Source organism: Cheilinus undulatus, linkage group 5, assembly GCF_018320785.1.
Source record: "Cheilinus undulatus linkage group 5, ASM1832078v1, whole genome shotgun sequence".
Lineage (NCBI taxonomy): Eukaryota > Metazoa > Chordata > Actinopteri > Labriformes > Labridae > Cheilinus > Cheilinus undulatus.
This window is the reverse complement of record NC_054869.1, coordinates 32,742,706-32,807,147: the sequence shown is the minus strand read 5'-3', so window position 1 is coordinate 32,807,147 and position 64,442 is coordinate 32,742,706. Positions and strand designations below refer to the sequence as shown.

Genomic DNA, 64,442 nt, shown 5'->3' with positions numbered 1-64,442 from the left:
AGAGCAGGGCAATGCAGAGGAGATAAGAGAGCCACAAAGAGAGAAGAGAGAGATGCAAAGAGAGAGAAAAGGGAGATGCAGGATGTGTAGAGAGATTCAGGAAGAGAGAAGAAAAGAGAGCCAATGGAAAAGCAAAAAGGAAGAAAACAAGCAGTGCAACAACAATGAATACAATTTTTAAATTTTTTTTTTAAACCTTGAGGCTGACGTCCTATAAAAAAAGAAGAGATAGAGGTTATAAAATGTTGAATAACTTTTGAACCATAAACTGTAGCCATACTATTCTTCCTCTTGAAGCCCGCCTTTTTGCTGTTCTAATGACACTGTCCAGGCCTCAGTAGCCCTTATGGTATCTTTTCTAGTGAGCCTGGAACTTGGGTGACTTTACAGGCATTAAATATTAACGCCTCTTTTTCACACATGTATGCAACTGATCTCCATCTATCTGTAAATATATGGATGATGCCTCCTAGTGTCCAACTCAAGGAGCTGCACTTTACAAAGATTTAAAAACTGATAAACAACTTGTAGCCATTTGGGAGGATACATTTGTTCAGTTTTTTACCATTAAGCAGCATGGAATCTGTGTTTACTGGAGTTACTCGAATAAAACAGGACTAATAGTGCATATGAAGAAATAACTGAAGAAGTTGGCCAACCAGGAGAGCAGCACATATTTCATATGAGGACATATGAATGGCTGAACGAGCTAAGCTAAGCTAAGCTAACTTGTTAAGCCATTCAAATGCTCATTTATGTTAAATAATCAGTTTTTATCTAATTATCCCTCCCTAACTTTTCACTTAAATGTTTAAATATATCTGACACTACCAAAACAATCTTGCAGCACTTGACCAATACATCCTCACAAATTTTACACCAAAATGGTTAATCTGACAGGGTATTATATGTGTGAGCCGTTGGAGCCTGTTAGCTAGTTAGCAGCTTGGTCAGCTAGCACACTTTCATACGCAAAAGTTCAATTTTTTCAATGTACTCTCGGCACATTCCAGACGAAAATATTACTTAGAGGAGTTTCACAGACACGTCAGGCATCACGGAGATTCCCCTCGGAAATAATCAACCTTCTGTCGACCTATCTATGTGACCATACGAAGGTGGAAACGAGGCGTAAATCCACACCATTAACTCTTGATAAAGTATTTTTAAAGATTTTTTTTTTATCAATTTTTCGACCGTTTCTTCCACTAACTTAGTATTTGCCAAGTCAAGTTCCCAAAACAGAAGTCACACGGGGTGTGAGCCTGTGACAACCAATGACAGGCTGTTCCATCGTCACGTAATGCTTTGCCAAACAGTGTATGTGTAAACACAAACTGAAGGAGAGGGCATGAGTGTCCCTCTGTGTCTCTGCAGACAGGACCTGCTTTGAATAATGGGGCACTCTTCAGCCAATATAAAATAGCACAAGAACTTATTTTGTAAATATGTTGATATTTGAAAACATTTGGCCACAGAATGATGAATTTTTCACCTTTTGATCCCAAGAAATGGGGGAACAAGTTTGTTTAAAAGAAAAAAAGTTTAAAACAAATGCTTACTGTGTTTCACGCATACAAATCTTTGAGTTTTGATTTCTGTGTTATTTTTTTATTTGTCTTTATAATCCCATAATGTTTTAAAAATCAAGTGACATTACTGCATATTCTTAAAGCCCACATTGTCCTGAAAAAAAAGCTGTTTAGAGCTTGAGTGTGCACTGTTGGTTTGATGTATTAGCTTTTATAAGATAGTAAGTTTGGCAAAACAAAAAGGCTAAAAACAGCTTAGGGCTCAGAGCGTTAATAACTATGGATATGGTATGGCACAAAATAAATCCCAAAATAATGCTGTCATATTATCTTGCCCCTGCATTAATTGTATCATTAATCAATCACTATTTACTGCTTAGTGCACACCACTCTATACAAGGACACAATAGAGCTTAACAACATTAGCCATTGCAGATTTTAGGTTGGATTTGAAGATGTTAAAATGTAAATATTAAGGCTTTAAGTAAGCGCAATCTAAAGGTCACTGTCTTCTTGAGATAGGAGGACTGTTTAGGAAAATAGAAAGTGAACTTTGACTTCTGTGGAAAACAAGATGACCAAAGATTTGACAAATCAACACGAGTCCTTTGGGAAAGAGTCTTCCTCCTTCATTCATGTGTTTCATCTTTGCGGCACTTGAACTTTACCTCCTCCATTAATCTCTCTTTCCCTTTCCCTGCTCTGCCCCTCTCCCCCTTCTCCCTACCAAACTCCCCTCCGTCAGCACAACTCTTTATTTTCTCTTACTACAACAGTGGCAATAGAGTGCTGTCAGCCTGACAGTCCATCCCCTCTGGAGCAGGCGTTACCCCCCTGGCTGCCCTGACTCTGCTGCTAACCCGCTTTCCAAAGGGCAGGAAGGCCCGTCTCTGGCCCAGTGCCTGATAGGCTCCGACAGCAGTGTGTTCTGGGATTACGCCTGCTGAAAAGGGGGCATTCCAGCACCGACGGTCTTTGTCACAGCACGGCCACTGTTTGCTTTTGACAAGACAGCTGTTCAAAGCCCTCCCGGCCCCCATGGATGGCGTGAAGGGAGAGAACCCAGGGGTGACTTCCGTTTATTGGTTGGGCCACTGGATGTGTGGAGCCACCTCCACCTGAGGGGCTTTAGCAATAGCTCCAGACTGTGCAGCACACTCATTGAGTCAATGAAACAAGTGTGATACTGCTGCCACCACCACTCAGTAGCTATGCTCAGTACCATTTCAGATTATTTGATTTTGTAAAGTAACAGTATCTGAGAGGGTTTTGTTTTTGTTTCTGCATTAAACAAAACTATAAAATAGAAACAGGAATCAATTTGAGTCAATTCTTAAAAACTTCCAAAATCAACTTCTGGCTCAGTTGAGCAGAGGCATTCCTCAGTTCGAGGTCCTGTTAGTTGACACCCCATTTCCCCCTCAGTGTTGCCCCAGTGTTGTGTGAAGTATGCGTATGTTTTAAGATGTGTGTACTGTAATTAGCAAGTCCTCCTAATGAGGGCCTCCACAGGAGCAGCTGGTCCAGCACAGAGGAATGATAATGAATGGACAACTCCTTACGAGGACCCGACCTGCACAGGAACACAGCTGGAACACAACAGTCAGTACAGTGAACACACGTGTATACTGCAGTAATAATAAAAGAGATGTCCTGTTCTCTAGGATCATGTACAGTATCATTACAAGGCAGACTATTTCAAGGCTTCTGGTGCATTCTTAAATTTGAGCCTCTAAATAAAATTCACTAACCATGGTCAATGTGTTTTGATCTCTAGAGGTTTTGGTGTTTAATAGACATGCAAATTTTCCCATTTGTACTAAGCTTACTGTTATAAACTGGCGATTTGATCTGATAATATCACCCTGTTTCAGCATCACAATAAAATGAAGCTACAATATGAATATGTAAAAATCAATGAATAATGGGCTCTATGCATGGCAGGGGGTGGCGTATTTCCGGTGGAAAATAAGGCCGCTTCACAACTTCCGCCCAACGATACGATACATCTTCAGCCAAATTTAACTCGTCATTAACAGTCAGCTCAGGTAACTCATGCAAACAGCGAGTAAACCGCAACGACTTTGCCATCATACACCTTTCTTTTCTCCCAACTGGAAGTGTGGGAGCGGTCTAATGCCAAATGCAGAAGCAGTTCATGCATAGAGCCCATTGAAAGCATCACCTTTCAGTAGTCCATCCACTCCTAAAATATGGCACCACCTTGTGGTGCTTTTGGGTTCCTGCTTCACTTTAACAAGGACACCTGAAACTCCACTTATAGATGTTTTATTGGGTTTGTATTTTGGATAAGAATAAATCGTAAATCTTTTTATTTTCTTTTTTTAACAGTTTTATCAGAGTAACATAAATTTAATTGCAAAACCTTTCAAATGATTTATGTACACATAAATGTACCCCCGGGGAGATATACAGTAATAATTAAAGGCGTATTCATCAGACTCATTTCTTATTCACAGATAGCATGTTCACATTTTTCATTGTACATAAACTCACTTAATCACATTTTGTAATATCTCATACATTTCTCAATATAAACATTTTTATATAATGCTACAGAAATTATGGAAGCCCAAGGCGAACAAACAGCCATAAGTTTGATTTTACTCCATTTTTCTGTAGTTGTATGTTTTAGCTGTGTTCTTGACATTTTGACTTATGTATTTTGTTACCTTGGGATAAGTTTACTGTTTTTTCCAAGTCGATGTGTTAATTTCTAGAGAAACTGAGAATACAAGATCACAGGAAAATGGAGTAAAAGAAATGAACAAATGTATATCCACTTCTGGCTTCCATATAAAAGCAAAGAATGAGTATAGACATACTTCAAACAAATGAACTGACTGTTTAAACAAAGTGAAGCATCTTAACAGGAAATTCAACAGTGGAGAGGGAATCATGGCACAGGACTAAGCTATTGTATTGAACATACAAATATATAAAATATGTAAGGCAAAAGTGAGCTGAGCTGGACATCCAAGGTGTGGTGTTTGTACGTGAAGGCAGGGCCAGTAATTCCAGTTAACACTGACATATGAATTATACACACAAAGAAATGTGATTTAAGACCAATCTGCTTTGTGAATCAGTGGAGTCATTTCTCTGATTAGCCTGAATGATGAACAAACTATGATGAACTAGTAACTAATGGTAAATCTTTGGTGATATTCTACATTCAGACTGAGGTGCAGTGGGGTAAGACGGAGGAAATACAACAGATTTTATCTTTACAGAAACCGTCCCTTACATCACTACACACGTGGTATAGAGTCTTCCCTTCTAAACATAAGTAACATATTGATGTGGCTGGAGGATTCACTAAATAAACATGGATTTAATATGAAGTAAAAATGACTTGCCAGTCATTCTGTGAGAAAACGATGAAGTTAAGCATGTTAACGTGCTTGTCTGTTAGCGATACATGGTTTTAAACATAGTTTATTCAACACAGGCCAGGATGGACATCAAAGAGGGGACGACCTGCTTCTGTCTTCTGTTCCTATGAAATGAGTCCAAGTGTTTGTTTCATTTGAGTTTTTTAATCTGTTGGTTTGTATTGTGAATCTTGCTATCCATCTTGTCCACTCTATTCAGCAGAGCATCAATGGAGTCGTCCTGTGCATCGATCTCAGACTGGAGCCCAAGTCCGAGTTCCCTCAGTCTACTCAAGCCGCTGCACATCTCATCTATAGGATTCAGAAGAAACATTCTTAGATTGAGGATTGGCAGTCCATACTTCAGTTCTTAAGGTTTTAAAGTTATTTCCATCAAAACATAACATTTAAAACCTAGGTCAGAATGTACAGTACACTACTCCAAATTAACTATTCTAATCAATTTTTCTTTTACTTTCTTTTTTGTTTAGAAAAAATGTACAGTCCTCTCCACAAAGTATTGGAACAGTGAGGCCAATTCATTTATTTTTTGCTGTACACTAAAAACTTTTGCGTTTCAAAAGATGAATATGAGACAAAAGATCAACATTTCAGCTTTTATTTGAGGTATTTACTTCTGGATCTGATACACCACTTAGGAGATAGCTTTATTTGTAACGGAACACCAAATTTTTAGGTGTGCTAAAGACATGGAACAGAGAGACTTGAAACAGATAAAAGTAAATAAGACGTAATATTTTGTTGCAAATCCTTTGCTTGCAATAACTGCAACAAACCTGTGACCCACTGATATCACAAAACTTTGGCATTCTTCTTTTGTGATGCTTTTCCAGGCTTCTCTGCAGCCTCTTTCAGTTGTTGTTTGTTTTCGGGGTTGCTCTCTTCAGCCTCCTCTTTAGCAGATAAAATGCATGCTCTATAGGGTTTAGGTCTGGAGATTGACTTGGCCAGTCTAAAACCTTCCACTTCATGCCTCTGATGAACTCCTTTGTTGTTTAGGCAGTGTGTTTTGGGTCATCATCTTGCTACATGATGAAGGATCCCACAATCAGTTTGGTTGCATCTTTCATTAAATTGACAGACAAATGTTACTGTAGACTTCTGAGTTCATTTTGTTGCTGCCATCATGTGTTTCATCATCAATGAAGATTAATGAGCCCGTCCCAGAAGAAGACATGCAAGCCAAAGCCATGACATTACCTCCACTGTGTTTCACAGATGAGCTTGTGTTTGGGATCATGAGCAGATCCTTTCTTTCTCCAAACTTTAGTCTTTCCATCACTTTGGTAAAGGTTCATCCTTGTCTCATCAGTCCATAAAACTTAAGCCCAGAGTTTTTGAGGGTGGTCTTTGTAATTTTGGCAAATTCCAGCCTGGCCTTCCTGTTCTTCTTGCTAATGAGTAGTTTGCACCTTCTGGTGTAGCCTCTATACCTTTGTCCATGAAGTCTTCTGTGAACAGTAGATGGTGATACCTTCACTCCCACCCTCTGGAGGTTGTTGCTGATGTCACCAACAGTTGTTTTAGGGTCTTTCTTTACAGCTCGCACAATGTTTCTGTTGTCCACTGATGCTGTTTTCCTTGGTCTACCTGTTTTAGGGCTGTTACTGAGTGCATCAGTGGCTTCTTTCTTTTTCAGGACTTTCCTAACAGTTGTACTGGCAATGCCCAATGTCTGTGCAATGGCTCTAATCAATTTTCAATCTTCTCTCAGCTTCACAATTGCTTGTTTTTCACCCATAGACAGCTCTCTGGTTTTCATGTTGGTTACACCTCTAACTATCAATGCAGTCTGTACAGGCAAAACCCAAATCTGAAACTGAGTGTAGACATTCAGCACTATTTATTGTTTGAATAATCAATCTAATAGGACACACCTAGGCAACAAAACGCACCTATCAGTCACACATTCTAATACTTTAGCTCACATGAAAAATGGGTGAGTTCAAACAAAAGGTGCTATCTTCTAAGTTGTGTATCAAATCCTGTTGTAAATACCTCGAAATAAAATGTTTATCTTTTGTCTCATATTCATCTGTTGATGTCAAACCCAAAAGTTTTTAGTGTACAGCAAAAATAAATGAATTTGCCTCACCATTCCAATACTTTTAGAGGGGACTGTATTTACAAAAATGTAGAAACACAATGTTGTTTTAAGATAATAACTGTTCACACATAAACACATTTCCTTCAATTTCTCCGTGTGCTTTTCTTGGGATGATATGAACATTTCTGAAAAAAAAATTCCCAAATTTAAATGAAAGCAAGTTGCAAAGATTTCCATAACACTTGAACTTCATATTTGATTGAAATAGCACAAAGATGACATGTCAAATGTTGAAACAGAGAAATTTCCTTGTTTTTTGATGTATTTAACTAATCTGAAATCATTTCAAAATTGTATACCAGTGACATACTTCAAACAAGTTGGAATAGTGACAATAAATGACTGAAAAAGATGTGAAATGACAAGAAAAGTACAAAAACCTTGTGGAACATCAACTGATTAATTTTCTGTTGAATGTGGTTTAACTTTTTTCTAAAATCATAACAAGGTATGAGGCAGCAGATTAAAACAGAAATTTTTTACCTAAGTTTTTGTCCAGGGTCTGGTGTGCCTCCTTTAGGTGTCTGTTTTGAGGGTATCCATTCTGCAGAGATGAGCTGTCATCTATCGATGCAGAAGCTCCAAATCCTTGAACATAGAACAGAATAATGAAGGCAGCCAGTTTTAAGTGTGGTTATGTCAAGCTGGGTTTGTAATATCTTACCTCCTGTATTTAAATGCCTTAGGTTTGGATGGCTGGCTTGGTACTTATCTTCATACTCTCTGCTGCTGGACAAGGCACTTTGTAGTCTATAAGACAGTTAAATCAGCATGTAAGATGAATGAAGGAGGGTTAATGACAAGAAGCTGTATATAGGAAGGCATACATTTTTTAAAGAAATGTGACTGAAACACTATTTTCGAATAATAATTAGAACAGTTGTGTTGTCAAATATGAACTCTAACTTAGTGATGTGGAGGCCTGTTTAGTGTTGTGTATCGTAACTTAGACCTGAAAATATCAAAAAGCCTCTACTAAATCTCAGTCTTGGGCTTTTGTTTTTATGACACATGAGTAAGAGAGTAACTGCCCAAAACAGTGCATTAAGAGAGTAAGTGTGATGATTGTACAGTACATCGGTTATTTATTTAACCCCCATCTTGTTCAAGTGAATGAAATGACTTACCAGAGTCAATCTTTTTCACAAGGTTACAGAGAAATTGTAACAGAGTGAGAGGACACTGTGTGCACTTATGATTGTGGCAGTGATTTTCTCAAATGTGTGACAAAACTACTCTAAACCAGATGCAATCAACCGCTTGTTTGTATATATCTGGACACATCATTCACCCAAGAACTGAAGGAACAAGTGGTAATGGTAACACTGACCTTTGATCATCAGAATCTAACCCCTGCCTCAAGGATTTCGTGAATTATCACTAATGCATTTGAATTTGTTTGTTATGGAAAAAAATGTTCTTGAATATTGCAGCTGAAAAGAAATCAACATATCTATAGGTTCAAATTAATCTTTGAGCCAAATGTGGAAATATATCCTTAAGGAATTCCATTGAAATTTAGGGAGGCAGGCAGGCAGACATACAGATTAGCCAATAGACAACATCATGCCTTTGCTGCCATCACTGGAAAGGAGGGATAATAAAATACACATTTAGCGCCCAGCCAAACCTGGCTTCAAGATCATTTTCACATCAGTTGAGCAATGAATGGGAAAGCTTCTACCCTCTGGCCTCTTGAGTCATTAAAAAAATTACATTTTTGAGAATGAAGAAGGAAATCATACCTATCGTCCCCCTGGTAGACCTTAGGCTCCTCAGGTGGAGGCTTGGTCTCTGGTTTCCCCTTGAAGTAATTGACAAGGCCACCCCACACACTTTTGATGCTGTTAATGTGCTTCTGGCTAGTCTTAAGGTCCTCGTCCATGTTGTCCAACATCTTTTCTGTTCTTTTCAGGACTTGCCCCTGACGTATCAGCTCCTACAGAGGGAAAAGGAGGTGAGAGACATTGAGAGGTGATTATTGAGAACTGCAAGTGTTTTTTTTTTTTTATTAATTTTTACTTTCTGAGAGACAAGAAAATCTGTGTGGCAAGATACGCAGGCTATGCTGACATACCTCTCCGGTTTCTGCACCAATCTTCTCTGACTCATAAATTAGGCCAAGGGAGCGGTTACTGCTGTCCACAGCAGACTGAGCTGTACGCATCATTTCCTGCTGGAGGTACCGCTGCCTCCTCTCTGCTTCACTCAACCCACTGTCATCATATTCATCATTGAATCCCCTATTTTTGGGTTTGAAATCTTCATCATCATCATCGTCGGCAAATGGGTTGTGGGACTTAGGGTAGGCCATCTGTGCGGAAGACATAGATTTTTGACAACAGAATATGAATTCAAGTTTTCAAGACACTCCAAAGCTCTAAAAACCCCTCTCATGATCTTCATGTTTGTAAGGTTTTTATATCTAGGGTCTTAATGAACTTTCACATTCAAATTTTGATTAGTTGCAGTTCCAGACACAAGGAATCAAACCATTTTCTTTCGGACAACTCAGTGAGCAGATAAGAAAATATGTGGGAATTCCACAAAACATTCTTAGAGGTGTCAATATAATAAATAATATTGGGAATTAGGAAAGAACATGATGACTCGACAAATGGCATCCTAACTTAAAGAGAATGCTAACGTTAGCCTTGTTTTTAGTTGAAGCTAACAACAACTTTCACACTATCAAACAAGTTTTGACCGACGATGAAACTATGTCAAATTGATTTATATTCACAACATGATGGAAAAACCTCTTGATAATATTGGAGGAAAGTTAACAAAATAAAAAAAGGCCTTCATATGGTTTCAAGTTGGGCTAAGGGGTGTTGGTTAGCTGCCCAGCCGCTAGCTGACGTTACTCAAGAGACAGTTACAACCACTAAACCACGCACGTAAGCCAAGAAATGCGAGGCTGGCCAAAGCCGACTCGCTTACTCTTAAAATGGGTGATAAGTGCATTGAATCAGTGAAGATCATGGGTAAAACCAATTCAAGGAACAAACCTTTGACCGTCGGAGCAGTGGAAGTTGTTGTGCCTTTATCGGCTGAAAATTAGCAACATAACATTTCCTGTCACGTTCGGTGACGCCATCGCGTTCTATCCCCATAGCTAGTCCTGCGCAAAAAATGCGCATACATCAAAACATGTTCAACGTGAAAAAGGAAGGCACTTTTACAGGAAGCCAGGTGTCTAAGGGTCATTTTCTTATCAGCTAATGTGGCTTTAACAGTACTCTTGTTCAAAGAAATTTTTCACCGACGTAACTCGTAAGCCATAGTTACTATGATTGTCCCTTCTGCGTTGCCGTACTGCGGCTTCGCCAGCGCCAGCTGCCGCTGTTTGCCTGTTTCCTCTCCTCGCTGAATTTCGCCTCATAGATGTAGAGGTAAACATGTCTGGAATGGGAGGTGGTACGAGAGGATTTTACTTCAACACAGTCCTGTCACTGGCCCGCTCTTTAGCTGCACACCGTCCCGCACCAGTCGAAAAGGTGAGGAAGTATAAAACATACAGGTCCATCTGATTTTTTTCTTTTTTAATTCGCTGACGTTTAAAACGCCAAGCAACAGTTTTGTTCAGGGTGTAGCTTCGCTTCCGCACAGAAGGTGGTTTATTTTGATTTGTGACGTTGGCATGTAAAATTTGACAGGTTTTAGCACGTTTGTACGTGTTAATAGCGGATGTCTGGTGGTTTATCCAGTATTTTACCTGTAATTTAAAAAGAGGAGTCCAATGCTGAAGTAAGTGGCGTCGCCGCTTTTGGTGCCTGTTACTGCATCACACAGGCAGGCAGAGTAGTCAGGCTTGATCAGCACTGCAGTCAAACAGGTTTGCAGGGTGAAGAGCAAGAGAGAAAGACGACATAAACGGGTTCACAGTATGCTACAACCTGCTGAAAAGATTATTTAACCTTTATGTGTGTATAATTCGGTAATTTTGTTGAATACATTGAAATACAGTTGCATTTAGTAAAGATATATCTGATACTGGAAATAATCGTACCACTGAAAAAATCCACATGTTGTCTTTCATACTTTTGCACACTTTTACTATCATATTTAATGATAGACAATGATAGACAATTTTCAAACCACAGAAGGTGCAATATTAACCTGAAATCTGAGTCCAAATACCAGTTTGATACTTTCTTTTGTAGCAGAAATGTAACTCCTTTCCTTATTTTTGTATGGTATTCTTGGTCTAAATGAGAAAGGCACAAGAATGATCCCTCTCTGTAAGACAGCAATTTATTTCAAACTAGAATGTGAGAGAAAATAATCACAATTTGATGTTTTTTCCTCAAAAATTTTTGGCCCTAGTTTAATGTCTTAAATTATGGTTACACTGGAGAATGATTTATTACTTTTGGTTGAAAAATACAAAAGATGAGGAACTTGAAAAATTATCACTTATTAAATCACAATCGCAGTGTTGGAAAAAGTAATCACAATAGTATTTTCCCCAAATTGTTGAGCCCTAGGAATCTCACAGTCAAGTAGAATAATCAGACAGATATTAGAATATCTATGACTGTCTATACTAGAAAAGTATTTAAACATGTTGTTATTATTAATGTGCAAAACTGAAGTTAAATGTCTTTATTTTCCTGGTTGGTCTCCAGGTAAGTAAAAACTCAATACTGGAACATGTAATCACTCTCAGAAATGTCATTTACAACAATGAAAAGCCAGCAAATTTTTAATATGTATTTCTTTATTTTTTTAAGTTGCCATCACAATAAGCTCGTTCTGTTTTTTCAGGTCCAAAAGCTACAATGCATGTGTCCAGTAGAAGTCCGCGGTGTGTTCACTCTGGATGTACGTCGCAGAGATGCTGTCATTGCCCTGGCTGTGTTTCTGGTGGAATCAGGCCTACAGGTGGGTGGTGGCTGGTAAATGTCCAGCTCTGTTGAGATTTTTCAACATGGTGGTCACACTTCATTATCTCTTTGAGGGAAAAGAAAAAGAACATTTAGGCAGGATTATGCTATGGATTTAAGCTTCAAACTCAGCAAAAGACTTGGTAAACAGTGGAATTATACATTAAGAAATAACTAGTGATATTTCATTTTGTCCGCTATTGCTCCCAGGCTCTTTAAAGGCTATATCACCATGATAAGCTTATTCTCATAATCTGATTAAACCGTTGATTAGACATGCAGCTGACCATGCAGGCCTTTACGCTCTGCCTGCCTTGGAGTGTGGAAAGCTCCACACACGCAGTCATCTAATTAGAGATCATAGCTTCACATCTGGTGTTAAAGAAATTTTTAACTTAATGTCTTTAAACTAAATCCAATTTTGTGTCAGGATGAACAAAATAAATTCAGTCATTATCACTTTTATGCAAACAAACTGGTTTTCTGTGCCAACAAGTGTATTTGTCTGTGGTGTAACACTTTGTTTTACCCTGGCAGCACAAAGACACACTTGTTTCCTACTTGTTGAGCCTATTGCGAGGGCTACCACGGGTCCAATGGATCGAAGAGAGCTCTGGGAAGAAAGGAAAGGGTAAGAACAATCCTCTTATTGTCCTCATTTGTTTTACAATGGCCTTTGTTTACCTGCTCTAATGTTTTTGATCATTTTTATTGATTTTCAGTTGATTTCAAGACACGTGAAAACAATATTGTTAACTTTTGCAAAATGTGAAGAGACATTGATTTCAACTTGTCAAGGGAAAAATTACATAAGCCAGATATGGCATTACTCTTTTACTGTTGTGATTTTTAATTGCCATCTTTTTCTTATTTAAGTGGCTTTTTTGTTTTTAATTTAAAGTATTCAGTTTTAGAATTTGCAAATGAATACACAGAGAAACAAAGGAAAACAAGAAGAATAAGTAGAAAAAGAAAAGGAACAATAACAAAAACATGGCTGCCAGTTTGTTAGGTTACATAACAAGAATTTCAGCAGTGTTGTCACAGTAGTAACATCAGAAGTGTCAGGTGGGATGACTATTGTGTGCTGCCTAAAACTTCTAAGTTAAACACTGCCTGTAGCCAAGCAGGTGGGGTCTCTATGGGTTTAAGTCAATAATACTGTGCTTAGAGTATACCACAAAATCTGTCAGATCTGCCCTTTGTGTTAGTTTTATGTAGATGCAGGCTTTCCAAATGTATGACAGGCATTTTGTCCTTGAGGCAGTCCAAGAAGCAGGGTAGTGAGGTTGACTTCCCAGTGAAGAGGATATGTTTTTTAACAACCATTGATCCCAATTACGGAGCTATTTGCATATCCTACATCAGCTTTAAAGTCTCTACAGCGCATCAAAGATGGCCAAGATGGGACTGGGCCAAAAATCTCTGGAACAGGCCTTTAAGAAAAAATCAGAGATTGATGTTTACACGGCACCAGAAAAGATGTGCTCAAGAAGCATCATTACCTTGAACTGGATTACCTTAAAATGTATACTGATAGAAAAATGGTGAACCTGTGAAAAAGTTTCTTCCCTGACTATTCTAGATATTTCTGCCATCCCTCGCCCAGGCTTCCGTGATATAATCAGAAGAAACTGGAATAGTAAAGCAGTCCACACGCTTCAATAAGTGACTTTTAACTGTAAGAATGTGTTGCTTTCTGCTCTTCAGAATTTCTCCCGGTTGCAGAAAACTTCAGCTTCTGTCTGGTAACTCTTCTGTCAGATGTTGCTCAGAGGGACCCAGACTCACGAGAAGAGGTCAGATAAAAAAGGAAGGATGGTATATTAGTCTTTGTAATGGGTGCAATGACCTTATTTGCTAAAATAATGTTTCTACTTCTTCCCCTCTAGATCATGAATGCTATAATGGAGGTCTTGCAGGCATTACAGGACATGTGCCAAACACCTGATAATCATGATAAAGGTACACAAAAAAGGCCTAAAACAACAAAATTAATATCACAAGTCCCCCAAAAGACCTCACAGATACTTTCTTGTCTCTAGTCTACCTGTGCAGGTATCTGGTGCCCACTTTGCTGGGCATGACTCGAGCATTTGGCCGTTACAGCAACACGGAAGAAGCCCTACTGTCCAAATTGTTCCCTAAAGATTCCCCTCCGGCTCGTTGTGTCACAGAGGAAACCGAGGGAGTGAGACGCCGGTCCTTCAATGACTTTCGTTCTATCCTGCCATCCTCACTTCTCACAGTGTGCCAAAGTGACACTCTGCGCAGATCCACAGGCACCAACCTGGATGCTTCCATACCGGTGTGTTCATAATGTAAAACAGCCTGTTGAAATACCGTTGGTTTGTGTTCTGGACATTTAGAAGAAGAAAAAGAGATATATCACTCCTATGTGTTTTGTGATTTTACCTTACTAAAAGCCATGAAGACACTTTGACTTTTTGTTTTTGTTTCATGGGTGGTTGAGGAAAATGCTTTGTTTTTGTTGTCTTTTAGGTGTTTACAGATCCAGGAGGCCACTCACCCTGCTCTCCTACAGCCCCTGGCCCACATTATTTTGAAGGTAAAACTGTAAAATGCATAAGCTACTTTGATGAAACTGTGTTGGTAATGTTAATCAGAATTCAGTCAAACCATCCTATCTTGTCATGAGGCCTGCACAACATGAGAAAAACATGCAATGTGCAGTAATGTTGTTCAGTATTGCAATCCATGCTATGAAGTGGGATAAACACATATTGCAAAGTGATAATTAGCTTTAACACACAGTTTCTTTGTCTTCCTGTTGTTCTTTAAGTTTTGCTAAATAACAGTTCTTGTAACTTGTTTCTCCTGAAGACAAACTGACTCACAGAGCAGTTTTTTCACAGCTAGATTGGCATCAGTTAGCCGTTAGTTTCATGTGATTTTGTCTAGAGGAAGTGGCAGATTGGTCATTTTACCTGCAGGTCCTAACTCAGTCTGTAAAACTTGCATATGTTGATTAAGAAAGCATTTCCACTGAACCTACCATTTTTCTAATTAATTGGGATAAACCCAGGTTTTGCAACGTGTTTGTTACAAATGCACATATTGTGATAACTGGGAAATTTTTATTTTTTGCCCAGCCCTTGTAATCATTGTCATTCATAAGCAGTACTAACAGGGTTCCTGTAGATCCTTGAAAAGTCTTGAATAGTATTAAATTGCACATTTGAAATTTAAGGCCATAAAAAAAATCTTTAAAAGTCAGATTTTTACCACTGAGAGGTCTTGAATTTTAGCAGGTACTTCAAGTAAGACATGTCTTTATCCAATCCTTGTTTTCTAGCCAACCTTAAAGGTACAGTGTGTAAAAATGGGACGATCAACATCTAACAGTCAATTCTGGAGTGTGGTGCTCATTTCTCTGGTGATAACTGTGGGAACCAGTGAAGTTTAAAAATCAATACATGCTTAACTGTTATTTGGTTCCTTCTATGGTGCCATGGAAACAGGCAAAATGCAAAAATCCAAGATGGCAGCGTCCTTGGAGGGGACCCTCCCTATGTATGAATAAAAGGCTTATTCTGAGTTAATTTAAAGCATAAATTTAAAAAATGTGTTATCAGATGTCAACACTAATTTAGATCAGTCTACTTATAAATGTTATGTTTCATTTTAACCAAGCTTGTTTTGCTAAATGCTAATAGGCTAAATATTACACACTGCACCTTTAAACAATTTGAGTCATCCTCCCCCACAAATTGTTGCATGAATATTCTCCATGAGGATCCCAGACCCCAGACTCCTCACTAATAAATACACTGTGCTGTTGTAAAAAAATGGTCCAGTTCTCTAACATCTGGGCTACCAGGTTGCCCACTTGAAAAAATTCTTGTAGCCCACCCTTATTTTAACAGGTCTTTCCTGACAAAAAGTATTATTCTGCTTTCTAAAAGTTAAACTGTTTAGAATCAGCTCAGCACTAAAATGTGTTCTGATGGATATCAATACTCTGTATATTTATATGATAGAGGCATTAAATGTGCCAGAAATCGTCAAATGTGGATTTTAATGACTCACAAGATTTTGCCCTATTACGTTTGACATTTCATAAACAGTTCATTAAATCAGAAAATTCCATTCTGATCTGATGTACCAAAAAGTCTTATGCCTATCATTTTTGTCAGTTTACTGTGCAAAAGTGGTATTAACTTATCTTAATTCAGGTCTGAAAAGTCTTTAATTTGATTTTTTTAAACTGTGTAGTAAACCCTAAATAAAAACAACAAGGTACTTGAATGGCATTTACCAGCTCTCAATGTAACCGAACTTATACATTTTTAGGGTCAAATGGTCTTCATTTATGCAGATACCCTGTTATGGCAGAGTATTCTCATCATAAAGCTGCAATTAACGTGTGATTTTGAAGTCTTTGTGTTTATATCTGACACAACAGTTAAAGTATTCTTACCCTATAACAAACAACAAAGTTAACTTCATTTATCTGAAGAACAAAACTTTTTCTACTGACTTATGGCTCAACACAGTTAGATAAATTATTATTGTTGCACAATACTCTTACCACATGAATCAACTCCAGTAGTCTGTTTGATACATCATTATTCTAAATAATAGTCTGTTCTCATCTCTGAGTGAGTCATTTTTGATATGAAAAGTCATTTCAGCTCTGTGAAGCATCATAAACCTTAATAATTAGTTTTTGGTGTAAGAATCACAAGGTGTTATTTGACTGATGTCATAATTCAGCATGGATAACCAACAGGAAGACAACCATTACAAGACAGATATTAATTTTGCAATGGATATTAATTTAAGTAGGCTAAAGTGGAGTGAAACAAGAAACCATTATCCTCTTGTTGTTCAGTAATGCAGATTACACTGAGTGGAGCTAGTCATATGATGTTAAGTGGTTTGAATGCTTATTTTTTCCTCCATCATTTCAGGTGCCTACCTACCAGACAGCAGTGCAGTAGACCCTGACTACTATTTCTCTACAGTCAGCTCCAGTTTCTCTGTGTCTCCTCTATTCTTGGGAGCAGGAGAAAACGAGGTGGCGGTGCCGGTTGAATTGCTCCGACAACTCCTTAACATGGTACAGAAGTACACCAACCATTTCACAGCATTCAAGCTGGGATATTCCACACCCTCTATGATGCACATTTACTAAAGGTTATGTGTTCATTTACAGGTGAAGAGGTTTGTTTCTGACCCCTTTTTGAAAACGCTGGATGCCACAATGACAGAAGTTACAGAGGTAACCATGTAACCACCATCTGTGTTCTAAAAGTGTAAAGTGGATGTTGGATTAATACCAATATCAGTAAAATTACCTTTGTTTTCTCTTCCATTTTTCCTTTTTTTAAGTCCAATCCTGGAATCAACCCCTGTTACAAAACCTTCAGTGACCCTCTCTATGTGTGTGTTTTCAAAATGCTGCGTGACACACTTTACTACATGAAAGGTAAAGCATCACAAACATTTATTTTCTGTTCGTTCTCCTCTTGCTGTTTTTGTATCTCCTTACCAATGAAAAGACAAAAGTGGTCCTATTTTTTAATCTTTGTCAGCCTTGCAGCAGGGGTTCGTACGGGAGGTGCATGACTTTGTCCTGGAACAATTTAGCAGCAGTCAGTCAGAGCTGCAGCGGGTACTCCATGATACTGGGGGGTTGCCGGGGGAACAGAGCCCCCTCAAGCTCCGTTGCCAAGCCAACGCTGCCTGCGTGGACCTCATGGTGTGGGCCGTCAAAGATGAGCAAGGTAATCAACTGTAGCAGAGCGTGAGCAGAGCACTGTGTTTGTCATTATCATACTGCAGCTCTGCATGTGTTATTTTGTTTTCTTATTTCCTCTTTGCTTCCTTTTTTAATTTTCAGGAGCAGAAAATCTTTGCACAAAGCTATCAGAGAAGCTGCAGTCAAAAACATCAAGTAAAGTCATCATTGCTCACATGCCTCTACTCATCTGTTGCTTACAGGTATAATACTGTAATACAAAATCAAAAGAATAAATGTATTTACTTGTAAATATTATTCAAGTCATTAAAATATGGAAAATAGGAATGCCATTAACTTTAAGTAATTAACCACTGAGTTTGCTGGTGATTCAGTGGGCTGAATCAATGCTTATCTGGGTTTTAAGCTAACTGAATAATGAATTTTCCCCTCTTTCAGGGCCTGGGTCGTCTGTGTGAGAGGTTTCCAGTAGTCGCTCACTCTGCTACAACCTCGCTCAGAGATTTCCTGGTGGTTCCTTCCCCTGTGCTTATAAAACTCTACAAGTATCACAGCCAGTATAGCTCAGGTACTTGTTTCCTCTTTTATGAGGTTTTTAGCTCTTGGGCTAGTCCCAAATTGCTTTTACACAGTTAGAGATTTCACTCAAGATAACACACATAATTAAGTGATAAACCCACATTCATACTGCACACCACACAAACACATATACACACTGTGACATCAATATTTATGTGTTATGTAACCAAATTAAAAGCAAGGACAAATAATGAGCCAGAGTAATCAAATGCAGAGTCAGTCATACCAAGGCTTAATGGCTTCCAGAAGACTTTTCATACAGAAAAGTAAGGATTTTATTACTGTAAATCCAACACTGAACAAAGAAAAACTAAAACACACATCAATTTGCCTACAAAAGCTCTCTAATATAACGTTCAGTTCAAAAATATGCTTTTCTTCAGATTACTTCAAAAACATTTGATCTTATTTAAGTTGCAGACAGTTTTCACTAATAGGTCGTTTCCACCAAGCAGTCCAGCTCAGTTCAGTGTGGAACGGCACGCATTTTTTTGCGTTTCCATAGAGCAAGAGTTGGAAAGGGTCCCCAAAAACTGACCCGTACCGTCCCACTTTTTGGCACCCTTCCGTTGGGGTGCCAATCTTACCTATCCATACCAAAAAGGTGGAGCTACACACACACAACAACAGGGGCTGCTCGCCTCTGGGCTTCAAAACACGGAAGTCTGCGCTGTGAGAAGCCGGGGAAAACGGGAGAAAAACGGACTAATGTCTGCCTAAATGGGAAATATTTGGACTCGGCGGAGATCCAAACTGTTTCCTAGTCTATGGATATTGATATCTGGCCACAAATCAAGTTTCCTGACGTTTATCTGGACCTGATTTTAAGAACACAAAGCAGAGCCCAAAGGCTCACATCAGCCTGATCCATTCGCGATGGATGAGAAACTAAATTAATGCTTAAGTTTTGTGAATACGAAGCCTCAGAACAGTTCGTTCTCTTCTGTAACTAGTTATTAATCTACTTCTTACATTAGGTAACTTGTGAAAACATCGCTCTGTGGTTGTTGAATGTGTTTTTAAAACTTCAGGCTGCAGACTATTTTACAACAAGATCAGCGCACCCCAGATTTCTGACTTAATAACTTGATCTTAATGCTGCGAATTCTCACAGTACAGCTCTAAACTTTCATACTTTGTCATATAAACTGTTCTAGACTAGATATATTTACATATTAATGTAGCATCATGAGCCAAACCATCTCTGTACACGTATTCCATCAGCTGAGGAGCTGTACTGACAGCGATTAACATCATTAAAATGTAGGGTTTTTTTAAAAAAGCACTTTCAGCTGAAATAAAGCGGTGTACTGCCTGTTCCCTAATGATTTCTGTCACTCAGCCTTTCTATAACTCTGCAGCTGGACCAGCAGACTCGTGCTGCATGTGACTTCACATTCATCACCTTTACAGCCCGCCCACCAAGTGAGGGCACGGGTGTCTGTGGAAACGCAAACTACTTTGGGGTTTAGCGTACCAAACCATACCAAACCGTGCTGAATCAAACCGGACCCCCCTGATGGAAACATGGCTAAAGTGTTAGCATTTTTGTTCCCCGATTGTTGTCATTAATAGCTCCTAAAGTTGTAAAAACTCGAAGCAAAAGGTTTGAAGATTACTACAAATATGTGACACTGGACCAACTAAAAAAGATATTTTACCATAAAAAGTAATATAATTCCAAAATTCATTCAACAGGATTCTTCTGATCTAAAGTACATCTCTAATAGTAAGAGCTTTAAGTAAACCAGACAAGAGTGTTTCAGTTGATGACACTGTGACAGAAACTCATCATTAACAGTGTCATTGTCACACAGAGGCTCTCATTTACTATTGATCTGTTCTGGGTTTTTATTGATGAGGAGCTAAGAGTACAGGCAATTGGAAGGGCAGTTGAGGTTACTGATTTTTCTGTTGCTCTCAGTAGTGTACTGCTCTATTATCAAATTACTGATATTTTGAAGGGTAACAGAAAATTACATGCTATTTGGATTTAGCACTAGATTCAAACTTATTCAATGTTTGAAATTAAAATTTAAAAGCTGCCTGTTTTTTGTTTTGTTTGCCCTATTCTCTCTTTTTAACAGGCACAGGAGAAATTAGAATAAATGTTACCAATGAGCACTCTCAGTCCACCTTCAATGTCCTGCCAAACAGGAAAGATCAGCCGTCCATGTACGAGCAGCTCAGAGACATCTCCATCGACAACATATGCAGGTCAGACACCAACATTTGCCACAGTTTGTGTTTTCAAAATATTATTTTATACATTTTTTTCAAACTTTAATTGCCCATGTTGTGTATTTTTAGATGTCTTAAAGCTGGTCTAACCATGGATCAAGTGATAGTGGAAGCCTTTCTGGCCAGTCTGTCCAACCGTCTCTACATTTCACAGGAGAATGACAAGTAAGAAGAGTTTATTCTTTGAAAATTATTCGTCAATAAAAATCATATTATTTTATTATATCTGTCCTGGATATTTTTAACTCCTGGACACTGATGAACACTTGTCTAAAAATAACATTTGTCCCCCTGCCAGAGATGCCCATCTGATCCCAGATCACACCATTCGAGCTTTGGGCCACATTGCAGTGGCTCTGAGAGACACTCCTAAAGTGATGGAGCACATCCTGCAAATCCTCCAACAGAAGTTCTGCCAGCCTCCTTCACAACTCGACGTTCTCATCATCGATCAGCTTGGCTGCATGGTCATTACAGGAAATGTGGGTTCTTATTCCAAGAGCATTTTTCTGGTTTATTTTTAAATGTTTTACTATTTTAAGGGAATTTTATAACAGAGTCAAACCAGCAAGGCATCTGTTGGAAGTGTTAAAAAATCTTCATGTGTATAGTATTACATAAGACAGAATTTATTTTCTGCACTTGTTTAAAGAAAATTAATGTTACCCTTTTTAACCAGAGGACTGACACCCTGTTATTAGAGGCCTGTTGTCAGATGTTTACAGGCCCAGTGCAGAGTGGATTAAGAAGAGGTTTCAACATTCAGCCCAATGGAGCTAATGGGGGGTTTCTGACATACAGTACATCCAGAAAACAACAGGCTTCAATTAATGACAGACTGGAAGAGGATCTGACTCTACAGATGACACAAATTACTTACATAATGCTCCCCAGGTTCTGGCACAGTGCTTGCAAATTTGCACATTATTCCTGATAAGAAGAAGATTTTGAGCATGTGGGTGTTGAATGAGAATAAATTAGGCCAGCAAATATAGTTATTTATATAGAAAACACTTTTGTTTTCATCTTGACTAATTGATGTGTTTGTCTGCACTTACACTTAAAGCCTAAATGCTCAATTCTGATTTTTTTGGTCTTGTTTTTTTGTCAGTTTATGCTGCTTTTTAAAATGTGGCCTGTATCAGACCACTCCATGTTTTCAATGGATTCCCACAAGGCCCAAATCTGATTTGAAAAGATCAAACTTCAGCATGGCTTGTACTGTTCACACTGTCTTCAACAAATTACGTCTGAGTCAGAAAAATCAGATTCAGTCAACTTTTGCCTGCAGTGTTGGTGCTTTCTTACTTGTTTGTCTGTCTGTTTGCTGTCTTATAGCAATACATCTATCAGGAGGTGTGGAACCTGTTCCAGCAGATCAGTGTGAAGGCCAGCTCCGTGGTCTATTCAGCAACCAAAGACTACAGAGATCACGGCTATAGGTCAGCATCTGCTTTTAACTGAAGCACAAGTCACTCCTAGTAGGCTTGTCATTTGAGTTTTAAACTAATAAATCATACTGGCAAAAATCAAACAAAATCAGTACCTATTTACTACAAAACAGGGGTCTTAAGCACCTAATATTAGGATGTTTTTTTAGTTTGTTTTTCATTTACAAAATTGCAAATAAACTCATGCACACTGTCTAAACTGCACTAATATGTTGCTGGTGTTTCTGTACTAAAGTGGTACTCTTGTAGTTGTGCAGTTTAGACAGTGCTGTCTTTCTTTTGCTCTCATCAGCTTTTGGGCAAAAATAACCCATTTTTTTCTTTCAAATCCTACGTACTTTTAACACTGTCCTTTAAAACAGAGGTTCTCAACTGGTGGGTTGGGACCCAAAGTGGGTCGTGGAGCAGTCTTCAGTGGGTCGCTGGTGTCTGAAAAAAATGGTGGCAAAATTCCTGAAGTCCTTAGTAGACATGCATCAATACCTTTAACTTTACCCTGTTTTACTGTGAAATTGGGTGAATTTAAATGCTTGATCAATATTTCAACTAATTTATCTCCTCTTCTTGTAATAAATGGCTACTTTTCCCATGATAATGAAGTTTACCTTCATATAACTCTCACTTAGGCACTGCTCCCTGGCTGTGATAAATGCTCTAGCCAACATTGCTGCAAACCTGCAGGGGGAGCAACTGGTGGACGAACTGATGGTAAACCTCTTAGAGCTGTTTGTGCAGCTGGGCCTGGAAGGAAAGCGAGCCAGTGAAAGGGCCTCGGACAAGGGACCAGCGCTGAAAGTACGTGCTTTAATACATGAACATAGAAACACAACAGGAAATTCATAACAGCTTGTTGTTAGATTAGTAATGGCTCTTTATCTCTTGTAGGCATCAAGTAGTGCAGGAAATCTTGGAGTCCTCATTCCAGTGATTGCTGTGGTGAGTATGTAATGTCTGCATTAACTACAGAAATATTGAGATTATCTACAATCATTTAAAACAAGAATTTGTGTTGTAATATTACCCTCTGTTGAATTATCCCTATGAGATTTTGAGTGCTTTAGTAGTTAGAGTTTAACTTTATCAACAAATATTTTTAGTTAATAATTAATAGCTGCAGTACAAACATCCATGTCAACAGTTTACTGCTGAATAAAAATCCTAGAGCATGGATTTTCAAGAACAGTTTAAACATAGAATTATTTAAATCACTGTTAACTTTCAAATGGTATTTATTTGAAAACTTTTTCCATGATGAAGCTACAACTTTTTTTGCCTCCCCCAAAAGACTCAAACCACATTGGTAAACAAATAGAAGTTTAAATGTTCAGTAGGACTCTACATACAGGTATATCCTTATTACTTGGTGTTACATTTACATCTTTTACTTCTAGAAGTCTCCAGCTTTTAAAAAACAAATACCACGGGTTTAAATCACAGATATTTTGTTTGGAATTTACACTTTAGCATGTGATTATTAATGAAAGCTTAGCTGTTAAGGAGGGCTTTTTTTGGTCAGGTTTAGCTCTGTGAGGGATTGGCCACCCGACCCATGAACACAAGGCAGTCAGTGCGGTGCTCATAGATCAGGAAGAGGAAGGGGTGGTCCACAGTGAAGCGGATCTGAGAGGAGAGGGGCATGAAGCCCACCTGGGTCAAAGCAGCAGCTTCTGTACCCTCTTCATTCACAGTGATGGTTCCCTGGTGCTTCAGCTGCAGGTGAAAACAGAGGGCTTTTTAGTTGTTAAGGATTAAAAAACTACATAGTGTCTGAACAACCCCTCATGACCAGTTCAGTCTTACTCACATAGTTCATGGCAACCTTTTCAGAAGTCATCCCAGAGAAATCTGCACTCTCTTGGAACAAGTCAGTGAGTCCCATCTCTTTCAAATTTGGAATCAAGTCATAGTTTTGCTCCAGTTTAAACCGAGGCAGCACCACCTCTCGAGTCCTGAGGGGAGCCAGAGAAAAGTTTTGTGATTTTCAGCTTTAAAGCCTCCTCCAGAATGTGGAGAAATATCTTCAGAGATGTGAAATAAATGGTTTCCCTTGAGGAGCTCCCACTTAAAAGTTTTGCTTGTAATAATGCACAGAACTGTTTTTATCATAATGATATTAATGTAACTATAGTTGGAAAGATACACAACTCTTGTACTCAAGTAAAAGTACAGTTACTCTAGTTAAATTTGCTTAAGTCTAAGTAAAAATACTGGTCTATATATCTACTCAAGAAAGTAAAAAGTACTTCATTTAAAGTTTACTTTAAGTAAGGGTACTGGGTAGCTTCTGAGGAGTAAAATGGTCTATGATCTTTCCTTATGGTCAAGAACAACAAGAGAATAGATCTTCAGCCAGGTTGTTCAGGTAAAGTCACACCTCTATTTTAAAGTAAAATACACAGCAATATTGCCGGTGCTAATTAAACTTAAATAGAATTAAATTAAAAACTTTAGAAGTGTCTATTGGTCCACATTAGATATAGTTAAACATTTGAAAGTGTTAAATATTTTACAACAAGACAGAGCTGCAGTAACTCTTGGAAAATCTGTGGCCTCTGTAAAGGACAAAGCAGACAGTCAACCTCATAGCAAGGCAATGCATACTGATGAAGAATATGCATTATATGTCCTTGAAAAGCCCCAAAAATCACATGTGTGAACCCCAACTCAGTGGATAACTTAACCCATGGTGCAAATGTGTCTTACATTTGATGTTTTTGATGTATACAACAGCTGTTTGGGATGTAATGTGAAATCATTCTCTCGCTGTGTGCTACTGTGTTGTCAACAGAAGTTGAAGAGTTCAGAGGTATTGTACTCAAGTAAAAGTACAGTTGCTCTAGTTAGAACATAAGAAAAAAAGTTCTGATTTTAAAATTTACGGAACTCAAAAAAGTACAAGTGCCAAAAAAAACTACTCAGTTACAGTAATTTGAGTAAATGTTAAAAGTTACTTTCCACCCCTGGATGTAAGATTGTGTTGACCTGTTAGTCATATTCTTGAGCCATTTGTTGACAACAGTAGAAGAGATCTCCTGTTCAAGTTTCCTCATGTCAGCCATCTTCCTCGGCATAGCAATAAGCATGCTGATGTTTCCTGTGTATGGAAGCTGAAAAAGGAAGTCATAATTATTGTCCAGCTCAACTTAATCTTCTCTTGCTAAGTTTGTTGGGGTGTTATTGTAAAAAATTGCAGCCACTCTGCAGATGCAAGGTTAAAGTCTCATATCAGTGTTGGCCGCCTACCTGCAGGATGTCACACTCCAGTTCATGGTCAGCCGCTGCGAGATAGTTCCCCTTGTTGGTCATCATTGGCACACGGACAGTTGTCTTTTCATTAACTCTGAAGTTCCGATAGTGAGTCATGTCTTTGGGGAACTTTTGTTCCCATGTTCCTGTTTATACAAACAAAAAAAGGTTAAGAGTCAGATAAGGTAGAAAAAAGATGTTCTGTAATTGTACCTCTACATCATTTCATAGTCGGTGAAGGACAGTGTTTCACTCACCTTTGAAGTACAGGTAGTTGAGCAACATCAACACCATGTTTGGATCGACACTCCTTAGCGGTTCCTTGATCAGTCCTTTGGTCAGCTTCAGGATGCGACGGTTTGCTTTGTTGAGGAATGCTGGATCCCCGAAATCCACTGACTGTGGCTCTGCGAAATAAAACGCCTTTGTCGTTGCACGGAAAGTATCCTTCACTGAGACATTTCTCTTCACGTAGACATCATTCACAGAGCGCAGTGTGTAGCCAAAGTTCCTCCTGAAGAGCCGGTGGGTCAGCTTCCTGAACAGCTTGTGTACTGTGGTGTTGTCATAGTGATGGCTGGCGTTGACAAACTCGGCAAATCCCAGAGCTTTGTAGATCTGATCATGAGTTTCCGATCCTGCGCCTAAAGACATCATCCCCATAGCGATGGAGATCCCAGCAGGTGCCAGCAGGATGTTGTCAGTCTGGTTGACGTCATTTCGAAGACTTCGATAGAGGTTGAAACCAAAATTAGCGTTGACAATGTTAATACGCTGGAGACGAGAACGACCATTGAACAAGCGTAAGAGCCTAGCACGTCGGATCTTTGGGTCTGATGGTTCAGCGAAGATGTCGATGTCAGGAGCTGGTGTTGCAATGTCGTCTATCTCATCCCCTTCACTGAAAAATATAAATTTATCATCAAGCAAGTCAGAATAGTAACCTCTGTTAAGCCTTCTACAAACAAGGTGGTTAACCTTCTTACTTCTTTTATCAGCATTTTGTTTTGACACAGAAGTGACAAACTAACACTCACATGTAGTCATCATTGCCTGCTGCCAAGATCTTATCAAAATCAAGATAATCATCCTCCTCAAAGCCATCAAACACAAGGTCATTGGTGATCGTGTTTTCTTTGTGGAACTCCAAGGGGATGGCCTCTAAATCCACAACCCCCTCTTCAAGGCCTCGAGGGTCTGGCTGAGGGTCAGTGAAATGAGAGGCGAGGTCTTTGATCCCAGCTAGAGACGGACTGACCAGCAGACAGGCCACAGAGATGATGATGGTGACCCACATACTGAAGGCAGAGGCGAAGATATCGATATTAGTCCTGATTAATTTAAAATCTGAATGATTGTCATGGTTGATAAAAACATTTAAATAAAATGACCCGCGTTGATATTTAGGTTAATTAAATTAATTTTGATTCCTTTAATCCCATAAAATAAATCTTTGCTCTCACTGGGGAAAAAGTTTCTATGTATATTTTCTTTAAGGCAGGCGATGTAGAATGTCTTACCTGAAATGTGTGCTGTAGGAAGTGCTGAGCTGTTGCTGTTTGTAGGGCTAAAAGCAAAGAATTGAGTACAAAACTGAACTTTGATGTGAGCACCTCCTGAACAAATAGACCAGATCAAATAGAACGAACGGGGCAGTGTCTGACTCAAATCATTAACTCTTCACAATTCAGCTTGTTTTTTTTAGAAGATTGAGGATTAGTAAACTTTAACAGGCCTAGTTATCTGGTGAAAGATATTTTACAGATCTTCATTTTTATTATTTATATTTCCTTATTTTATCCAGTGAGAATAGATCAGGAAAGACTCAAGACTGTCAGCATTTATAAAGCAAATGTGTTTCCACCTCTTTAAAATCCTTTGAACAGAATGAAATATTTAGTGTAATGCAGAGTTATGGACTCTCTATTTTTAACCTGCTTCATGTGCCCATTGTTTTGAATTCTCAGTTGACCAGGAGGCTTCCACCAATCAAAGAGGCCAAGCCACGTCTCCAGAAGCTGTTCAGGGATTTCTGGTTGTACTCTGTGGTCATGGGTTTTGCTGTGGAAGGATCAGGTAACAAAAAACTAGTAAATCAATAAATGTTAAATATTGGGGATGTAGCATGATATCGATATCACTGTAAATTCTGGCTGTACAGACAAATAAGTATGTGGAGTTTTAAGCTGGAAAAACAAACCTTTTTCAGCTGAAGTCTTTTTCTTTATCCATCATCATCATTCCTTAAAAAGAACCTTGCATGATTAGACAAATTCACCTAAATGGATGGATAATAATGCTTTAGCATTTCTTTGAAGAAACTCCCTTCGCCTGTAGATAATGCTTTTATTTTGAAAAGCTCCTGGCACGGTTCCACTGTACAATGAATAAAGTCACTTGTGTGGAGGTTTATTGAGCTAAATCTTAGGAAGAATGACAGGGCTTTGACAGCAGGGAGAGAAAGCCAACACGCAGCAAACTTGCACCTGGCATGAATGCTGTGACTGTGTGTGCTGGAGCAAACACAGCTGCAAGCAGCAAAACACGCTGCCAGTCTGAAGGCACAATCGAGGAGCGCTCTGGCCAAATGACGTCACACTACCAGTGCAGACCAAAACATGGAAGCCTCCTAGTGAGATTATAAGCTGAAAATTAATCAAAATGCAGATATCTATTGAGTTTTTTGTTTGATACACATATGAGAGATACAAATATCTATCCAATAAGGTAAATTTGTTTGATCATGTCAGCTTGCTTTTAAACTTCTAAGTGTATTTCAAGGACAGAAATCTGTAAATTTGTTCATCCTCAAACTTTAAATTATGTGTTCTAAAGACTGGAGTTTTAGGTTGAAACAACATTTAGATATTGATATCAATATCAGCTTATATTAATTTATAAGTGTTGGCATATTGGTTATTGGCAATAATCCATTATCATGTGTCCCAATTAAATATACATTTTGTGTGTATTGTTTTTTTTTTCTTATTGGTGACCGATTGTTTTCCCAAAATAAAACGTGTGACAAATCACTGTCCACTAGTTAAATTTGACAATAATATATCCTATTTCTCAGCCATGTTTTCCCAGGATATCACAAGTAAAGTCTCATCAAGGCGATACTATACAATGAATACTGTACCTTGACTAATTAGTAAGATCTTATTCACATGAAAGGGGAATATAGAAATGTTTAATTTGTATGTGAAGGCCTCATTAAGGGAAAAATGTAAAGGTGGTTGGAATTTTGGTATTACTGTTAAGCCAGGTATAACGGTAAAACACAGGAATGATTAATCAAATCTCTTAATAATTCATTAAAAATTCAGATTTTCCTCTCCAGTGTTAAGTTTTTTCAACAAAATATATAAGACTTTCAACGAATTATCTTTTTCTATGACAAAGACAAGATAATAAGGAGCTAAAAACTCAGAAGAATCTATGTTTAGTTTTAGTTAGTAGTATGACTGGTCTAAAATGTTTCGTGTTTCTGTCAACTAAAGCTACACTTTAACTTTAAAGAGAGAAAATGAACAATTATGTCTAGAATATGCCAGCATCTACGATCATTGTCCCCCTGCATGTCTGAATAAACTTGCTGTCCTCTCAGGACTCTGGCCAGAGGAGTGGTATGAAGGTGTTTGTGAGATCGCCACCAAGTCTCCCCTTCTCACCTTCCCCAGTGGAGAACCTCTTCGTTCTGAACTACAGTACAACTCAGCCCTGAAAAATGACACAGTCACACCGGTACATTGTTTTAGATGGTTTGTCATAATATTTTGAAAACGGAAACACCATTACTAATCTATAAATTGCCTACATTTGTCTTCCAGGCTGAGTTGAGTGAGCTGCGGCTCACCATCAGTAACCTCTTGGACCCTCCTCCTGAAGGATCTGCCCTCATTAACAAGCTGGACTTTGCCATGTCCACATACCTGCTCTCAGTCTACAGACTAGAATACATGAGGTCAGCTCCTTGAAATGTACTTGTCTGGATTATTTTTATTTCATGTGGTGCTGAATTATAATCTCATTTCGCTGTTATCCTCTTACAGAATGCTTCGATCGAATGATCCTGACAGATTCCAGGTCATGTTTCGATACTTTGAAGATAAAGCTATCCAGAAAGACAAATCTGGTATGGATTTGATATCTGCCCATCATTTTCAGTTATTACAGTCGTCTTGTTATGTTATTAGTATTCCTTTACCCCTTTTTTTTCTTTGCAGGCATGATGCAGTGCATAATTTGTGTTGGTGATAAGGTGTTCGATGTCTTCCTCCAGATGATGGCAGATAAGGTTTGTGTTTTCTATGGAAGCTGTAAGTTATAACAGGGACCTCAGAGTCTTGATGACTCTGTTGATTATTCTTTCAAGAAATAATAGTCTATGCATATTTCTCATGATTTTTAGCCAAAGACCAAAGAACATGAGGAGGAGTTGGAACGCCACGCTCAATTCCTACTGATCAACTTCAACCACACACACAAGAGGATTCGCAGAGTGGCGGATAAATACCTTTCTGGTTTGGCTGAGACGTGAGTATTATTGATGCAAGAGCCTTGCCTGCCTATACATTTCTTTATTGCTACTTACTTTTTTTTTCTTTTCCCCTGGGGTTTTACCTCTTAACAGATTTCCCCATCTGCTTTGGAGTGGCCGAGTGTTGAAGACCATGTTGGACATCTTGCAGACACTGTCCCTCTCACTTAGTGCTGTAGGTATCAGTGAAGGCTGATGTAAAGGACACTATTCCTTAAAATCTCACTTGAAGTCTAGATGTTGTTCTGGCTTTCATCACTGCTGCGATTATTGTCAGGCCTTTGACCTTGTGTCTACAAACAAATTACAGCCGTGCTGCTATTCAGCACATCACTCCCTCTTGTGTTTATTTTTCTTAATTGTTAAGCTAAAAAATTTAGTAAGGTTGAGTCTTCTCCTACCAGTATCCTGAAAAAGTTTTCTTGTAGTGAAGGCAAGTTTTGAGTAGTTTTATTGAAGTAGATAATATCAGTGATCATAGTTAAGTATTACATTTAGCTCTAAATTGGTGGGTCGGGACCCAAAATTGGGTTGCAGAGCTGTTTTCGGTGGGTTGCAAACGTGTGTCTGGAAAAAAAACGGTTGCAAAAAGTCTCTGAAGTACTAAAGTCCTTAGTGGTCACTATTTATTTTACCATGATAATGTCCTCACAATACTTTAACTCATTTATGTCCTTCTCTTGCCATAATAAAGCTGCTTCTCCCATGATAAAAGGGTAGTTCCCCAAGATTTCTGGGAAATTTGCAAACATTTGAGTGTAAAATGCATTGGTTCTGCCCTGTCTCTTTATTCAGTCAAACATTTTGTTCCATGAAAAATCCAAACAGTGACATTTTTCATTGAATAAACATGCGCTGTTGAGAGTTCTTGGAAATTTGGGTTATGATTTGTCACTGAAGACACCCATGGGTCCTAAGGCTAGACCAATTGAGAACCAGTGCTCTAAATTGTAAAATACCCATTCAGAAGTCTGGAGACATATTAAGATGTGCTTATGTTGAAGCAACAAAGCTTCAACTGAGGTAAATAGTATTTCTCTTTATTTAGGACATCCACAAGGATCAGCCGTACTATGATATTCCAGACACCCCGTACAGGATCACGGTTCCTGACACTTATGAGGCCCGAGAGGTGAGTCAGACTGTATTACAATCATGACCACTAGAGAGCAGCACAACATTGGGTTTAAAGTTAAGCTGCTTCTTGTTCAACTGTGTTCCTTTTGGATGTTAATTATGTTCATTAGCTAGACAAAACCCTCTGTGATGGGATTTTGTAAGATGTTTAATTTTAACAATATTTAACTTAACAAGCTCTTCATCTGTACTAGAAAGATCTTCCCAATATAATTAGGAGTCTCTAAGATTCCATAATGTTTTTGTGGAGAAGTTATCTTATTGTTTCTCTGTCCTCTTGTAGAGCATAGTTAAGGACTTTGCTGCTCGCTGTGGGGAGATCCTGAAAGAGGCAATGAAGTGGGCCCCTTCTGTTACAAAGTCGCACCTGCAGGTAAGCTCCTTTTCTTATTTTTTCCTTTGAGTGGATAACACCTCAAAAAAACCTGAAAAATGTCTTCTCATCTTGTATCGGCCTCTTAGATTTAAAAGAAAAGAACTAATAGCTAAACTTAAATAACATAGTACTTAACTCTGACAAAAGGGATTTACAACCCCGGTTATATCAGTAGAGTCTGAAACACTTCTTTTGCTACAAAACTCATATAAATGTTTGTTGTTGTTGTTTTATTATTGTTTCATGTTTCTCCTCTTGTCTCTTCCTGTTCAGGAGTACTTAAACAAGCATCAGAACTGGGTGTCAGGACTGTCCCAGCACACAGGCCTCGCCATGGCTACAGAGAGCATACTGCACTTTGCAGGCTACAACAGACAGAGTACTACACTAGGCGTGAGTTAAACACATCTTTGGTATTCCTCCATGTTTGCATGCAAAACCTTTCAATAGATTGAGAGATCAATACAGGCAAAATTACATATCCCAAATAACGGTAAGGTGTCAGTCTGAGCCACTTGTCACATTTTAGGATATTTAGCCTGCAGAGCTTATCAGTTCACAACTTTGACAGTTCATTAACTGTTGAAAACATAAGTTGGTTGTTTTCAACGGTATTTCTACTTAATGTAAAGGCAGTTTCAAAATTCTTTATAGGTATGAAAAAGATCCAGGATGTAAAAAGTGTTTTTTCCCATTTATAATAACAAATACCTAAATACCACGGCTTTGTGATATCAAGAACATACTGCGCACTTTTAGTCAAAGTGTTTTCCCTCTACTAGACACACAGGCCTGACCTGTTGATATGTGCCATTATGTCCAATAATAACCTTCTTGGATTCTTTAAAGATGCATTTTTTTTAAAGCTTTTTGCAGTTTTGTTAACACTGCCTCTAGTGTCATGTATCCCTGTTGCATTAATGTGGGTTTATTTCTGTGTATTTTGTAGCTTTGTAAGTGGTGGGAGTTTAGTTGTCAAGTTGTTAACAATGCTGTATGTGCGCTTGCTTACTAGTCTGTGTTATATTATTTTGCTTGCGATGCATTTTCTTGTGTGCTCTCGGGCTTGCATTCTGCTATATCTGTCTCTTCATTTGCTTCATTTGTTGTATTTTGTCTTTATTAAACTGCACCCAACTACCTACCTGGTTGCTTGGCTGGTTTACGGATTTGCGGGTTACCTGGTTACTTACCTGCAATGGACGGGTGGGTTGGTTGACTGGTTTCCCATTTGGCTAACGGGTTATGCTGTGGCTGTCATCCACCATGTGGCCAACTGTAGGCCGCTTTCCCACAGGTTGGTCTGATCACTTAATACAAAGAGACATGGCTCAAGCATGAGGCCCTCAGTATATCTACAACCGTTACAGTTCAGCTAGCCAGCCGGTTTTCTTCACTTGTGATTTCATGGCTCCAATTGGCCTCTAAACTGTGTTTTTTATTAGACCACCCAGCTGACTGAGAGGCCAGCATGTGTGAAGAAGGACTACTCCAACTTCATGGCTTCACTCAATCTGCGTAACCGCTACACAGGAGAGGTAAATACTTTTATCAAACACATGGTCGTGTGGCTTTGTCAAACGTTCTTCATCAAGGGTAATTCATACCGGTATGTTTATGTGCTGCTCAGGTGGCAGGTATGATCCAGTTTTCCGAGGCGACCCACAGCCAGTCGGATCTCAACAAGCTAATGATCCATCAGATGACCAGTGCTCTGGACAGGAAAGAGCCAGAGGCCTTCACCCAGGCCATGTTCAAGATGGCTGCCCTGCTAATTACAACTAAAAGTGTGCAACTCTGCCTCATTAAATTAATATACAGAAAAAATGGTGGTTGTTTCTTTGAGAATTAAGTTATGCTCATTTTCTTTCAGATTGTGATCCTCTGCTCCTGCACCATCTGTGTTGGTCTCCTCTGAAGATGTTTACAGAACACGGCATGGAAACTGCGATTGCCTGCTGGGAATGGCTTCTGGCTGCACACAACGGAGTGGAAGTGCCAGTATGTTTATCTATCACTTTTCGTAAAGTCACATAAATTATGTATGATGGTTTTTAATTTTAATTTGCTCTTTTTCCATCTGCTTAGTTCATGCGTGAGATGGCAGGAGCTTGGCAGATGACAGTAGAGAAGAAGATGGGTTTGTTTTCAGAGGCTAAGGTGGAAGCCGGACCCCTTGCCGTCTCAGAGGAGAGTCAGCCTGCACCCTGTGCTCCTGATGTCATCCCTCATTTCCTCTGGATAGAGGTCAGTTACTAACATAAAGACCACTTTATGTTTGATTTCTTGTCTGCCCCTTTTCCGTCTTATAATAAGACATAAAGTTACTTAGTATGTTTGAATCCAGAGATTGTGTTGCTTGATGTGAGTAAAATAAGACACAGCGTGCCCAGAAGCACCATAACATTAGGCTGCTATACTCTGATACTACAGTAAAGGGGCATACTAAGGGATAATTTGCAAAACTGTCAAGTCTAATAACAAATACTGATTAACAGTCGCTCTCTTTTAACTGACAGCTTGATGAATAATTGTTCTTATTCTCTCCATTTTCCCATCAGTTTCTGGTGCAAAGATTTGAGATAGCCAAGTACAGCAGTGCAGACCAGGTGGAGATATTCACCGCCATCTTGCAGCGATCTCTGTCTCTGAGTGTCGGAGGACCTAAAAGCAGCCTTAACAGACATGTTGCTGCCATTGGGCCAAGATTCAGGTTCTCCTATGCCTAATATGCTTAAATAATCATCTGTCAGAAACACTGAAACTTTATCCTGATTTATCAAATGTTTAATCAATGTTTTTTTCAGATTGCTGACTCTTGGTCTGACTCTTTTGCACGCTGATGTTGTGACAAATGCCACCATCAGAAACGTACTTAGAGAAAAAATCTATTCCACAGCTTTTGACTACTTCAGGTAGTAAAATTCATATCTGGTTTGATTACATATTTTAAAACTCCTCTTGAGTGTGATTTTACATTTTCTGTCATTTCTCTGCCTTCTCTGTTTTGGTGTAGTGTTGCTCCTAAATTTCCCACCCAGACAGATAAGAGGCTCAGAGAAGACATCAGCATTATGATCAAGTTTTATGCCAGCTTGCAGTCGGATAAGAAGTATCTTGCTGCCAACCAGCTGGTTCCTCCAGGTACAGGACTTAGAGAGCGATGGATTGATGTTTGAGTAATAATAAGTGAGGTAGCAATTTAATGTTATGTTATTATAATAGTGTAGTTACTTCACATTGCCATGCTTTTTATTGATTACAGTTTGTTTTTAAAGTTTATTTTGGCTGAATTTCTATCCCTCCAGAATTGTCTTTGAATTTTTTTCTTTTTTTAACAATATTTATTGTAGAGTGAACTATACAGTAAGTCGTTTCAACCCAGATTTAATACCCAGATCCAAGTTTCCTCTCTATGATATACAAATGCATTAACAGATACTAAATAAAATTGAATTTGCAAGTTAATAGCTTAATAAATCATTGCTTCATCATATAAGTCATTTTTACTGGCTGTAAGTAAAGCATTTATATTGACAATGCATGTATGATAATTGATAATCCGGGTGGATTAAAGATGTACATCTTTGTGTAGATCCTCAGGACATGTCTGTGAACAGCCTGTCAGTAGTGGCAGTGACTGATAGCAGAAGCAGTCTTGATGCAGCTGTGGGTCAAAGGCAGCAGGTGGCTCAGGGGTGGATCAACACGTACCCTCTGTCCTCTGGGATGTCCACGATATCTAAAAAATCAGGTTAGATGTACAAAATGCTTACAGTGAATTATAGCCTCCTTCTGCTTATTATTAATCAATTACATTGAGAAAGGAAATTTTTGTTGTCCCATATAGCACTGATCTGTTGTTTCTGTTTCAGGACTGTCCAAAAAGAGTAACAGAGGCTCTCAGCTGCACAAGTACTACATGAAACGCAGAACTCTTTTACTGGCTTTACTGGTAAAAAAAAATGATATTATTGTGAAATATCAATAAATAACAACCATATTACACATCTACTTGTAGTTCTAGTTGGATAAATTGTACTCCCTGTTTGTCTCTTTAGGCCAGTGAGATTGAGCGGCTGACGATTTGGTACAACCCGTTGTCCACTCAGGAGCTCGCTATTTCTACTGAACAATCAGTGGAGACCAGTATTGCCAACTGGAGGTCCAAATACATTAGTCTGACAGAGAAACAGTGGAAGGACAACGTCAACCTGGCCTGGAGTATTGCACCTTACCTTGCACTGCAGCTACCTGCCAGGTACACAGAGAAACATGATGTACCTCACCAGCAGTCCACAACCAGCAGGCCATGGACCAGTTACTGTCCATGAGTCATTTGATATCGGGCTGCATCAAAAAATGTTAATTTCATTGAGTATCAGTGTCAGTGTTTTATTTTGAAAATGAATGGAATCGCTCCCATTTTGTCATCTGCGCCTCTCGACCTTTTGACACATGTCAAGATGCTTGTCTTGGTCACTTGATACCCAAAAATTAATCCCACAAGCTTTCTAAAAGGAGTAACAAACAAACGTTTGTTCTTTTGTCATTTGCATCATTTTTTCTAGCATATTTATTCCCTACACATTGATGGCCAGTCCAACTTGTAAGGGGAGCAAAAAAGGTTGGGAACTGCTGACAGTTTAACAGATTGGTATAACAAAAAAAAAAAAAAAAAACATCACAAGAAGAGTCCCAAAAAATCAAGCAAGTGACATTTTAAAACCCTTAAATATGTATCAAATCTATATAAAATCTCAATTTCTATTATCATAATCCAGCCTGTTTTTTTCTTTACTTATTCAACTTAAAATATTGACTTACAAATGTCTCATATGCTGATTATAGTTTAGTATCTTCACTGACACTTCAGTGATCTTTTGGTCAAATAAAGGTTACTGGCATGTGGGCCTGCTGAACACCTGCTTTATTGATACAGATTGATCTTTAAATAAATATACGTGAATTGATGGAATAATAGCTACAATTGCTCTGAATGGAGGAAGAAATTTATTCATGACTACATATCTAATTTTTTTCCCTCTGTTTTGCAGATTTAAAAACACAGAGGCTATTGTGTCTGAGGTGACTCGCCTCGTGAGAATGGACCCCGCTGCTGTGTGTGATGTTCCTGAAGCAGTAAAGGTGAGGCCCTACACCTGGCAGTACAAACATACCTCTGTCATTTTGGTTTCCTTTATGGAGCTTTTTATTAGGATTATTTTATTTTTTTTGCTTTTATGCTTTAATTTGGATAGGACTGTGGATAGAGTTGAAATCAAGAGAGAGAGTAGGTAATGTTATGTGAGAAAGGAGTCTTAAGTTGAACTGTAGAACTATAGCTTTCATACCACAAAGCCATCAGTGCAGCTTTTATACTGGTGCATTAGGAGCAGATTATCATAAAATCAGGGGGCAGAGGGATGAGCTGTGGTTAAGTGGGTTTAAGTTCTAGTGGAGTTTGAAGCAGCTAGATAGGATTAAAATGAGAAGGTTTTCTGAAACACCAGACATATGAACTTCATCCAAATGATGCAAGCAAACATTTTGTCAACAAACTGCGCTTGTGGATTTTTGATTCATCTGGTGCGGAGAAACTGGATCCCATAAATTTCATGTGTCTTAGACCTACTTATGGTATTTATTGTGGTATCATAAAAAGAACAAATGAAGATTTGGGAAAAAAAGGTGGTATCAGCATTTATTAAACAACAATTTCACTTTGAATACTAAGATATGGTAAAAAGTGCCATAGTTGTGTATTAGGCTTAAAAATGTGTACTTATACTTTGGCTCCAGTGTTAACTAACCTTCTAAAGCCTTTGTTGTCCACCACTGAAAACAGCTGTAGGTCTTTCGAGATATTCTCACTGATACATCTTGTGATCTTGCGCTGTTGTGGGGAAGTGGGATGAACATTTCCTTGAGAGTCTTTTGCCCTGGCCAGATTCTGCTCGCCACATCTTTGCAAATATTTTTGGGGTGATGATTTGCTACGCTGCTCCTTATGCTACTCATATTTCCCAATCAGTGTGTTGCAACTCTCTGGCAGTGTGAGCATATTGGTTTTTTGTTTGTCTGTCATCTTTTGTCCCTTCTCATTTCTTGACATTGGGACACCAAAATGCTTCCACACCTTAGATTCAAAAGTTGCTGGAGTCTTCACAATCTTAAAAACTTCGGTTGCTCGGGTCTCCCCATTAACTAATTTTCTCTCGCCTCTTGTAGCATCCACCATTTTCGTGCTGTTAGATCAAGCCAGCGAGTGCGGTGCAAAGGATAATGGGTACACAAAGGCTGATGGGAGCTGTAGTCCCCACTCTCTTTGCTCTGCTTCACTAAAAAAACTACACTTTTTTGCCCTGAAGACCTGTTGTTTCAAACCATCTCATATCCATGATCACATCGAGGTACTTCCATCACAACAATACCATGATGTCAACAATACTGTTACATCTCCAATTAGACCCCTTAGGTACGTTAAAGGGACAATATGGACCAAAGATCATAATAAAATTATTGAGCTGATATATATCAGGCTATACATTTTGTAATTTTTTCTGTCAAGAAACAAAAACAAAGTTGTTCAAATCCACATGGCCAAAAAGCAGATTTCACAAAGGCTTTTTGAACCAACATAAACTATATGAATAAAAATGCTTTTATCTTACCTTATATCTAGATAGATTATTTTGTTCAATCTTAAAAACTCAACATTTTGCCAAACTCTAGCCATGCTATGTGAATTTTGTTTTTCTGTACCCTAGTTGCTTCACTGTCTTTACGCTCTGTTCTCATCTATTTCCCATTTTTTCTGTTTTGTTCTGCCTCTTATTTACAAATGTAATATAAAAACATCCAAAGTAAAGCTTTGTCATGATCTGATTTTGTTAGAGTAAATTTAGCCAAAACAATCATCATTGTCATAGATATAAATAAAATCATACACGAGTCTTAATAGACCAATTAATACTGAATAACTTTTAAATCTTTTTGACTTGAAGCTTTTGACATGTTCTCATTAAAACTTTCAAAGTAATTTGATTCTGCGGAAGAGGAAAACATGTTTGTCACTTGGCGTTGTGTATTTTACCACTTCTTGTTGTTATTGAAGTCATCTCTTTCCCTCCAGCTTCCTCCAGTCCTCTCGGTTTAGTTCTACCTTACTGAACTCTTAATGAGCCTCATATCAGTAAAGAAGAAGCAAGAGAGGCAGAGCATGGCCTTCCCATAAGGCTTCATAATTTAAAGTACATTGACATTTCGTAGTTGTTTATTCCTGTCACTTCAATTACTAATAGAAGCAGCATCCTCTGGGGGCTAGTTAGCACACCATCAGGCTCAGGGCCATAACCTTGCATCACACTGCTGTCATGTTGGATGCTGAATTATGAATCTTTTGTTATATCTTTACACAGAGCAATATATTCAACTACTTGTGCAAATGTTGGTCAGTTATATAACCTTTTACCTTTTCCTTATTTTTTTGCTGTCTTTTTGTTTCTACAGTTCTTGGTGACATGGCACACAATTGATGCTGACTCTCCAGAGCTGAGTCACATCCTGTGTTGGGCCCCAGCAGATCCCCCAACTGGACTGTCCTACTTCTCCTCCCTGTACCCTCCTCACCCTCTTACAGCACAGTATGGAGTCAAAGTGCTCCGTTCATTTCCTCCTGTAAGTTCACATAAGCAGCACTCTTATGTAATAAGTTGTTTTTAAATAGTGTTTGTTCTGTGCAATAAAATAACTTCCTTACCTTCCTGAGTAGCACACATTTTTAGAAACCATCCACTGTGATTTTGCTGAATGAGTGACAATTAGTTGACTTTATTGTGTACTGGCTAACTGAATTTTCATTTAGGGGTCTAATATGGCAATTAGAGCAATCCTGACCAGGTACATTCCCACCCACAGTGAGGTTATGTCAGACAGCCCTGATTAAACTTGATTAAATGTATAAGCCTGAGAATTCCCACATTACTTTGTAGGGGAATGTTAAATACAAGTTCAGTTTCTTCTTTTATTTTACTCTTGCAGAATTATTTTTCTTTTCTGTTATTAGGATGCCATTTTGTTTTACATTCCACAAATTGTCCAAGCACTGCGATACGACAAGGTAAATATTGTTTAATATTGAGTAGGTTAATACATTGAAAGTCCACCTATCCTTAAATGTTTGGATATATGTATTATTTTTATTTTCTGTCAATCCTGGCGTAGATGGGTTATGTAAGGGAGTACATCCTCTGGGCTGCTCAGAAGTCTCAGCTCCTGGCTCACCAATTCATCTGGAACATGAAAACCAACATTTACCTGGACGAGGAAGGAAACCAGAAAGATCGTAAGTATTTTTATATGTCTTTGCAATTCATCCACACAACACTTTGACATTAAATGTAATTTCTACATACTTCTCTCTATGAAGCTGACATCGGCGAGCTGCTGGAGCAGATGGTGGAGGAGATCACTGGCTCTCTGTCTGGCCCGGCCAAAGATTTCTACCAGAGAGAGTTTGACTTCTTCAACAAGATCACAAACGTGTCAGCCATCATCAAGTATGAGCACTATTTTTTAATTTTAATCTTTTCTTAGGATATAGTTTTGGGCTTTTTTACGCCTTCATTGTAGAGGACATTTGAACAGAGTTACAGATGGAAAATGATTTAACTACAATCCTTTTGTGACAAAAAATATGAAAACAAATGTTGCTTTTTAAAAACCTTAACTACAGGGATAAATGCACCAACAGGATGCAATGAAGACTGATCTGATCATGCACCATAGTTTATCATTAACAAATATATTTTTTAATGTCTAGTGAAGCCGAATGAGGCTCTGTGTTCTTTTGCATAATAGGAAAGTGAGATCAGATCAAAGTGGTCACTTTTGATGCATTTGCTGACACATGTTGTTGAAAGTCTGAACTCCTGTATTTATTGCTGTCCAAAGGTGGTCAAGTCATCAAGGTGCCGTATCAATACCAAGTGTTCATGCCAGGTGTAAATCCCTCAAAAGACTCCGTAGCCATGCAGTGCTATACCAAAAAAACATACCTGGATTTAGTTTTCCTCTCACTTTTGTTTTGACTAATGTCATATAAGGAAGTTCTCTTACAACAGTTTTCTTCTTATTTTGACTGTCTTTACTACTCCTCTAAGTTCAGTATCATCTCATAAGTTATAACCTGACACTAACTGAAAAAAAAAGTTTTTCAAACTTAGACAATTATTTCTTTCACAAGCCTCAGAGTTAACTAAAGTCTTACTGTCCTCTTAAACAGAACCCATGAGGTGATGTTTAACCCATTGGAAAGTGTTAACAACTTCTCCATAAACTTGTACGTTATGTTCTCTCCCAGCCTTGTCTCACCAGTGATTTACTCTAAATCCCATTTGTTGATCATTTATTTTGTTGGTCTGGAAGATTCTGTTCTGTATTGTGCACCCCTCTGTCACGGACTATATCTGTCTCTCAGTGTTAAAGCTCTCTGACAGGTCCCAGTATCAATGCTTCTTGCATAGAGTGCTGTATTATCACACAGGAGGCTGAGAAAAATCCCCTCAGCCCTCATTACAGTGATAATTGCAACCTCCCAGGGGAGAAACTTCTTGTCCCTTGCCTGTAACTCGCTTTTCCTCTCCACCCAGGTGAATTGCCTCTGTGAATAACAGCAGAGCTCGACTGTCACCTGTGCTCTGGAGTCTTTCACTCAGATACCCATGCATGCAAGACAAGTGGAAACTCTGTGTTCAAGCTGTTTACATTTGTCTTCATCAGACCTTTTCCCAAAGGGGAGGAGAGGAAGAGGGCCTGCCTGGAAGCCATGTCACAGATCAAAGTCCAACCTGGCTGTTATCTGCCCAGTAACCCAGAGGCCATAGTTCTGGACATAGACTACAAGTCTGGGACCCCCATGCAGAGGTGGGTCTGCAGCTAATACTGTATTTGATAAGGCTTGTAATTGTTCCCAAGCTTACCAATCTATGATAAAGAAATGCCAAAGCAACACAGTAAAAAAAGTTTTTCATTGCATTACATTCATTGTAGTGCTGCCAAAGCCCCTTACCTGGCCAAGTTTAAAGTCAGGAGGTGTGGAGTCAGTGAGCTGGAAAAAGAAGGTACAGCTAGCATTCAATAAACTCTTACTAGATTTTATATTTCTTAAATGTTTTCAAGGATGAACACTTTGTTAATGTTCCACACAGGTCTGCGGTGTCGCTCAGATTCTGTGGATGGAGAAAAAAGTGAAGAGGAGGCGAAGAGAATCTGCTGGCAGGCGGCCATCTTTAAAGTGGGAGACGACTGCAGACAGGTCTTATTTCATAGCTCCCCAGCTTTCCCAAAATACACAACTACAACCCATCCATTTGTTACTATTTCCGTATGATGAGGGTTTTCCTCCCACCTGAGTCCTTTCTCTTTGCTTATGTATTTTGCTCTCAGGACATGTTGGCCCTTCAGATCATCAGCCTGTTTAAGAACATCTTCCAGCTTGTAGGTCTGGATCTCTACGTCTTTCCATACAGAGTGGTGGCAACGGCCCCTGGAGTGAGTACATGTAGAACATGTCCTATTCTCCTCTATCATAAGTGAACCTGTAATAACACCACTTCTTCATCTCATTTTTAATTTCTCACCTCAGTGCGGAGTGATCGAGTGCATCCCAGACTGCAAGTCTCGTGACCAGCTGGGCCGACAGACCGACTTTGGCATGTACGATTACTTCAGAAACCAGTATGGAGATGAATCCACACTGGCCTTCCAGAAGGTAAACCCAAAATATCAAAAGCTTGCATGAGAATTTACAACATTAGTAAAAATGATAAACTAGTAAAATTAGATTATTTTATAAAAGTAAACATTAATACAGTTGTTCTTAGTGCTCACATTTGCCTTTACTAAAAGTATTTTCTGGAACTTTTCTCATCTCATTTCAGGCGCGGTACAACTTCATCCGCAGTATGGCTGCTTACAGCTTACTGCTCTTCCTGCTGCAGATAAAAGATCGACACAATGGCAACATTATGCTGGACAGCCAGGGTCACCTCATACACATTGGTGTGTTACATCTGCATTCATTAGAGCTTATGTCAAATAAGGATATGTGGCTGTGAAGTAAAAGTAGACAGTTTCTCTAAATTTTCAAAACTTTTCTCACTCATCTGCATTAAGTAATGATATCTTAACTACTGTTTTACTGAAACATATCAGCTCCCTGTTTTCTAATTGTGTGCATGAATGTTAATGTTACAAAGAAGTAAATAACACACATCCAAAAAATCTAGAAAAAAGTTTTTTAAGCTTGTTGGTACCCAAGGGGGTTGTAGTGTCCTCAGTTTACTTTCCAGTTCTACTTTTCCCAAAGTTTTGGTCCAGTTTTAAGATGATCTTTGAATTTCATAACCCTTGCAAGTTTTTGTCGTTTATTTTTAGTAAATCTATGCTCATCCGCGAGGTTAAAAAATTCTGTATTATTAAAATGGTACTGTAGCATTAACACATCAACCTCTTCTGTGTTTGTTTTTGTCTAGATTTTGGCTTCATGTTTGAAAGTTCTCCTGGCGGAAACCTTGGTTGGGAGCCTGACATCAAGCTAACCGATGAGATGGTGATGATCATGGGTGGTAAGATGGAGGCGACTCCCTTCAAATGGTTCATGGAGATGTGTGTGAGGGGATACTTGGCTGTCAGGTGAGTACTGCTAAATGAAACGTTTCCTACACTAAAAGATGGCTAATATGTGATATTAAGATGAGCTTGGTTTATCAGGCCCTACATGGACGGAGTGGTTTCTTTAGTGACACTCATGCTGGACACCGGGCTCCCCTGTTTCAGAGGACAGACTATTAAACTGCTCAAGTAAGTCAGATGTGTGGATATGTCTGCATGTTTTTGATAATATCACCCAATAAGCTTACACAAAGATAGCTGTCGGAATTTGGTTGAAAGGTGATTGAAACCAGCTGTAGCTGTCTAAGGTGTAACTCCTGAGATATGCAACTTATTGACATTTCACAAAAATGTTATTTACCATAATTAGGACTGTCAAGATTAAACGGGTTAATCAAGATTAATTAAGGTTCACAATTAGTGGACACATTTTTTTAATTGTAGTTAATAGCATGCTTTATTGTACCTTTCAACACACTTTGGATGAGAAAAATCAGTATCTCCCTGCAGGCACAGTGATGTAAAATAAGTCTTATTTCACTTTAAAGACACACAGACAGCTCAGTGGAAAAGACAAGAGTTCCCTTTTCTGTGATTAAGTTGTTAAGTTGTTCTACTCTTGGATCTACCTATAAAAGTAGGTCTGTATCCAAACAGGAAGTTAGTTACCCTTAGTTTAAGATCGAAGAAAAATACAAATCACACAAAAACAGTTTTAAATGCCAAAAAGTGGACTTTTAAAATGCAATTAAGAGTGCAATTTATTGTGATTAACTCATTAAATTAAGAATTTTAATCTTTTGACAGCCCTAACATCATGTATTTTGACAACTTGTTCATTTTAGCATTGAAAGGACAAAACATTGTATTAATAGCATTTCATCACGGTAATGGGTTAAATTTGATTACAAAATACATTTTTAACCTGTTTTATTTCCTGTAAACAGTTCAGAAAAGTTGAGCTGCTCTTAGATTGCCTTTAACATTTCTAATAATGACAATTCATGTGAAATAGGCTTAATGGTAAATGAATAAATGCATGTCGTTTGGATGTCATTTGCTGCATAATCTCTCTATTATGCTTAGGCAACGATTTAATCCTGGTTTGAGTGAGAAAGACGCAGCTTCCTTCATCATCAAAGTTATCCAGAACTGCTTCCTCAGCAACAGGTCAAAGCAAAACCTGAAAGCTTTCCACATTCTTCTTATCATCTTGTTTATTTTTGACTCCATGGACTATTCCTCACATTTGTCTTCATTTTGTCTTACAGGAGTAAAACCTATGACATGATCCAGTATTACCAAAACCAGATCCCGTACTGAAAGTTTGTGCCAAAGCATGTCTATATATTGAGTGGTACATGGAGTGAGTGAGCGTGTGTGCCTTTGTTGATCTCATGATTAAAGATTGTGGCTCTTTGTTTCTGCTGATTGTTGGATGTTGTCTCTTGTGTTTGCTTTAGCTTCTTGTTTCCTCTAGGATTGTATTTCCTTTTTATGAGTTGTCTTATGCCTTATTTATCATGTTTAAATTAATGTTTTTTATTTCAATTATGATATTGCACTAGCATCTTGACTTTTGTGCACTTAAAGAAAAAAAAATCTTGGCACCTGCACGTACAGTAAATATTTAATGAGAGACTGTGCCAATTTTAGATAATTTCTAATGTTTGTGAATGTGGATTCTTTAATCTGTTGATTTTTAGATGGGGTTTGGATTGTAGCTCAAGTAGGCGGTTAATTTCTGACCAGTGTGGCCTAACCTGTCATCTTGTACTTGACTGTACTACTGTGCTTCTCTTTTTAATGAACCAGTCTGATTACTTTGACCTGTGGCATGGTACTTGTCTTGTATTTACCTGTGGTGACTGACTGTAAAGACGTGGGTGACACTGTCTGTATTCTGCAGTTACCCTGGCTTTGGGAATCACTGGGGCTGAGTTTTGTATATTTATCATTGCCAAAGGGGGGAGGGAAGATAATGCAAATAAAATTACTTTTTTATTGTTTTGTGAATGATGTTTAAACAAAGCTTGAATGTTGGGCAGTTGCATGAATCTGAGCATTAACAACCATGTAGCCTGTGTCCAATGCAGCTTTTGGTGAAAGTTATTTTTAGTAATCCAAAGTGCTGTGCCCCATGTTCATATGGCTTTAGCCTTTCTGTAATGTTACTGATTGTAAAGACTTTGCCTCTCTTTGTATATTTATAATCGCGGCCCATTTTCTGTCTCCTTTTCTATCTTCATGCCTTTTGAATGAGAATGAAGAAGATATGAAATCAAATAAAGATCTCTTAACGTTAAGAAATTGTTTTATTCTTTCATTTTTTCCGTCCCTGTAGACACCTTTAACTGTTCGCTATAAATGCTTGTACATTTGTGATGTGACTTTAAGATGGAAGAGAAGCCATCACGTTCTATATATAGACCACTAAAAATCTTTGCTTGTGGATTGAAAATTTCTTCTCAAATATTTAAAAAGGGTATGTATACCGCATATGAACGTCCATTCTGGGTGATTTGTTAAGTGGACAGTGTTTCATTATGGATGTTTACATTATATTTATGATGTGTTTCCATTGAGTTCTTGGGAATAGAATTCACTTTCCTGCCTCATATTGCAATTACCCACATCTGAAAAAAAGTAAATGCACCTTGGCTTACAAATCCTGCTGAGGATGCTTGAGTGTTTACACTACCAAACTAATGTAGATACATGTGTGCTGGGCCACCTCTGCCTGATATATGCTTCTGCATTGAAGATATGCTGTAGCCTAAGAAAAAGGTCCAAATGGCCCTGTATGGAGCCATTATTGTTGCAAAAATACTTGCAAATGCATACACAGATCTGTACACTAATCTGCAAATATGTAGATGGATTTGCAAACGTGTGCACAAATCCAATGTAGGGGTGCACAGAGCTGCAGATGTATAAGATCTGTAAATGCATGCACTGATTTGCAACTCTGTAAAAAGATTTGCAAATTTGTCTAAAGACCCACAAATGCGTGCATAAATATGCAAATATGTAGACTTATGTGTAACTGTGGACTTAGTTAATTTTGTTCAGAGAACGTACTCTTTTTTTGCCTTAAGGTGTCAAAATACTCACAAGCTATTAATTACAATAGAAGTCTCAGTTGGCTGTTCATGCACATGTGACTTTTGCAACTCCTCTGCGGTGCACAAATGCATATTCAGATCTGGAAGTGTAAAAGCACTGGGTTTTGTTGCCCTCAGTGCACGCTCAGAGGCAAGGCTGCCTGCCTTTAAGCTCCATATGGTTTTGCAACAATAATAGCTCCACAGCCCTGAACCCTACACAGAGGCATACCAAGAAGCTGAAGTGAACCTCCTCACAAATGTAACTACTTGTCGAAATGATACAGACCATAAGCCCTGTGATTGGTCCATTAGTTAGCACTGATGATTGCTAATCTCAGAGTAATGTTATGTGTACTGTGTAGTGAGATAGATGTCTGCAGATGGGGACACAACCAGTAACATCAACTTGAAAAATATCAGACATGCAATTCCTCATGTGTCTCCCTTTGTGGCCAAATGAGAGCAAAACTCTTCCTGTCCTCTACCTCAGCCGATCACACTTTTTATCTCCTCCAATGTCTCTTCTTTGCAACACCTGCAGTATAATCGACTGGCGTTTAAAATCAGCTCTAACTCCATTACCGTATGCCTGCTTTAAGCTGCCATGGTTGCCTGTATGCAAACAAGCAGGAATGTGATGACAGGACCAGAAACTGGCCTAAAAATTGTTCTACCAGGTGGCATGTGGCTAGAGATTTGCAGAGTGATGTGGACACACCTATGTACAAGTTTGCTGTGCACACAATGGCCTACAGCACTAGAGTGTAGTCCAGTGTTTCCTTTTCCTTGAAGGCCCTCTCTTAAATGTACCTAAAAAAAGCGGAGCCCCCCAGGACCCAAGAGAGAAGAAAAAGTGACAAACTGCCGCCAAAAATCAACATGGATTTTAATTTTCACACAGATAAAACCCTAAGAAAACTCCTATGAATGCTTTTCCTTTGTATAAACCACTTAATAACTGCATTATCATGGTTTAGTCAATAATTAGAAATCTAATTTTGGCAGCCTCAGAGCAAAGCCTCACATAATCGTTTCACAACAGACAAAAATGGACAGAAAGTAAAGGGAACAGATGAAACAACCTAAAAGATCAATGACTATTTAAAGCAAGAAATAGGCTTTCAAGGTGTGAGTGAGCCTTCATAAGAGAGTCACATGTAGGGCAGTGAATGTGAAGTCAAACCTGAACAGATGTCATGATGATCATGAAATCTAGTGTTGTAGTAATCAAGAATGGTCTTAGTCTTGAGACCGGCCTCAAGACCACATTTTGAATGTCTTGGTCTTGTCTCGGTCTTGGACTGTCTGGACTTGGGATTTTCCATCAAGACCGGTTGAGACCAGCACTGATCTGCTATTTTTGACTTCATTAATGTGAAAAAGATGACAAGCACTTGCTAAAAACAAACAAACAAAAAACCAAATAGCTTCACCTGCAAAAAGTCATCAGTCCATCTTATTTCTAGTCAGAAATACATTTTAACTCTTACTTTAGGCCTCTTTCACCTGACAAATATAGATGAACATCTCACTTTCAGATATTTAAAATTATTCTGGGCTTTTAAATACATACAAGCGTTTATTTTATTACTAGAAGTTAGTTGAACAAATTTGTTAAGATTTGAGATTTTTGCATGTTGTTCTTTGGACAAGTTGCAGACACCTTGTTTTCATCTGTCAAAATTATTAAAAAGAAAACTAAAATTAAAGAGAGAATGCTCTTTAACCTTGTCATGGTTTTTTGAAAATTATTTTCATGGTCTTTGTCTTCTCTCGGCTTGTTGCAGTCACAGTCTTGACACGGTCTCGACCCCCAAAAGTCTTGGTCTTGTCTTGGTCTCGGTGCACTCTGGTCTCTGGCAAATCTTGGTCTCGGATATTGTGGTATTGAGTACAACACTAATCCTTCCTGTTGAAGCACTTGAATGATGTATGTTTGGTCATTTGTGCCTGCAATTCAAGATCATGTGCAATACAATCTCTCTAGCACCCACATGCTGTATTAATATTTACCTACAGCAGGTGGCAGCACATAACAGAATATTTAACATGGTTCTCAGTCAATCAGGTTTCCAGTTTTGCAGATAGTAAACTGTGATAACTGCTTTGAAACCAAATCACAGTGATCATGGTTGTCTGTTCAGTTTCCAGTGTTCAGTGATTTTTAAAGATGGCTGTCACTCTGAATGTTCACAGTACTGTAAGTAATACCAGGAAGCATTTCTAAAACAAGCTCATTATAGCTGTCAAGCTTCACTTTCTCAGATAATGAGAGCGAGCCTTGAAGCCTTTTCACAGAAATGGAGAAATGAGTGACTCTGATTTTTGAAATAGATCTCGACCTCTGACAGGAGCAGGACCTTAAACATTTCCTGACATGTGCCCGCCCGTCCCTGCTGCTGGGGAATCAAAGGACCTGAGACACCCTCAGGTGTGAACTCCTCTTTAAAAACTAGCAAACAATAAGTAACAACTTAATTTTGTAAAGGTTGTAGAGCAGCAATTAAGGGGGCTAGTTTTATGATAAGTTAACATCTTTCGACTTCCACAAAACAAATTAAATTAAAATTTTATCTTGGAAAAATTGAGTCAGATAAAATGCCCTCTCAGGGCTCTTGTAATAATGCACTTTGGCATTAAAAAAGGTGATGGTAGGAACAACTGACTAAGGAAGATAGCTGACATTTAAGGGACAAATTGCTGTGCAGCAGTGAGCACAGACTCTGCGGTAAATGATGTTCTTCAGTATCACCTCTATTCCCTTTGTTGAACTGTAACAGGCTTCTTTTTGCTTAATAACTATATACATTATAAGGGAGCAGTTCAAGTTTTCTATATCGTTTAAAAGGAGAGAACAAATGGGCAGAAATGAATGTATAAAAGGTTGAAAAAAATAATTATTTATTTGCCCCTTCCTGATTTCTCTGTCTTTAATATTTGTCATCCCTAAATGTTTCAGATGAGCATAAAACACATTTTAATATTAGACAAAGATAACCTGAGCAAATGCAAAATGCAGTTTTTAGATAATGATTTCAATTATTAAGAGATAAAAAGCCATCCAAATCTATCTGGCCTTATGTGAAAGGCCAGGTAGGTTCACTTTCACTAGCCACACCCAGACCTGATTACTGCTAGATCTGTTGAATCAAGAAATCACTTAAATAGAACCTGTCAGACCTGTCTGAAGTGAGCGAGGCTAAAAGATCTCAAATAGCAACATCATGTCGCAATCTAAAGAAATCCAAGAACAGAGAAACAAAGTCATTTTCATCTCTCAGTCTGAAAAGGGTTACAAAACAATTTCCAAGGCTTTGGGACTCCAGAAAACCACAGTGAAAGCCATTATCCACAAATGGAGAAAACTTGGGACAGTGATAAACCTTTCCAGAAGTGGCCAGCCTACTAAAATTACTCCAATAGCACATCAATGACTCATTCAGGAGGTCACAGTAGAGCCCAGAACAACACTGATAGACCTGTAGGGCTCACTGGCCTAAGTTAGGGTCAGAGTTCTTGACTCAAACATAAGAAAGACTCTGGGCAAAAATGGCATCCATGGGAGCGTTCCAAGGCCAAAACCACTGCTGACAAAAAAGAACATAACATCTGTGGACTGACGAGACAAAAGTTGAACTTTTTGGAAGGTGTGCGGCCCGTTACATCTGGTGTAAAAATAACACAGCATTTCAAAAAAAGAACATCATGCCAGCAGTTAAACATGGTGGTGGCAGTGTGATGGTCTGGGCTGCTTTGCTGCTTCAGGACCTGGACCACTTGCCGTAATTAATGGTTTTCTGCTCTCTACCAGAAAAACCTGAAGGAATATCAGCCTGTCAGTTTATGACCTCAAGCTCAAGCAATTTTGTTATGCAGCAGGACAATGACCTGAGAATCCTCCAGCGTGGCTGACTTAAACAATTCTGCAGAGAAGAGCGGGCCAAAACTGTATATGCATGTTGACATTCATTAATGTGTATACCAATACTTGTGAACATGAGCACACCTGTGGGGGCACTAACACCAAATGAGCATCTGTTCATTGGTCAGCTCAAGCATGTGCAGCCATGTCACAAATATTAAAGCCTGTATTGACCATAACTGAATAGATCTTTGTTTTGTTTTGTTTTGTTTTTAAATAAGGAGTTTAAATAATAATAATAATTGACTCTGCTTTAGAGATTTTCATTGAGAAAGTAGTTTCGGATTTTCATAAGAAAAACATCTCTTACATTTCTGATTGTGCACATATCAAGCAGATGAATAACATGATGTGTGTTTTACTGCAGAGGAAAGTGGAGACACTCTGAGGACACCAACAGAGCAAAAGTAAACACACTGGAAATCTCAAACAACAAGAACGAGATGGAGAGTGAGTAGGAGAAAAAGTATGATCTTCACACGGCACACTGAAGCACTCCTGCTTTAAGTCATCACAGCTGACTTACAGTCCTCTTAACTCAAAGCAGACAGATTTAATTGCAGAAAAAGATGCTGATGGTGTTGATGGGCAGATCCTCGACACTCTGTTTGGTTAATATTTCATTGCATACAGATGTCCACGGGGGGAAACACCTTGATGTATTTTTGATGAGATCAGATCACTGACTGTCACGGCGTCTCCCTGTGGTCCTGCAGGTGTACTGATCTAATCCCTGTAGCTTCACACAGACATTCTAATTCAACCTCTGTGTTTGTGTGTGCTATATGTACGCAGCAGGCTGGACGTTTGCTCTAAGACCTGAAGAGGTAATCTAAACAGAGGCCCAAGTAACTTCATATACTCATGGATGAGAGTTAAGGTATATGAACTTTACTGGGACTCACATTCTTATCTCATATTCACATGGTCTGGTGTTTCTAGGGCTAGTTTTGTGAATAATTTCATGACATCTTCAATTTTACACATACAAAGGTAATAGCACTGAACTGTATCACACATTCTGTCTCTTCATAAAGTAATCAGTGCCATTTGATTGGTATATTTAAAGCTCCTGTAAGGGAATTTCTTGCAGCGATTTCAGTGTACCATGTGGACACTGACCTAACCCAACAGAGGTCCAGCCAGTTGGTGCTAGTAGTCTCAAAATCAGTGAAATGGGGATCACCTGAGTGGAGTGAATGTTTCTCAAGTGATTGCAGTATAAAGACACCTGTGTCTGGAAGGTCCAGTAAGTGATTAATCAGTATTGGAGAGTGGCAAAGAGAAAGCAACTGCTGAAGAAAACTCATATTAAATCTTGACTAGATTTTTACAAGAGAAATGTGGGCGACTCAAACACTGCACATCACCACAAACACACCATCACTACTACAAAGCACAGTAGTGGCAGCATCGTACCTTTGGGATGCTTCTTGACAGCTGGCCCTGGAAGGCTTGTAAAAGTAAAGGGCAAAACGAATGTGGCAAAATATAGGAAAGTCCTAGAGGACAATCTTTTTCAGTCTGCAAGAGTACTAGGGCTTGGGAAAAGATTTATTTTCCAGCAACACAATGACCTGGAAGATACAGCAAAAGCTACATAGAAATTGTTCAAAGACAAGAAGGTGAATCTTCTGGAGTGACTGAGTCAAAGCCCAGACCTCAGTCCAGTGGAGAATTTGTGGCTTGCAGAGCTTGAATAGTTTATCTACACAGACTCAGTGCTGTGATTGCAGCCAAAAGTGCATCTACTAAATACTGACTTGAAGGGGGTGAATATTTACGCAGTCACTTATTTTACAAGAAATATTTCTATTTATTTGACATTATTTTGTAGAAATCTGTTCTCACTTTGACATTAAAGAAGTTTTACTGTAAAAATAAAACAAATGTCAAAACGGCAAATTATTTGGACTAGGATTGATTCTAAATAAATAAAAGTGTAAAACATCCAATGGGGTGAGTACTTTTTTAAAGACACTGTATGATTAATGTGATTAAATTAAAAAGAAAGATCATGCACTTTTCATGTACCTTAATCTCAGCACAATAAAAGCATTAATGTTGGAAGGCCTAATTATTTTATTAATGTTTAATTCACCAAGTTAAGCTTTAATGGGAATCATATATGCCATGCAATCTGTATTTCATTTTAAGGATCTTTTCTTTTTAAAATCATTATTTCATAAACAAGAAATGCAAACAGTTACATAAGTTTGACATATAAATGTTACAAAAGCAAAAAAAAAAAAAAGGCAAAACTTACCTCAATATGGATAATGAACAAGCAGAGAGGGAGCATTTGACATAAGATAGAGATGTAATTTTTCTAGCTAAATTGAAAGTGGTATTTTATATTCCATCTACATTTTACCATGAGAGACATTAACCTTAGATCAATTCCCAGCATAAAATACCTCATTTCATTTATTACAAACCACATTTAACTCAAAAGTCTACTTAAGCAGATCACATTAAAATGAGAATTTCTTGTTCTTTTACTGAGTTAAAGAGAAAAAGCTAATCCAGAAAAACAGAGAAAAAAACATGTCTAAATTTTAAAAACAAAGAAAATCTTAATGCAGAAAAGTAGGGAAAAGACATGTTTTGTGTACTGTTTACTCATAATTCCAAAATAATGCTGATACTGACTCAGAAAATAGTGACCTTTTATTTCCTTATGAATGGAACATAACATATAAGTCCAGATAAACAAAGCACACGCACTTCTTTTAAGATAAAAAATAAAAATAAAACATTGCTTGTAATAAGTAAAAGGCACTGTATTTCTCATTTCAAAATACTCACATAATTTTTGCTTGTCCCATTGGCAGATTCTCATCTCTCAAGCAACACTGGTCTAATTTTTGGCTTTTTATATCTAGATTTCAGTTTTTCATTGTAGCCTATAATAATTAGATAGGATATGTTGCATTTAAAGAATGTAAAATGTAATTAAAGTTCTTGATTTCATGCTACAAATCAAATCATATTGATGCTGACAGTATGAGTTGAAGTAAGTGTTAAAGTGGGAGGTGTGTCTTTGATCATATGTTGGTGGAAATGTCAGAGGGTTTGATATTTGAACTGTCAGCACATGTGAGTGATTATCCTCCGTGTGCATACTGAGCTGTTTTATTTGAATTAGCTCATGCATGAATCTATAACTGAGTAAACCCCCTCTAATCTACTATCTGAAGCCCTCTTTTCTCTGTCTCTCAGTGCTATCACACTAACATCCTTTTCCATCACATGTGTTCAACTTGTGACACATTTGGGTGCAGCCACGCTGCTGTGTGCCAGCCATGTGCTATGCAATAATTAACTCTTCTCCGAGCCGTTCCAGCCATTAAAGCAGTGAGGAGTGAAGTTGAGTAGAAAGGCCTGTTTGTCCAGGGGCCTGAGCAGACAGTCAGGCCTATTGATGAGCTGCTGGAGCTAATCAGGAATAGTGGCTGCTGTGCCCTGAATAGCAGCGTTGATGTGGGGTTTTTTTTTTTTTTTTCATGTAAGGGGAAACGAGTGACACACGAAAGTTAGGCTGTCCACCCCTTATGCCATGATTAGAGATTTTTATTTCATATCATTGGAGCATCCAGTATCATGGCATCCTCGCTGTAATGCCTCAGTTCTCTTAACATTGTTGCCATGACAACAAAGGATTGTAAATACTGTACATTCACTTTTCCTGACATGGTGGTGGTATGACAGAAATCTCTGAATGCATCACACATCTCACCTTGAAGCAGCAGAAGACCACACAAGGTGGCATTCCCATCAGCTAAGACCAGAAAACAGACGCTACAGTCCACACAGACTTATCAAAATTGGACAACAAAAGATTGAAAAAATTCAGTCCGGTCTGGTGAGTCTTGGTTTTTTGTGGTGAGGTCAGGAGCATTAAAGCCTTTCAGAGCACCAATAACTATGCCAAAATCAATTAAATCACAGTTCTTTGTTATTTTGATTCTCAGTTTAAACTTTTGCAGATCATCACAACTACTGTATGTCTACAAGCCCAAATATACTGACTGTTGCCATGTGATTGTCTGATTAGATTTTTATTCAAAGTAAAGTGAAACCTTTATTTTAGATTTGTTGTATGACAGGCCACTGTGTTATAAACCAACAAGCCAACTTTCAGTCATGAAAATCATCTGAGTTTATAAATTAAGCCTCAAAATTAGGAAAAATGAGGCAGTAAAATCTGGTCTAGGATGGTTTGGATGTGTCGGTTGAATGAGCTGAAGCCACGCCCACGCAGAAGAAACACGATCCACTCAAATGTAAATGAAAATACACCTCTGATCAGAGCAGCTGCCAGAGCAGAGACAGAAGTGGGGGATTGAATTTACTGTTTTCTGGCACAAATCTCTTTGTTGTGATACTTTTAATTACCCATAGGCCCAGCTGGCTGATAGATCTGGGAAATTTACCTCACAATTAACAAAAACACAGCATTTAGCTGTCTGTTAACTTTAAATGAAACCAGTGACATCAGCTAACAACAGACTGTAGTGGGATAAACTGCTCAGTGATTTTATATTGCTGTAGTGTTAGGTGGGCGGGGTTATCCAATCAAGACCTGTGATGCCATGAGCTCCTATTTGCCTTGTTCCCACAAACCCAAGCCAGGAGGTGGACAACTTGCTAACAGTCTAAGTCAAAAATTTAGTCACATATAAATCTGTGTTTTCACATGTCTACCAAAACCTTATTCCAACATATCTAAGTTCAGATATCACTTTACATGGACTTCAACGGGCTGGACAGTTAACCATGTAAAACAGATGTATTGTCCAGAATCCATATCTGTCATCAAACAAATCCATCTTGCAAAGCTCCAGTCTAAACAGACATGACCAATCAGCATCATTGGTGGAGAACAATGTGGTAGTTACAAATGGGGTTTAGTTGTACTGGAAGCCAATAGCAATGATTGTTGTCGGTGTTGCATTCAGCTCTGATGTAGCTGCAGTATAACACGTTTTTATCAGAACAGGACCACATTTATGTCTTACATAAAGAGCAAAGAACTGCACTGAAAGCTTTTCATGATGGAAAAGATGTTTTCCATCTTCTCTCGACCTGCTTCACTGAGTTTTTTATTGTTACGGGCGGGGTTTAGTTGTACCATAAGCCGGTATATACAATGGCAGCTACTGTTGTGGCAGGTAGCATGGATGTGGCGTCAGTTTTATCAGAAGTGGACCACATTTCTTTATGAAAACAAGAGTGAAGAGCCACATGAAATATTCTGTGGCGTGAGTTTTATCCATCAACAATCACCACTGTTCATAGGCAGAGCTCCTATCTGTTGAGCTCAGGTTACTGTTGGACCTGCACATGCCTACGACCTTGTTTTGTTTTGTCGCTCTGATTGGCTTGTAATAAATGTGATAAAACAGTGGAGTGTCAGGGTACAAGACAGTGGATAGAGTAGGAAACTGGGCAAGAACTAAGAGTTAAACCCAGGCCACCCTTTTGATAGTTTCTGCAGGGTTTCTTTTTAAGCCTTCATGCTTGTTTTAGAGAGACGGAACTATGGATGGAGTTAGAAACCAAGGGGAAATAAAGTGGGGAATGACATGTGGAAAGAAGCCATAGGCTGGATTTAAACCCAGGGATCTTATTTTGAGCCTCTGTCCATTGGATGCTCAGATATATCACTAGGTTACCGGCACCCTTAGTTCTATGTATTTGGACTTTGACTTATAAAGAAGCAACTACTCTTCCAAGGTGCCATGCTTACAAACACAAAATTAACATACACACAAATACATCCAGAGTCCAAAGTAAAACGGGAAGGACAGTAATAGTTATGATAATACAACAACAGTCATGATAAACACAGCAACAAGCTAACTCTTAGGTAAGAAATGAAAATTACCCTTCAGTCCAAATATTTGTCATTCTCTTATTTTTTTATTTTTATTTTTTTGTTGGCTGTGATGCAGTCTGCATGAGTCAGTAGGGCAGTGCCAGGTCAGCCTCTCCTCTGTACTGTTTCCTCTGTTGATCAGTTGTGTTATCTGATGCTGTGATGACTTAAGGGAGGGGTCGGAGCCAAAGGCTTAACCACCACACACTCACTGTTTACCTGCAAGCTAAAGGCCACTGGGAAACAAACACTGTACATTTAACACATGCAAACACATGTATGCACACACAAACAGGACATGCAAAAGCACTCTCGTTGCAACAGTACGACTAAATCCATTAAAGTTATGTCACTGTTTTCAATACGGTTAGCTGAATTAGCATAACAAGGCAGTTTAATAAAGCTCCACTATGAAAAGACTTTTCCCAGAATTCTTTGCTGGGTTGTCAAGACACACACTGGGGCCAAAACTCTCCCCCTTTTTTTTTTTTTTTTTAAACTTTCTCTCTCAGTGTCTTTTTCTCTCCATTTCCCTGTGCCCACGTGTTTTACGCTACTGGTCCTGGCCGCTGAATGGGCCCCAGTGTTCGCCCTCTCCTTATCATGTGACCTTTGATCTGTTTGGACAGCGTGACCGACAGAGGCTGCAAGGAGGAGAGGGCCAAGAGACACCCGAGTCAGAGCCCAGGAAACCCAGCTTTATTCGATCGTAAAGGCACTTAATGAAATGCAAAGCTGGAAAAAAGCATCTATGGCATGCAAACAAGATTCAAGTACCCATTTATGTGGATAAAATTGAAAATGTAATATTAGTTCTGTATTTCTACAGTGGTGTCCATGGAAAACTCTGCGCTGCCCTCTAAGGACTGCACAGGAAAAAAATAGGAAAACGTCAGTGCTCCTTGGGGCACATTTAAGTTTAGAAACAGACCATTTAGCTTTTACCTTATTGACTCTGTTCTCCCTCCTGCCACCCTTTCACCCCGTTCTGATTCTGCATCTCTCTGTTCACTATAGTAACAAATAAATACAAATAAAAACAAAAAATATCATCCAGCTTACTCTTACAGTAAAATGGATTGCCCATTGACAATCTGCTGTGGAAAATGTAAAAAAGGTTATTTCTGCAATAAGCTGTTATTTGCCTAGTCTACTTACGCCGGGCAGCTGTTTCAATCATTGATAACAACATTATAGAAATACACCAAATGGACAAAAGTATTCCAACCATCACACCAGCAGGGACTGAAATGATATTGTATTCAAATACATGTACTTTAATATGAAGCTTCCCCCTGTTTGCAACTGTAACAGCCTCCACTCCTCTAGGAAGGCTTCATGGAAGATTCTGGAGTGTTTATGTTGGAATGGTGTTTGTGTGTGTGTGGTGCCCATTCATTCTGTAGAGCACTTATGAGATCAGAAACTGATGTTGGACAAGAAGGCCTGGCTAGCAATCTCTGTTCCAGTCCATCCCAAAGGTGCTTGATGGGGTTGAGGTCAGGGGTCTGTGCGGGACAGTCAAGTTCTTCCACACCAAACTCATCAAACCATGTCTTTATAGTCTTTGCTCTGTGCACTGGGACACAGTTGTGTTGGAATAGAAAAGGGCCTGCCCCAAATTGTTGCCAAAGTTGGAAGCATTGTCCAAAATGTCTTGGTAAGCTGAAGCATTAAGATTGGCCATCACTGGAGATAAAGGGCCTAGCCCAAACCCTGAAAAACAGCCCCTTACATAATCCCTCCTTCACCAAACTTCACAGCTGACACAATGCAGTCAGGCAGGTAACATTAATGCCAGTGGAGGTTCAGAACTCCTCAGCTTTGGAATCAGCAGAGCGTTGACAACTTTTTGTGCACCATTCATTATGGCAGTCGTTGACCCCGCTCTGACTTTACATGGTCTTTCGCTTAATGGCTGTTGCTCCTCAACACTTCTACTTTCTAATAATGTCACTTACAGCTAATGTTATCAAAAGATGGCATCCATCAAAGTACCACAGTTGAAGTCACTGAGCTCTTCAGAATGACCCATTTTGTATCACACGTTCTTTATTTTATATACCTGTGACTACAGGTCTCTTTGAAACACCTGAATTAATAATTAACAGGTGTGGCTAAATACTTTTGTCTATATAGTGTATGTTTTGTCACTGATGGCCTTGTTTGCTTTTGAAGGTCATCAAGGGGCATTAGTACTACTTCCATTCTGTATCATGTTAATTCTTCTCACACGATCTTTAATGAGTATTTTATTACTCCATCTAACACTTTTTATGTGCAGATGTGCAGACAATATGATATCCTTGATATCCATGGTCTGGGATGGTTCCGTGCTAAATGCATTGTTGTTGTTGTATTTTTGATCAGTCACAAAGAAAAATATGATCCAGCAGAGTTAATCATCATCACACATCATCTTTCTGAACATTAAAACAGGGATTTTGGCCATTATGGTTGTCCAACAGACTCCTGAGTGGCATCTGACCAAAAGAAATGCAGTTTTTTGTTTGTCCAGCAGAGGGCTGATGCAGCATCAAACATCAGGGACATCAGCTCAGGAAAAAAACTAACATGTTTCAAAAGCTCTGTAAAAAATGCAGTGTACTTCTTTAACACACTGTTTTCTCTATAGTGCCTATTGTCTGTTTATGTTTCCTTTATCTTAAATGCTTTCATGTAACTTCTTTGAACTTCTACATTCATTAAAAAAAATTAATATTCATTATTGTAGATTTAACACCTATAACTATTTTTTCACTTTAGGTAATACTGGTACTTTATTTTAAAGTCAGACTGATGTAAACCAGTCCACAGCAACCAGGCCACAACAAAAACCCACTGCCACTCTCTCAACCGCCATGGCTACTGTTGCCACGGAGACCCATTCAGATGCCCGGTGGTGACCTCTGACCTGAGGGGAGGCTGGTGTATGTAGCTGAAAGGGGCGGCTGGGCTGGGGCATCTGGGGTATCATCTGGCGCCTAACAAAGGCCCTCGCCAGCTGGGGAGGAGGGCAGGAGAGAGAGAGGGGCACAGAGGAGAGAGGGGAGTGCAGAGAGAGAGCACCCTTTTCTTCTTGCCCTCTTCAGAGAGAGTGGCCATTGACACTGTGCATCTCATTAGAGTCTCTGCACCCCCCTCCCGCCCTTGCCTTCGTCCTCCTTCTCTCTCTGGAGCACAGGGCCCAAGCAGCTGCCCATCCCGCTCAGCCATTCAAGCTCAAGTGCAGTCCGCTGCAGGACGGGGAGAAAAAAGGCAGACGGAGAAGAGACGAGGCCGGGGGGTGGACAAGGGAGGGGGGAGGCATTGGACATATGCCACCACCACTGGGACTGAAGACAGAGCAAGAAGATTTGCTGTATCATCTTAGAACTCTTTACTTTTTCACAAACATTATTCAAGTTAGATAACATAAAACTTTGAATAAAAGCCCATCCATAATACAGAACAAGCTCCTTTATGGTATCGCTGCATACTTTGACAAATAAAGGCAGACCAAAGTCAGAGAACCTCCTTTTACTATTGAAACATGCGCTGTCAATGATACACAAAACTTTAGTTAATTGCACTGGCTTTACACTGGGTTTTGAAATTCCTCTACATGTAAACTTTTTTTTTTGTTTCATTTGAAATGTTTGCTCTATCTTAAACTATTTGACCATACACAAATCTGCTTTTAGTTTGAAAGACAAAAAGAATGAACTTATCTACTTAAAAGAAAATAATGGGAACAGAAGTTGTAAGATGTCTGATAACACAAGGCACAGATAACTTTGTCTTGTCCACAGAGCTGTCTGTGAGTTTTTAAAAAATACATTTACATCACTGTGGCTGCAGGGAGATGTTGCAGTGGCTTAACAAAGTGTACTGAAAGAGTTATAAAGCATGCAATTAAAAAATATTAGTACATTTATGATGGACCTAAATTATCAGGATTAATACATCAGTGCTGATAGCCCATGTTGAAACTGATTTCAGATCAAAATAAAGCAAGACACTAAAATAAATATGAATTTCAACAGGTCCTAAAAAAATAATGCTAATATGCACATTGATATACACCCTTTATATTACATTTTTAGATTCCACTATTTTGCATTTTAAACTGTCAGTTTGGATTTTCTACTTCCCTAATCTAAGGGGAAATGACTTCCAGTTTGGATATGGTTGCTTTTAGAAGTAGATTAAAGATTATGACTTGAATTTTTATCATTATTAATATTTTACATTATTTTGTGACGTGTGCTTCTGACCTCTTGGGCAGGTCACCTTTGTAAAAGAGATCTCGATCTCATTGGGTTTTATCTGGTTAAATAAAGGTTAAATAAAAAAGACCCTAAAAAAAGGAACTTGTTATGGATAGAAAATAAAAAAAGCGAACACTGAATCGGTTTAGGTGACTTAATCTAGCCGACTGAGCTGTTGGTGATTTTTCCTTATAAGTGAAATGAGACATTAAGGTGCAGTGATGGACTTTTATTTAATTTTATTTTACTGTGGGAGGTGCTGAAATGCAATAACCAGTGTGTTGAAAGGGACAATATAGCAGGCAATGAATCGCACTGTTAAAATCATTGCACTAAAGGTAGACAGTAATTAATTGCAAATAACTCAATGAATCTTGATAACCTTACTTATAAGCAATTAGTAATCTAACTATTTTAAATAAAGATCTGACTTTAAATGAAACAAATTGATGCTGATTAAAACAAAGCCACATACACTGAGAAAAACAGCTTTTTTCATTTGAATCACCACTTGAACTTTGCATACATATTTTATGATGTCTTATTTTGAAAATGCTGCTGGATGGAGGGAATAAAGCTGACAGAGACAAGGTTAGGAGATAAGGAGGAGTGGAAGAGGCCTTGGACATAAACCACCACCACTGAGACTGCATAGAGAAAAACATCTCTGTGCTGCAGTATCATAAAAACGTATATAATGGAATACCATATTTCTTCAACTTTAAAGGCTTTTCTAATTTAATAATTAAATACAAATGTTGCTGATTAGAATGGCAGCATGCACTGAGAAAAATACATTTCCAAGTTATTATAATCCCTTGGAATAAAAGAGCCTAAACCAAACCTAGTCCCCCCAAAAGGAAAGTGCATCATGCTGTGGTTATTCTTTGGTGTATTTTTCATAGATGTAAGTAAGTGAGCTTGAGTGATGTGATGTCATCAAGGCGCCAGACATGGCCCCTGTGTGGATCGACAGCAGGATAAAACATGCAAACAGCTGCTGGGTGGCAACACGCGTAATCACAGACAGCAAACAATGGCACACACTCCCGTCAGCCTCCCAGATCCCCTCTGCTGTCCCTGAAACCCCCAGAGGACATTGTGGATACATGCTGCGCTCTCTGAGGGTCATGGTCATATATATCTGTGAGTGTGAGGGTGCATGTGTGTGTGCGTGAAGCCAGGAGCGCTCAGCAGGAGCGGTCAAAACAGAAAATCTGCAATGGGGTGCAAAAGGTGGGGGATCTGTAATAAGGAGGGGCGACATGACTAATATGAGGGGCGAGGCTTTAACAGGGAAGCTGAAATAATAATATTGCAGGTAGTGGAGAGTGAAACAGAGGTAAAGCTGTGATTACTCTGTTAATTTATATTTTCTCACATTTAAGCTTGTTTCAGAAAATTGAGTTCGGATCAGAATACCTGAAAACAACACGTCCAGAGAAATCAGCCTCAACTCTCCTTCCTCTGACTCTCTCCCTCACAGGCGGGTTTGAATTCCTAAATTCAAGGGTACAGTGACAGAGCCCCCTGTCCCCCACCTCTCTTTCTCTCTCTTTTCTCTGTCATCTGCGCTGATGAATGGGCCTTTGCGTGTGGATTTTAATTACTGCTCTGTCGAGGTGGGAATTGGCCATGCATTAAATTGGAATGAGACACATTTTTCCCCTCAGCAGGGGAGGAGGGAGAATGGAGGGTAAAAAGGAGAAAGTGGTTACTGTATATTAATTGAACCATCCAGTGGCACAAAGTTGTCACATAACTGTGCAGCGACATTGCACTCAAAGAGTGCACATTTACACTTACAGAAAAAACAGCACACAAGCCGTGGAAGTTTCCCAAAGCACTTAGTAGAGACTGTGAAGAATATAGATTAAATAAACCAGCCAGTTTATTTCTTGTTTCAGACAATACAGAGATGTCAAAGATCAGAATCCCGATTGCTACTTTAATCTTTGTAATGTAAGACTGCATGTGAAGGCAGCACTCTGCAGGGCTCCTGAGTGGTTGACAAGGACATATGCAGTTATGATGAAGGTCCATCTGTGTCAATTACCTCTGATTAAAAGGGACATTACAAGGGTCAAATTCCATTTTGCCGCCTGCCTGTGCAGCTCAGCAGCATCAAAGAAAGTCAAGCTTTGATTCCTTTCACACACGCAGGAGGCTTGAATCACAGGATGTGTTCAGGGACAAAGGGAAAAATATTAGTCCTGTTTTTCTTTTTGATTCAGTTCCAAACATAATGAAAAAGGACCAATCTTGCGCGTTCCCCCTTTTTATATCTCTAGAAGCACAAGCCTCTGAATTCACAGGGAAATGGCAGTGATGTTAAAGTTTATGACCAGGAAGTTATCTTTTAATGGCTGATAAAATGTGATCACCCATGGGAACCTTTAAGACATGAACGATGGGAACAGATTTTAGAGTATGACTTCGCTCAAACACTGATGATGCTCTCAAACCGTCAACAACTAACAATCATCATATATAATGCGGTATAATATAGCTTTAGTTCTTCTTTACTCAGTATCTGAGACATTTGTTGTGGTCATGTCATACTAATGTTTGAAAATAGACAAAGATCACCGTGATGCTGCATTAAAAAAAATCTTTTTATGGTCTGACATATTTGGCTCCTCTCCAACCAGGCCATTCCAGGATAAAAGTGTGTTTATTGTGGCTGCTCAGGTGGGAAACTGCTATCATCTCTAAATAAGGAAGTCCATTCTGTCCAGCAGTCACATAAATACAGGGAGAGGAAGCTCATTCTGGCAGGTATAAATATGCTTTTTCAACACAACATTAAACCCGGAATTATGAGATGCTGAGAGCTGCAAATAATTCAGGATTCAACAGTTGAGTCATCCGGATCACACCACAAGAAGGCAAAACCTTCAGCCAATACTGCAAGAATTTTACATGGGATAAGAAGCACACTCTACTATTTTTACACTCCACCAATCATGTATTCATGCATGAATTCATGCATGGAAAAAGCAAGCATTCTCACGTAAATGTATGGTGTACTGTCAGTAATGCATATGTTTTAATTATATCTAATGCCGTTAATGAATTTGGTGTTTCAATCATCATGACTCATGAGCTATCAATGATGTTCATGATTCTCATGACGTCTTCGTAGGACAAGACAAAAACCTGACCAGTCTTTTAAGTTCTGTAATCAGGATTATGTCAGCGTCCGCAGCCAGCACTTTGTGCACTTGAGCACTCATTTTCAGTACAAACAGGTGTAATCCAGCTTTCTTAGCTGCGCTCATAGCACTCTTCTTTCTTGCTGACCATTTAAAATAAAGAAGAGGCGGGACCTGATGTACCACAGCTTTGTCAGCTACAATGACGGAGGTGAAACTAGAACCGGTTTCCATCATCTGGTCCCATTTGATTGAGAACAGTTTGGTATGGTTCAGTACAGTAAACCCCAAAATAGTGTGGAGTAAGAAGTAAACAGCTTTATTTCAGTGGGAAAGTTTTTTTAATAACTACATCTTGATAATGTTTATCACAGTCAGCACAGATCATCAGCTGATGAAACGTGTGTAGAAATGTTTGGAGCTGAAAAGGCTCCTCTCCCCTCTCCTTCCTCTAGCTTCAAAGAAAAACTGGCCCTAGCTCTATCAGCACAGAGCGGCTTACAGCATCAGTGGCATTCAGGCCTCTGTGTTGACTGGCTAGTACTCACGTGAACCCTATCCAATCAGATTGTGTTGTGTGCAGGACATGTGGTGAGCATGTGGAGGGTGTAAACAAAGCCAGAGGGGAAGATGTGTTTTGCAGTGGAGTCTTCAGTGCATTTTTTGATAAATTGATATTGATCAAATAAAATACTGATATCAATAATCGGCCAAATTCTGACCACAATAATAGGCTAGGCTAAGTAAGGGTTAATGCCCGACGAGGTGTCCAATTATCAGGGATTAATGGACGACGTGGGGGTCTGAACTGTCCGACACTCAGCGGAGGACGGTTGCCTCTGGGAGCTGATATTGTATTAAACAAACTTTTCTATAAAGAGTACTGACTTTTGGGGGTCACCTTGATGGCTTCAGAGCAAACATGCCTCCTGTCAGTCAGATATAGATTTGTATGAAACCTAATAGGATCACTGTGGACAGTAAGCCTTTGAAGTGCATATCTTATGGCCGTGTTTGCCTTTAAAACAATCTATAAGGCTCTGAAGTTCCTGAAAAATGATAATGCTGATTGTAAAAAGCCAATTACACTCACATTTTCTGTCAATCATTCACTGTCTCTTGATAAGACCTGTCGCCTTCTCAGCGCGCTCTGCTCTGACTCAAGCTCAGCTGGTTTTTAAGGATTCATGAAGTTATTTTGTGTTGGAG

General features: G+C 38.8%; 3 protein-coding genes across 4 annotated transcripts; 1 reads left to right on the top strand and 2 right to left on the bottom strand.

The window, feature by feature from the left end:
• Positions 1–3,805: 3,805 nt before the first annotated feature.
• Positions 3,806–10,171, bottom strand: snap29 (synaptosome associated protein 29). Its single transcript, XM_041788532.1, has 6 exons — positions 10,067–10,171; positions 9,133–9,369; positions 8,801–8,994; positions 7,720–7,805; positions 7,539–7,643; positions 3,806–5,239 (listed from the first exon to the last, which is right to left on the bottom strand). The coding sequence occupies exons 1-6, from the start codon at positions 10,169–10,171 to the stop codon at positions 5,079–5,081; spliced, it is 888 nt and encodes a 295-aa protein (XP_041644466.1). The 3' UTR covers positions 3,806–5,078.
• Positions 10,172–10,401: 230 nt separating this feature from the next.
• pi4kab (phosphatidylinositol 4-kinase, catalytic, alpha b) lies at positions 10,402–45,210 on the top strand. Of its 2 annotated transcripts, XM_041786921.1 has the most exons (55): positions 10,402–10,555; positions 11,826–11,942; positions 12,482–12,575; positions 13,655–13,743; positions 13,837–13,909; positions 13,990–14,252; positions 14,447–14,513; positions 16,879–17,027; positions 17,124–17,189; positions 17,300–17,396; positions 17,503–17,694; positions 17,811–17,911; positions 18,108–18,237; positions 20,336–20,465; positions 20,559–20,654; positions 20,788–20,971; positions 21,828–21,931; positions 22,567–22,735; positions 22,826–22,876; positions 27,154–27,262; positions 28,797–28,933; positions 29,020–29,153; positions 29,242–29,324; positions 29,416–29,486; positions 29,601–29,725; positions 29,823–29,904; positions 30,778–30,861; positions 31,150–31,239; positions 31,516–31,635; positions 32,525–32,539; positions 32,688–32,780; positions 32,873–33,029; positions 33,116–33,243; positions 33,331–33,489; positions 33,804–33,955; positions 34,050–34,157; positions 34,259–34,386; positions 34,838–34,996; positions 35,118–35,197; positions 35,304–35,503; positions 36,300–36,390; positions 38,755–38,922; positions 39,311–39,364; positions 39,469–39,589; positions 39,674–39,803; positions 41,026–41,169; positions 41,296–41,366; positions 41,454–41,560; positions 41,692–41,796; positions 41,891–42,016; positions 42,186–42,306; positions 42,780–42,939; positions 43,018–43,107; positions 44,005–44,088; positions 44,190–45,210. In XM_041786921.1, the coding sequence occupies exons 1-55, from the start codon at positions 10,457–10,459 to the stop codon at positions 44,239–44,241; spliced, it is 6,309 nt and encodes a 2,102-aa protein (XP_041642855.1). In that variant the 5' UTR covers positions 10,402–10,456; the 3' UTR covers positions 44,242–45,210. The 2 variants fall into 2 exon arrangements, with proteins under 2 accessions (XP_041642855.1, XP_041642856.1); XM_041786922.1 differs by lacking the exon at positions 32,525–32,539.
• serpind1 (serpin peptidase inhibitor, clade D (heparin cofactor), member 1) lies at positions 22,725–26,844 on the bottom strand. Its single transcript, XM_041786923.1, has 7 exons — positions 26,707–26,844; positions 26,224–26,484; positions 25,444–26,087; positions 25,184–25,332; positions 24,923–25,047; positions 23,745–23,889; positions 22,725–23,650 (listed from the first exon to the last, which is right to left on the bottom strand). The coding sequence occupies exons 2-7, from the start codon at positions 26,481–26,483 to the stop codon at positions 23,459–23,461; spliced, it is 1,515 nt and encodes a 504-aa protein (XP_041642857.1). The 5' UTR covers position 26,484; positions 26,707–26,844; the 3' UTR covers positions 22,725–23,458.
• Positions 45,211–64,442: the final 19,232 nt, after the last annotated feature.

Coding starts and splice junctions, on each gene's coding strand:
- serpind1 (XM_041786923.1), bottom strand. CDS start 26,483: ATGTGGGTCACCATCATCATCTCTGTGGCCTGTCTGCTGGTCAGTCCG. Junction 25,333..25,443: donor CAACTACCTGTACTTCAAAG/GTGAGTGAAACA, acceptor TTGTATAAACAG/GAACATGGGAACAAAAGTTC. Junction 25,048..25,183: donor TGGAGTGTGACATCCTGCAG/GTAGGCGGCCAA, acceptor TTCCTTTTTCAG/CTTCCATACACAGGAAACAT.
- pi4kab (XM_041786921.1), top strand. CDS start 10,457: ATGTCTGGAATGGGAGGTGGTACGAGAGGATTTTACTTCAACACAGTC. Junction 33,956..34,049: donor GCCATTGGGCCAAGATTCAG/GTTCTCCTATGC, acceptor TGTTTTTTTCAG/ATTGCTGACTCTTGGTCTGA. Junction 34,158..34,258: donor ACAGCTTTTGACTACTTCAG/GTAGTAAAATTC, acceptor GTTTTGGTGTAG/TGTTGCTCCTAAATTTCCCA.
- snap29 (XM_041788532.1), bottom strand. CDS start 10,171: ATGGGGATAGAACGCGATGGCGTCACCGAACGTGACAGGAAATGTTAT. Junction 8,995..9,132: donor TTGGTGCAGAAACCGGAGAG/GTATGTCAGCAT, acceptor TTCCCTCTGTAG/GAGCTGATACGTCAGGGGCA. Junction 5,240..7,538: donor GACCCTGGACAAAAACTTAG/GTAAAAAATTTC, acceptor TGAATCCTATAG/ATGAGATGTGCAGCGGCTTG.